Source organism: Chenopodium album, chromosome 5, assembly GCF_948465745.1.
Source record: "Chenopodium album chromosome 5, dcCheAlbu1.1, whole genome shotgun sequence".
Classification (NCBI taxonomy): domain Eukaryota; kingdom Viridiplantae; phylum Streptophyta; class Magnoliopsida; order Caryophyllales; family Amaranthaceae; genus Chenopodium; species Chenopodium album.
The window spans coordinates 77,134,162-77,206,250 of NC_137838.1; the positions used below are offsets into that span (position 1 = coordinate 77,134,162).

The window sequence follows — 72,089 nt, forward strand, 5'->3', positions numbered from 1 at the left end:
ATAGATGCATAATTCCTGAAGAGATGTAAGATGTTGTAAATTCTCCAGCTGTTGTAACTGTGGACAATCTGCAATCATGAAATACTCTAGAACCTTGGCGAATTGGAGCCAGTTGGGCAACCGAACCATCTGAAGGCCTACAAGTTCCAATCTTTTAAGAACGCGCGGTACCTCTCTTCCCATTCGACAGTCTAAAACTACACTTGCACAATTGTGCAGAACCAATTCCTCAAGGAAAGCCAAAATTGAAGCTTGTAAATGAAATCTTGGGCATTCAAAGATTCGCAGTGAGAGATTTCTAATGCCTACCCTGACTTCCCTGCCTATGCTGGTCAAGTGCACACAGTGAGAGATTTCTAATACTCGTAGATTTCGAAGAGGGAAACTCAATTCTGTTTGCCTGGTTGTCAAGTACAAATTTCTCAATTTGAGAGAACGATTCAGTGGATCCACCCAATGAATATAATCCAATTGAACGCATCCATCAATATCCAATGTCTCCAAAATTGGAAAGTACTCAATATTTAATAATTTGAGATGAACATTCCCTGACAGGTTAAGATATCTTAAGGAATATAGACTGATACATGGAAACTCCTTAAATTGGCATCCAGATAAGTCTAATACACGAAGCTTCCGTAAATTAGAACCCAATCTTATAATTTGACCTTCAGATCCATTCAAGTGAGGACTAGAACACATTAATGAAGTAGCTTTTACACAATTCTGGATAACCTTTTCCAGGTTAAAATGTGATATCCCCTTGTTGTTGAATGCTAAATGTTTATACAGTCGTCCAACAACTTCAGAATAACGTGTGTCGAACACAACTAGCTCTTGAGCTGCAAGGCGGCGTGTTTCATCATGGACAAGAGGGCTCATCTCACAGCTGTATACTCTTCTGCTGCTGCCATTACCAAAACCATACTCAAGTTTTAGAAATATCCCTCTGGATAGAAGCTCTTCAAACCGCTCTTCAAACCGCCTAAGCTCTTTAAACCGCTTAAACTCTTCCGCAATCTCTTCATACCCGAAGAAATTCTGACTTTCCTGAACCATCCACATATTGACCAGAGTTTCTCTGACAAATCTATGACCTTTAGGATAAATTGAGCAATACACAACTAATCCAAAAAGATGGGCCGGAAGTGGTTCAACAAGGCCAATCATTCTGGGTCTATGAGTTTCCCTATTTTCAAGCAACTCAAACTGTGTAATTTCACTAAGATCAGAACAAATTTCAAACAGTGGCGCTTGTGAGATAACCAACCTCAGCTCCTCAAACCCCTTCTCTTCTTCTTCATCGTCTTTAACAGTTAAAAAACTCTTAGCAAAATGAAGATCCAGTAAATGATTTGCCCTCCAAACTAAGGCTCGAGATAATCAGTGGATAAAGATAAATAATGGGTACGGCTAGGGTCAAGCAGAAGGGGCAGTGTATCTTTCAGTTTTGTAAGATCATTTTTCAGATCTGGTGGAATTTTTACTTTCGAAAGACAAAAGGATTCCAATTTGTGGAGAAGAGATGCAACATCATCAGAAAGTCGAGGGTTGTCCATCGTCTCACAAAGAAGACGATGAAAAAACACAAATTAAATTGGATTGGCAGAGGTATATGCTTGTTTTCTTTCTTCAACACAAATCCATGTCCATAGGGATTGGATAACTATGTCAACGTATTAAGTTGAATAATTACATTTTTAGATTTTTTCTGTGATTATTACTCCGAATAAATTACTCTCTCCCTACTAGAACAAATGACATGTTTTTTTTTTTTTTTTGGTTTTTCTAAGCTATACCCTAAGTTAGTTAAGTTTCTAAAGTGTACCCATGTTTTTTCAAGTTTCTAAGTCGTGCCCTTCAACTTCTTATCAATACTAAAATGTACCCTTATTAGTTATTTAAAAGTTAATTGAGAGTGTGATTTTGTGGCTTTAGTTTTCGTTATTCAGGTTGTTGTGATTAAGATTTCTTTCTCGTATCATTTCCTTACCTCGACTACCTTAGGGGCATAGCTTAAAAAATCCTTTTTTTTAAAAAATGAATTACTCTCTTCGTACTAGAATAAATCACTATTTATATAGCTACTTTAACTATAGTTTTTTTTATAAACGTAGTAAATATACGAAGTATAATTTATTATGAAATATACTACCTTCATTTCTTATTTATGTGCCACAAAGAGGTAATATTTGTGAGATATAAAATATTCCTTTGTTACACATAATAAGAAACGGAGGTAGTATGATTTTAAAGATATCAAGCCACTTTTGTGTGTGATGACTACACCGTGTGGCTAGGTAACACATGGGGTAACCCCTTGAGGTCCTGACTGACCGAATAACCCATGATCGAGTGAATAACCCCTGACCAAGTAACCCCAATCATTTTTTACAAAATAATATATGGCTGGTCATACGATGTGGCCGGCTATATATGAATGTTTGTGTTTACAATAATATTTTTTTTTTAAAAAAATAATTTTAATTAGTATTTAATTATATAAAAATTAGGTCAAACTATTACATTAGCATGTATGTAAAGTTTGACTATTTTAGTTAAGCCGAATAGAATGACATAAAAAGTTGATATTTATAAAATGCACAATTGCACATTGAAACGATTTTAATCTATCAATATATAATCATCAATAACTTAATACTAAAACAGACACCGGGAGTGACACGTGTCACATCCTAGTGCTGTTTTTTCCCTCCAAAACTCCCCTTCTTTTTTAACATTTTTTTTGTTAACATTTGATTCTATAATAAGAGCAACTCCAATGGTTGGAAAAAGGGACTAGCTTGCAAATATTAAAAATCTTAAGCTCGTAGCTACACCATTGTTGCAAATCTTGTTGATTAGCTTTGGAAAGCAAATTAGCTTTGTAGAGCTAATTAGCTTGGCAATTATTTATCAGATAAAAAATATTATTAATTTGAAAATAAATTAATTTACAACTAGCTTAACCATTGGAGCAACAAATAGCTTGAATTGTTGTAGCTTAAGAAGTTGATGTGGCATGCCAAGCTATTAATAATTCCAAATATTTTGTGTTATCTTTATGACAACTTTTTTTTTTTTTTTTTTTTTTTTTTTTTTTTTTTTTGTAAATATTCGATTTTGATTCTATAATAATACCATTCCAAATAATTTATATTTTCATTATGACAAATATATTATTTTATTTTACTCGGTGTTCATAATTTTTCTATACACAGTTACCTAAATAATTATTCCAAATCCTTTTTAATTGTCTTTCAAAAGGAGTATTATTAAATTTTGCTTAAATAATAATAATAATAATAATAATAATAATAATAAATTTATTCATATAATAGATGTTACAGAAATTATTTTTAAAAAATACTTTTTTTTTTCAATTTCTATATGACTATATATTCAAATTAATTATAATTTTGTTTTTGAAATTTTACTACTACGTATATATTATTACAAATTAAGGACTTGTAGAAGTATAGTATAACTAAAAAATAAATGTTGTGTTTGACAATTATATCCTACATCTAATTCTCGGATAAGGTAAATATCAATTAATTTTAGTCTAATGTTTGATTAATTTTTGATGGTTATTAAAAATTTATTTATAAATAAGTATTCACTAATATGGCCACTAGACCTGATCAAACCAAGCCCCATCCAAAAAAAATTCTTAGGTTTAATCAGCCCAAAAAAATCCATTTTTGTTTAATTTTTTGTTTGCCTATTAATATAGATTATGACATTATAATTTCTATATTTGATGTGTATGTTTTATCAAATTTTATTTGTTGGAGATTCTTACAAAAATTAGACTTATCGTGCAGCCGTGTATGGCACGAGCCTTAAGCTAGTAGATATTTTCATTACTACGAAGTATATATTTCTTTTTATAAACATTAATATTAATCAATATGAATTATGTAAATTATTTTAAAAGTCAAACTAAGACACTTTATTAAAAAAAAAAAGGGGGGGGGTTGTAGTTTTATATCACTATATGTTTCACTTTATTTAAACGCTAGTTTTGTGCCCGTGCGATGCCCGGGTTGTTTATTGAATTTTAAGTTAAATTTTAATATATATGTCAAATTTTAAAACATATCATTGATACAAAATTAGTTAGGAATTGATGTGTTTTTGTGATGATTTAAACTATATAGTAGGCATGTAATGACTAATAATAATAACATTGGTGAAAAACATTTCTTAACCCGTAACCTGAAATAGTGACCCTGTCTGAAATGACTCGTGGCCCGACCTGATTGACAGGTCTACACGTAGTAATAAAATTATATTAGATTGTAAAGTATATTGTTTTAATTGATTAGAGTATATTATAAATAATGGATGTGGTGCATTTTGAGCTAATTCCTTCGCTCCAAAAAAATACTATGATACAAAAAATAAATTTATATGATAATTTATGATAATTTATGAGTGTTATAATTTTTTTTTTAATAAAATTATAATTTAATTTGTACATATGAAATATTGATACTTTATCGAAAATAAAACTCTAAATTAACAATTTTATCCTAAAATTCTATCCAAATTTGATTGAAAATAGAATTCTAAATTAACTTTTTTAATCCTACAAATTGAATTCTAAATTAACTTTTTTAATCCTACAAATTGAATTCAATAAAACTCTATCCTATGTGGCGCGACACTTGACAAAAAGTTGGAACGCCAAGTGTCGCTATCTCGTCGCCTAGCTAAAAGTTTAGCTTTATATATTAGTTATAGGATTATTCCGTAGTAAATAAGGGTATGTTCACTTCAGCTTAATTTTAGTTCAGCTCAGCTCCAATCAGTTCAGTTCCGCTCCTAATTTTCCTTCTCTCATAAAATATTCATTTCATCTATATTCAGTTCAGCTCAATAAATGTGAATAAGCTCTGAGATTTAAATTTTCTTTTGAAAAAAATATGGCAAATTGAAACTGCAAATGATTCATGTTGTTCATTATGGAGTAAAATGTTTCGACTTCCTTAAATTATGCCAAAAGTTGTAGCACTTGTACGTTAATGTTATTAAAACCAAATGAACTAATACAGCTTCTTACTCTTTTCATCTTATTACCCCAAAAAACAACTCATCAATCAGACAATCACTCTAAAAGAATGACGACCAGTCGTCAATTAAGATAAGGTTTATGATTTTCTCAAAAAAAAAAAAAAGATAAGGTTTATGATTTTCTCAAAAAAAAATAAAAAAGATAAGGTTTATGACTAGTTGAGAGGCAAAATCAAATAGCGAGCTGGAGTCAAGGGATGTGGATGCCGGGTGTGGGTCATGTGACACTGACAAAATTTAAATCGACACCAGAAATAGAGATTGTTCTCTTAGACTTTTCTGCATATTTTCAATTTATTACAGCTTCATTGGTTGGAAATTTAGCTTTTCATTTGACAAAAAGTAAAAGTAGGGACTTCTCATCACTGTACTAGTTTTTCATTCATCACTTTAATTTGAAGAGGTTATTAACCCCTTTTGTTAGAGGATCAATCAACCAAAAGCTTAAGGTGATGGTTAGGTCCAATATTATGTTTTATAGTTTATCACTCCCCTTCACATGTCCGGCCCTCCCATACCTAGCGCGAAGTAATTCCACTTTGAAGGAAGAGTGGATGAGATTCAAACCCGTGACATTTGTATCACACTGGCTCTGGTACCATGTTAGAAAATCAATCAATTAAAAGCTTAAGGTGATGGTTGAGGCATAAAAATATGTTTTATATTATATTACCTTCTAATATCAAAGAGTGGGGTCCTTTTTTGTTTTTGTGCCACTGTCATCAAGTAATATCATTTTTCTTTTTGAAAAAAAAACAAAATTAGAATAGGTGGTGGGGTATGGAAAAATAGGAGACATAAAGTAAATAGAGAGGTTAATGAATGTAGGTATGAAAATGTAAAATAGAAAGGGTATGTGAAGAAGTTAGTGAAAAGTGATATTGACTAATGAGGTGAGGAGAGAGAAACTATGGGGAGCCTAATAAATGTGAATGCTTTTTAAGTTGTTTCAGTTAAGTTTTGTTCAAGTTAATCGGTTCATTATTCGATCTACAATTATATATAACTAGCCTTTGAGCTCGTGCAATGCACGAGTTATTCATATAAAATTGTATTGAGGGATAAGTGAGGAAATATCAATAAGTCATTATAGGGTATAATATGTAATCGAAACATGATTGAAGAAATTAAAATTTTGGAACTTTAATTGAAAAAGAAGCTTAAATAGAAGGTGGAAATGGAAGTGCTAAAATTAAATAGAGAATAGGAAAAGTGAAAGTAATTTGATTGTTGCTTTTCTCATTGATTTGCTAGAGTATAAATATACAAAGTGTGCGAGATATACTCGGAACTGATTAGCTACGAGATAGGCTATGATTAGCTACAAGTTAGGCTAAGATCATGCTAGGATAAATACAATAGTTAAACTACTATATACAAAGTCAAAGAATATATTTCCATATATTCTAACACTCCCCCGCAGTCGTAGCGGGAGCATCACGGATGCTAAGACTGGCACGAAAGTCATCAAACAAAACCCGAGGAAGGCTCTTCGTAAAGATATCTGCAATTTGATAACGAGAAGGAACATGTAATACTCGTACCTCGCCTTTAGCGACTTTTTCACGAACAAAATGAATGTCCATCTCAATGTGTTTCGTTCGTTGATGTTGCACCGGATTTCCAGAGACGTAGATGGCACTCACATTGTCACAATAAACAATAGTTGTTTTTTGAATAGGAAAATAAAGCTCAAGCAACAAATTTCTGATCCAACAAGAATCAGATACCACATTAGCAACCCCACGATATTCGGCCTCTGCACTAGACTTAGATAATGTAGGCTTCCGTTTAGAAGACCAGGAAATCAAATTATCCCCTAAAAATACACAATAACCTGAAGTAGATCGCCTGGTGTCGGGGCATCCCCCCCAATTCGCATCAGTATAAGCAACAAGTTTGTTAATAGAGGACTTATATAGATGCAAACCAAAGGACAAAGTACCCTGTAAGTAGCGTATGATACGCTTCAAAGCTCCCATGTGCGCATTGCGCGGATCATGCATATGGAGACAGACCTGCTGAACTGCATAAGAAATGTCTGGTCTAGTAAAAGTCGGATACTGAAGAGCACTTGCAAGACTCCTGTACTTAGTAGGATCCTCATATGGAGCATCATGAGAGGCACTAAGTTTGGATTTCGTGTCAACAGGTGTTGGACAAGGACTACAGTTGGACATGCCGGCCTTGTCAATGATAGAAGTAGCATACTGTTTCTGAGACAAGAACATACCATTAGCATCACGAGTCACAACAATGCCTAAAAAGAAACTTAAAGGACCTAAATCCTTCATTGCAAATTCAGAGCTCAAAAGATCCATATTATGTGTTCGGAGACGGTCAGAAGATGCTGTAAGAATGATATCATCAACATATAACATAATATAAGCAGTATCAGTTCCCTGTCTGTAAATAAACAGAGAATTATCAGATTTACTATTAGCAAATCCAATAGAGGTAACAAAATCTGCAGACCGCTGATACTAGGCTCGAGGGGCCTGTTTGAGACCATAGAGAGATTTCCGCAATAGACACACATGATCAGGGCGACTTTTGTCGCGGAAACCCATGGGCTGATGCATATAAACTGTTTCATTGAGATAACCATGCAGAAAAGCATTCTTGACATCCAACTGATGGATCGGCCAAGAGTGAGAAATAGCAATGCTAAGAACAGTATGAATAGTAGCCGGTTTGACAACCGGACTGAAAATCTCATCACAGTCAATACCCTGCTGCTGAGTCTTGCCATCACCTACAAGACGAGCCTTATACCTCTCAAAAGAACCATCAGAATTTCGTTTATGACGAAATATCCACATAGATCGAATGACATTCACATTAGGGGGCCGAGGAACCAAATCCCATGTATGATTATCAATAAGAGCATTATATTCTTCTAACATTGCATTTTTCCAATTAGGGTCACGAATAGCACTAACTGGGTTTTTAGGGAGAGGAGATATAGTGGTAGTGGTCATCGTGTTTAGGTTGGAAAAATATTTTGGGTTAGGTTTTACAATGCCATCTTTGGCTCGGGTAGTCATACGATGGGTTTGGGTAGGTGGCTGGCCGGAGGCGTGAGTGACGGAGGTGGGGCTGTTGGTGGCAGTGGGTTCGGAGTGACTGCTGGCAGTGAGGGGGGAGGTGGGTTCGTCATTGGTGGTATGGGGTGGGCTGTCAAATAGGGAAGGTTGGAGAACCGGGGTATGTTGGGGGGTCTGCTGGGAGCCCACATACGTAGGGGTGACAGTCCGCAAAGGGGTTGGGCTAGAGATGAGACTCGGCTCAGAAGAGGGGGAGGGATGGTGCTGCCCAAGAGAAGGCACAGGCTGGGCAGGAGAAGGCCCAGTTAAGGGCACGGACTGGGCCTTAGCAGGAGGCGGTTGAGCGGTGCCCAAATGGGGTGAGTGATTTAGTGGATTGGAGTCCAAAAAATCATAATCATCAAATTTCGGTGTGTGATATTTTGAGAACGGAAACTCGTTTTCAATAAATTTCACATGCCGACAAATGATGATTTTTTCTTTTGATAAATTATAGCACTTCGAACCACGATGGTTTGGCGCGGGGCCAAGATAGACACAAGGGGTGGACCTTTCTTGCAATTTGTGAATAGTGGTGGATGGGAAAAGAGGAAAACATAAGCAACCAAAGACACGTAATGCCAAATAAATAGGATCACGTTGGTATAAAATTTGAGTTGGAGATTTATAACCCAAGACTTTGGTTGGAAGAATGTTGAGGAGGTAAGTTGCCATGGCTAGAGCATGATGCCAAAAGGAATGTGGCAATGAAGCATGAGCAAGAAGAGTCCGAATAATATTATTAATAGATTTTATGTGGCGTTCAGCTTTTCCATTTTGAGGTGAGGTGTGAGGACAAGAGAGACGATAGAGCATGCCATGATTTTCAAAAAAAATTTGAAGAGTACCATTAACATATTCTGTGCCATTATCACATTGAAAGGTCTTAATGTTACGTTCAAATTGAGTTTGGACTATCTTATGAAAAGATTGAAAAAGATGTTTTACTTGAGATTTCTTAGCAATAGGATAAGTCCACAAAAATTTACTGTAATCATCAAGAAATAATAAATAATAGCCATGTCCAGAATAACTAAGAATAGGGGAAGTCCACAGATCACTGTGAATAATATCAAATGGAAAAACAGTATGCGACATAGAATCAGAAAAAGGAAGTTTAATATGTTTGCCTAAAGGGAATGATGAACAAAAAGAATTACAAGCCTTATTACATTTGATAGGCCGTTGTCGAGCCTACCAAAGATAAAAACCTAACTTGGTCTCTCTAATGGGTAGAAAGGGCAAGTAAGGGTCGATCCCACAAGGACTAAGGGGAGCACTAACAAGTATCGATTTGTGATAAGCTAAGTCAAGTATTTTTGGGTTTTGAGTTATAAAGAAAAACTACAAAAAATAATAAAAAAGGATCTTGGGAAGGTATCCACCAATTAAGTCATTCACAAGCTACAATTATATTTAACATACAAAACATAGCAATTTGGAGGTAAATTAGGGGAAGTCATCTAAGGCACCTAACTACTCTCTCAAGCTAGAGGGATTACTTGAGTTATGAATACAACCTACTCTCGTGGTTACAAAGCATAAAACAAGTGTTAAAACATAATCACGATGACATAAACATTCCCTTGACTGGAAATTCCTATTCTCATGGCATTTCAAGTCAATTAAGCATAAGGGAGCTAACTCAAGTTCATCTCTCGATCCTTCGTTGAGAAAGCTTAGATAAATAGTTCTTGCAATGGCCACTTACAAGAACTAACAATGAAACCACTTAAGCTCAACTAATTAACATCCCACATTAACTAAATCAACACATGCAAACAAGTATTTGTGAATTCATCAATGGTTTCAACCATCCCAAGTAAATAAACTACTCACAAATCATTATAAATTGCAAAACTAAAGTAGTAAACTACTAAGAACATGAATCCAAACACTAATTTAACATAAACAAGTAATAAAACTAGAAAAGATACAAAAATAAGTAATTAAAGCAATAAAATAAGAGAGAGAGTAAGAAATTCTCATTGATAATGCAAGAAATAATCAAATCTTCAAGTCTCCTTCCTTCAATTCTTCATATTCCAAGCTTTCAACAAGTTTTTCACACTTTCTCTCTCTAGAAATTGAGAGTTTCTCTCTTTAAAAACCTAACCTAAGCTAAAACTACACTAAGAAGATCCTCCCTTACAAATGAAGCTAAAGGGGTATTATATAACCCCCAAGTAAAAGGACGGAGAACACGAGGAAACGACCCGTCTACAGGTCGGCACGGACGAGCCAAAGGTTGCACGGACGTGCAGACCTGTTAAAATGCGACCAGTAGCTACTGCCTGACCTTGCACAGACGTGCTTCATTTGGCACGGACGTGCAGTGACTTGCACGGACGTGCCACTTATTGGCACGGACGTGCAGCTCTTTTCTGGAAAAATAACTTATTTTTGGAAGGTCATAACTTCTTCGTTACTCATCGGAATAAGGCATGTGACCAGTCGTTGGAAAGATCTTGAGATGAAATTTAATCTCCAATTTGAATCACTTCAAAATGTTGAGTGGAACAAAAGTTATGGTCAGTTGAAGTTGACATTAGTGCAAAAATCCTTCCAAAACTTTCCAAAAGCTTTTCATTTCTCTTTAAGGCACTCATCTTTCTTCCTTAATTGCTCTATCAACCAAGCTTTCCCTTATCCTTGTTCGCTCATGCTTGATCACGTCCATATATATTGCTAAAAATAGCTACATTACATCAAAAACACAAACAACCCGTGAAGCATGGATGGTACAAAATTTGTATAAAAATAGGATAAATAATGAACTTTGATGTCGAATAATCACGAAAACAAGGTTCAAAAGTACCCTAAAATCATACCAAATAACAAGTTATCAACATTCAATTAATTTCTAATTACTTAAAGATCTAAGAACAACATCGCCGGGGTGTCCTAATCGATTATGCCAAAGATCAGAAGAAAAAACAGTAAAATTTGAATGAGTGACGGAAGAGTTGGATTGACTAGTTGGAAAGATAGGATATAGGTCACCGGAACTGTCACATCTCATTAGTTGGGCCCCCGTCTGTAAATCATTCACAGAAAACCCATAAGGATCAAAGGAAATAGATACCATATTGTCAGTTGTGAATTTACGGACGGATATCAAGTTCTTTATTAATTTGGGAGCATGCAAAACATTGTTAAGGGCAAATGGAGGGTATGGGAAAGGTAAAGTAGCACTACCATGACCATTAATTGGAATTAAATCACCACTACCAACAACAATGTTATGATTTTTAATGCTTGAATTGACATAAGAAGAAAGAATACCTTGATCGGCCGTCATGTGAGATGTGGCGCCAGTGTCCATATAGTAATTGCTATCCGGACGGTTGAGATTAGCAAGCATCTGTAAAGCAGCTTCAATATGAGTAGGGGTAGGACCATTTTCTTGAGCATTGTACGCTTGAGGAGCCATACCCAAGATCCCGGGCCCATTCGGCCTTGACCCAGTAGATGAGGAAGCAGCCAGTGGAGCCCAAGATTGAGCTGGGTACGGACATGGAGGACTGGGCCACTGAAACTGCCAAGGCTGCCATGAAAGCGGGCCCTGCTGAAATGGCCATGGCTTCCCAGTAGGTGGGCCCAATTGTTGTTGGGCTGAACCCGAATTGCGGCCTTTGGTAGAAGTCTTATTATTAGACTTCTTTTGCTTGCCATTTCTGTTGGTTGCCCGAGTTGAGCTTCCAATAGACTCGGACAGCTGCGTGCCGCCGGTGGAGGAGACGAGAGCGGTCTGCTGGCGGCTGGTGGTGCCTCCCTCCTTGGCGAGGCGGTTCTTGATGGTGCGCTTGGCGAGCTTGAGGCAGGAGCGACAACTCTCGAAGGAAGGGAGAGGTTCTTGATTTTGTATAAAATCAACCATTCTGGCATAAGCTTCTGGTAGGCCGGCTGTCATCTTTAGAATTATACGAGTATCGGGAATCGGAGCATCAACATCCGCAAGACGATCGGGGAGGGATTTGATGTGATTGCAATAGTCGTCAATGGAGGTAAAATTCTCGAAATCAAGGTCAACAAGTTCTTGTTCAAGATGGGAGGCTCGGGCGGCTTTGTTGTCTTGGAACATGGACTCGAGACAAGCCCAAGCGCCTTCAGCAGTGTCATCCTTGAGAAGGATGGTGGTGAGAAGGTTAGGAGAGTAGACCTGTAAATCCAATTGAGAACAGCGACATCTAAACGCTTCCAAAAAGGGAGGTCTGCGGCCTTAGCCGCTTGATACGCAGCAAGTTCTTTCTTCTCCGTAGGAGGAATAATATGAGAAGTAAGGTCATGAACCCTACAAAGCACTTTAAAAAGTGCAGCCTATGAATGATACATACCATGACTATCCAAAGTAATCGAGATAAGGGATTTAACATTGTTGATTGTTAAAGCAGGATGATAGTTTTTGGATTCTGACATGGTGATTAGCAGCGGAAGGAAGAAAAGAAGAGGGGTGGGCTAGCTGTTTGTGAGGGAAGAGAGAAGGCTAGGATCGAAAACTAAACTGATACCATGAAAGTAATTTGATCGTTGCTTTTCTCATTGATTTGCTAGAGTATAAAAAAAGTGTGCGAGATATACTCGGAACTGATTAGCTATGAGATAGGCTATGATTAGCTACAAGTTAGGCTAAGATCATGCTAGGATAAATACAATAGTTAAACTAATATATACAAAGTCAAAGAATATATTTCCATATATTCTAACAAAAAGGTTGAATTAAAGGGGAGAGAAGAAGATGAAGAGATGAAGTGTGTATGAAAGATGAAGTATAAGTTTAATGAAATAATTAAAAAAAATGGTGTAATAAAAACTTAATAATGTAAGATGACATGTGGAACTATGGTTAGAGAAGTGTATAAAATGGATGGGGACATGTGTCTTTCTTAGTTTCTTGGTTATAGTTTTTAAATACTAAGTATAGATTATAAATTTTTGGTTGATAATCAATTAACCATATATTAGTCAAGGAATAATAAAAGTATGTGATAGGTAAATTTGACATTTGTCTTTTTTAATTGTAGCTTTCGAAACATAACTAAAACAAAAGTAGGCAAAATATATGGACAATCTTTGTTCTTGTTGTAAAACTGGTCCCAATTAAATTATTTTAATAATACAATTTTTTATTTATAGCTGTCCGAATTTTTTTTTAGAAAGATTTGTAAAACCTTTTTATTTATTTTTGACAGGAAGAAGAATATTATCATTAATAAATAGTCATACGACATCTACTGATGTACAATCAATATTAGCTTCCTAACAAACCTTATTTACACAATATTTTAACAAATTTGATGTCATACAAAGTGTAACAATTTTTTTTTTGAATAAAATTGTTGCAATTGAACATAAGGGAGTAATATTTACGGAGTAATTAAATTAAAGTTCAACTAGATTCATCTCGTGCGATGCACGACATTAAAAATTTCTTTGATAAGTAGAGAAGTAATATGAATACATAAAATATATATACCTCATATAAGAAACATAGAGTATATGCTATTAAAAAAAATAAAAAAATATAGAGTATATATTTTATGAAGTATATATTTTATGAAGCATAAGGGGAAGATGCATTAGATATAGAGAGTTGGTGATAGACTGAAAATAAATAAATTAAAGTGTATAGATAATTGAAAGGAGATGAAATTAAATTTGAAGTTTGAAACCAAAGAAAATTATAATGAGATCATATTTTATTTAGCCGGGAAATTTTTTCTTATAAAGCTGCCACGTGGACAATATGATGTCAGCGATTGCTACTTTAGTTATATTTATAGATATAGTGTTGCAATTTTCAACATTTTGTGATACTCCATCTGTTCATAATAATAATCGCTACACTTTGACCGACACATGTTGTCAATGCACAACTTTAATTATTTAGTAATTTTAATTATATATTATTAAGAAGTATAAAACCTTGATGACCTAATGAAAATATACCTACGACTATTAGACTAATCCAAAAATGTATTACATGATAGTCTATGTTTATTTACATATTGATAAAAAAAATATAATTCTTTCGTTATTTATTAGATGCATCACTTTCGAAAAATGAATCAATTTAGATACTACCTCTGATTTTTTTTTTAGTTACAACTTTAAAATATTTTATATCTCTCAAATAATACCCCAAATTTGCAACTAAAAGAAAAATCGGAGGTAGTACATCATTTTCCCTTTTAGTTAATAAATTCTCTATATCTCTCTCATATTACGTAAATCCTTTTTTTTTTTTTTTTTTCACTCTCTCTACTCCAGAACTTGTATAGCAACCTGCAATCACAAAAGTGATGTAACTAAAAAATATTGAAAAAGAAGTCAATGTAAGCATATAAATACTTTGAAGTGCAAAAGTTAAGGTAATGTGATGGTCATTATGAAACCAAGAAAATACTTTATATTTCCTCTGTTTCTATTTAGTTAACGCGTTTGATTTAGGCACATATATTAAGGAGAGGAGAGAGAATAAGAGAGAATGACAAAACAAGTGAATAGTTAATACATGTAAGGTTAAAAATTTACCCTAAAAGGAAATGTGTCAATTAAAAAAGAATACGTATTATTATCTAAAATAAACGGGGAAAACTACAAAGGCAATTAATCATATAACAAGGGATTATATTCTCTCTCTCGATAATGGTAGAAATAGAAAAAACTCGAGAAGAAAGTGATCAATTGGATCGATCAAATAAGAAGCCTAAAAGAAAAATTACACAAATAATCCCTAATCAAGTTTGTTCTAATGATGAGGAGATGATGGATACTGGTGGGAACCATCATATTCAATCTCCCATCGTGGGAATGAATAACCCTAATGAACCGTCTGAAGTTCAAAATTTCCAACAATCCCAGACCTCATTTCGAGATCTTCTGAGGGGTGAAAAGAGTGGTGACTCAAATGAAGTGAAAATTCCCACTCCTTTTTGGGAAGAGACTGAGGTTGAAGAAGTTTCGGATGATGAATCACCACCGGATGAGATCTTGAATGATGAAAGATGTCCAGTCATTAGCCTGACCAAAGAGGAGAAACAAAGACTGAGAAAACCATGGCAAACATCACTAATCATTAAGATGTTTAGTGGTAAACTGGGTTACATGGGATTGATGCGAAGGTTAAAGAAAAAATGGAATATTCGAGGTGATCTAACCTTGACGGACATTGGGTGTAACTACTATATTGCTCGATTCTCCAATCAAGCGGACTATAACTATGTCCTTACTCAAGGGCCTTGGCTCCTCGATGATAACTACCTTACGATTAGGAAATGGGTTCCTAATTTTGTGCCAGATGATGATCCGATCAAGGTCCTAACTGTATGGGTGCGTATTCCAAACCTGCCGGTGGAGTACTTTGACATCAATTTTCTCAACAAAGTGGGTTCAAGAATTGGTTAAGTGTTAAGGGTTGACAAGACAACAGCCCAAGCTGAACGAGGCCAATTCACACGAATTAGTGTTGAAATTGATCTCTCCAAACCCTTGTTGTCAAAATTCTGGCTTAAAGGTAAGATATGGAGAGTGCAATACGAAGGTATCAAGATGATGTGCTTTAAGTGTGGAAAACTTAGGCACGTTGAGGATGATTGCACACCCCCTGAGTCTAGCTCCAATGATCCAAATGTGCGAGTAGAAAATAATCCCCTGTTTAAAAAACAGGACAAACCAGAGGAGTCTGAGAACTTTGGATCATGGATGTTGGTGAAAAAGCCTAGCAAAAAATATGCTCCAAGACAAGCCAAAACAGTTGCTCCAGTGGAGAAACCTATCCCACCTGACTGAATGGTGGTGCGTGCTCCAAAACAAGTGAATGAGGCAAGCAAAGTGGCTTCCGAAAATCAAGGAGGAGGATCAAGATTTGCTATTCTTGATAGTCATGATGATATGGAAATTGAGGATTTATCGGAAAAAATAAGGAAGTGATTGACTTAGGAGATCCCTCACAAGATATACAAGGAAATAAAGAGATGAATTTTGAAATTGGACAGAATATTCAAAAAGATTTGAGAAAGATGGATTTGTATGGAAAGAATAAGATAAAGCCAAAAAAAATTTATCAAACGAAATCCACTCCCCCAAATTTAGCTCCAAAAAGATCTCAAGATAATTTCAAATCTCTTGACCAAGCTACAATTACTCCCCTTACCGAAATTAATCCCAATATTCCTAAAATCGGTTCAAAACCACGTGACTCAAGTTTGCAAGAGAAAAGAAACAAAGCTCATGATCATCAAGCCAATCACAAGCTAGTCCCCAAAGATAATTCAGTGCCCTTCGAAGCTATTGATCGGACCACTAAAGCAGTCACAAGTCAATCAAGTGATTCCTCCCATGTCTCTTCAACTTTCCCCGATCAAACTCATGATCCCCCCGGAAAAAACCTTGTGTGTGGGTCAAAGGTTGGAGCAACCGTACATGGTAATAGTGAACCCCCTGATTCACTCTTTGGAAATCAGATTAGAATCATGGATGCCATCGGTGTCAAACCCACCGGAGTTAGTGATGATGATGGGAATTCCCATTGAGGTTCAACGCCTTCTGCGTTTGATATGTCAAGCTTATTCAACAACTCTTCCTTTTACTCCTGTATCGATGGAAGACAATATACCTAACTTAGCTCTAGATACTTCACCAATTACTTGCTTGGTGTGGAATGTTCAAGGTGCAGGAAACCGTAATTTCTTGTGCGCACAAATCAGCCTGATGTCTTGGTTCTTGTGGAAACCCATATGGGTGGGGAACAAGCTGAAAAAATTGCTAAGATTATTGGTTACTCGGGTCATTCAAGAGTTGATGTTGTTGGGTTTAGCGGTGGCATTTGGGTTTATTGGAGACTTGAGAATGTTACGGTTGATCCAGTAAATAAACATAAGCAATATATTACCATGGATGTTGTTCGATCGGGGGATGTTCATTAGTATTTTACCGCGGTGTACGCTAGCCCAGACCCTGCTCAAAGGCATGATTTATGGAGGGATCTAAAGGACTTTGCACTTACTCACAATAAACCATGGCTCATAGCTGGGGATTTCAACGACACAAGATTCCCTTCGGAAAGGAATTCTTCATGTCGTGAGACAACAAGAAGGTCAAAATTATTTAATGATTGGGTGGAGGAGATGGACTTGATTGAGGTGGAGTTTATGGGGGCTGCTCACACTTGGAGCAGAGGAAATAGTGAAGAGACAAGAAGAAGTGGAAGGCTTGATAGAGCGCTTTGCAACGATGAATGGGCCATAAGGCTCGATCAAGCTAAAGTCAAACACCTTCCAGCAGTGCACTCGGACCACTGTCCGATCTTTATTTCTCCAAATGGTTTTATCCCATTACAATCCTTACATCGCCCCTTTCGCTTTCAAGCAACGTGGATGACACATGAGAATTTCAAGGATTTTATTGCGGAAAAATGGGATAACAATGGTACACTTATGACCTCTCTGTCGAAGCTGTCCAATGAACTCCGATGCTGGAACCGTGATGTTTTTGGCAACGTTTTTAAGCAAAAAAGAACCTTGCTCGCCAGAATTGCAGGAGTTCAAAAAAAGTTGGCGGAAAAATCTGATCGAGGGCTTATCAAGTTAAAGGCTAGATTGAGGAAAGAACTTGACGAAGTCCTTGATCGTGAGGAGATAATCTGGTATCAAAAGTCCCGGATTGATTGGCTGAAAAATGGAGATCGAAACACCACTTTTTTCCACGTGAGCACTATTGTACGAAGATGGAAGAATAAAATTGGCTCGATTAAGAATGATAATGACCAATGGATCAAGGACAAACTAGAGATTCAAGAGCATATTGTCAAGTTTTTTTCGAACCTTTTTACTGAAGAAGAGGGACCAGCTAGGCTCGATGTTCCCCAAGATATATTTCTCGAGCTTTCCCCGCAAGACTGGAGTTCATTGGTGAAGCCATACGCCACTGTCGAGATTGAATCTGTGATTAAAGAGATGGGTGCTCTCAAAGCCTCAGGTCCTGATGGATTCCAAGCCCTCTTCTACCAAAAAAATTGGGACATAGTTGCAAGCTCAGTATACAAAACAATTATGCCTATTTTATAAGGGAAAGGAATTCCGGAGCATCTTAATGATACACTCATTACCTTAATCCCGAAGGTCAAAAATCCAGAGCTTGCCTCACAATTTCGACGTATAGGGCTTTGTAATGTTGCTTATAAAGTGGTCACAAAGGTGATAGTTAATCGTCTCAAACCTGTCCTACCACACTTAATTTCAAACACTCAAGCAAGTTTTGTTCCAGGGCGTCAAATCACAGATAACATTGCGATTGTGCAAGAAGTGTTACATACGATGAGAAGAAAGCAAGGGAAAAAGGGTTACATGGCTGTCAAAATCGATTTTGAGAAGGCTTATGATAGATTGCGATGGTCGTTCATTAGAGACACGTTGGTACAAATGAACATCCCTATTTTGATGATTGAGGTTATTATGGAGTGCATCAAGTCTGCTTCACTGCAAGTTCTTTGGAATGGTGAACCCTCTAGAAGCTTCAAACCTAGTTGAGGAGTCCGCCAAGGTGATCCCCTCTCACCTTACTTGTTTGTAATGTGTATGGAGAGATTTTATCAAGTGATCGAGGAATCCATTATTACCAATAAATGGAAACCTATTTATGCTAGTCGTGATGGTCCTGCCCTTTCGAATTTATTTTTTTCGACGACATCATTTTGTCTGCTGAAGCCTCAGTCGATCAAGCAGACAATATGCGCAGTTGTTTGGAACGCTTTTGCCGAGCCTCAGGCCAAAAAGTTAGCCTTGCGAAATCCAGGGTTTATTTTTCGGCTAATGTTGATGACCAATCCCAAAGCCAGATTAGTGAAGCGCTTCAAATGCAGGCAACCTCGGATCTTGGCACTTATCTTGGCATGCCGACCCTTACAAGTCGGGTGACAAAGGAGACCTTTAATCATCTATGTGAGAAAATTGACAAAAGACTTTCGGGTTGGAAGTCTAAATATATTTCACTAGCCGGAAGATTAACCCTTGCAAAATCTACTCTTTCGACAATATATGGCTCTTTATTCAATGCAGTTGGCTAAGATTCCTAGATCGATTTGTGAGGAATTGGATAGGAAAACTCAAAGATTTATTTGGGGTGGAGATGAGGATAAAAGAAAAATCCATTTACTCTCTTGGGAGGTCCTGCAATGACCAACAGAAAAAGGGGGAGTTGGTATTTTTTCAGCCAAGCAGGCAAATGCGGCTTTCCTTACTAAGCTAGGATGGAGAATGCTCTCGGAACCAAATGCACTGTGGTCAAGGGTGTTGAGAGCTAAATATTGCAAGGGGCGTTGCGATGTGGATATGTTCGAACCTAAAGTAGGTATGTCGAATGTCTGGAGTGGGATAACAGAAAACGCAAAGATACTAAATGCAAGATTAAAGGTTGCAGTGGGGAATGGTGAGAAAACGCTGTTCTGGGATCATATTTGGGCCACTGATGAACCACTGAGCAATCTAGCTACTCAACCTGTACCAATGGAGCTATTGGGCTCGACTGTAGGAGAGATGTGGGAAGAAGATAGTGTTTGGAGATGGAACATCTTTGCGCCATTTTTTGATCAAAATTTGCTGAAGAAAATTCAGAGTTATGAAGTCCGACCAGACCCCTCAATTGGTGATCTTGTATATTGGAAAGATGGCGAAAAAGGTAAATTCACAATTAAGTCTGCTATCCGAATCATGCAACATCACACTGATGTTTTGGATGATGACTGTTGGGAGAGTGTTTGGAATGCGCCTGTGCAGCAACGTATAAGAGCTTTTCTGTGGTTAGCTTGCCATGACCGAGTTTTAGGCAATCTCAATATTTTCAAGAGAAAAATGACAGACAGCCCCCAATGTTACATATGTGGAGCTGCCGAGGAAAGCACTCTACACATTCTGCGAGAATGTGCAGCAGCTCGTATGATATGGAGAAAAGTAGTAGATGAATCGATAGCTCACAAGTTTTTTCGAGGAAATATCAAGGAGTGGATTACAGAGAATGTAAAAGAGGATGGGGTAGAGGGTAAATAATCGTGGCGTACTTTCTTTGGAGTGGAAATATGGTGGATATGGAGGTGGAGAAATTTCTTTGTCCACAATAGAAGAGATGAATTCCCGATTGACTTTGGTGCTTTCCTCCAAGTCAGATATGACGAGGCAAGACGAGCAATTTGGGATGCTTTGGATAATCTGAGTAACGAGAAGAAATACAAGGTGCCAGCAAATATTACATGGCACGCACCCCCTTACGGATGGTATGTTCTCAACTGTTATGGGGCTTCCAAGGGTTGTCCTGGTCCAGCTGGTGGGGGTGGGATTATAAGGGACTATGCAGGTAACTTGGTGTCTTCTTTTGCTGCTAAATTTGGATATAGTACAGCCTTCAGAGCAGAGGTCCTTGCGTTGGTCAGAGGACTAGAGATTACTAAAAGTTTGCAGATTGATAAAATTGAAATTCAGCTCGACAATTTGGCCTGTGTTCAAGCTATTCACAAGGGAAAAGTAGCTTATGGTAGAATATTCACGATTTGCAGCAATGCTTGAAGCTAATTAATGGTGATTGTTGGCAAGTAACAGTAGCACATATATTCCGAGAAGGCAATAGAGCGGCAGATTGGTTGGCCAACCGCGGAGTCGTGCTAGACTCTCAATTAGAATATTTCAACGACAATGTTTCGATAGAGCTTAGTCGTATTTTAGAGGAGGACATTAGGGGTGTTGCCATGCCTCGCCTCATTCCTCTGTAGTAGTGTTTTAGCTTTTTTTTTTTTTTCCTTGGAGTTTGGTTGGCTGTGTGCTTGTGTTTTTTTTTTTTTTTTTTAATTTCGTTGTTTTTTCTTTTTCTTGGATGTAAGCATCTTCATTTGAATCAAAAAAAAAAAAAAAAAAAAAAAAAAAAAAAATCTAAAATAAACGGAGATAAGTATGTTACACCTCACATTCTCACTAAGTCACTAGTCAACCTTTTCCTTTAAAATTCTCTTAGGACTTTAGGACTACTTTTACTACTTTAGCTCGTTTAATAACTAATTAATTTTACATCCATGTGAATATATTGATGGAGGAGAACATTGAAAGTGGAGGAAGTAAAAAGTCAGAAATGAAAAAATCCCTTAGAGTTGAAAACGATAAGGTATGAGACTACGAGTTGGGTTCAAGCTCTTTCCTCCAGATCCGACTTTCCATTATCTAATATCTTCACACCTCCTACTCTCCTAGCCTCCCACCAAAGTTCGATCATTCCAGGTACATCTACATTTTCGATACTATTTTCCATATAAATTTACTATTGTGTCAATTAATTCGCATATTCTTTGATTTTAAAGAATGAACTAATAGCTTAATCTTGTATCATAGATATGCTAGTTATTCTCCCAAATTTAAGCATTACCCTGTCATACCTAAGTTCAATTGATCATCATAATTAATTTAAATTTAGTAAAATTAATTTAATTTTAACATAAATAGGAGTATTTTGTATGTTAAGTTTATACTTTTATACTCTTTCAATGTGAATACTTTCACTCACACCTGGGTTTGTTCATGGCCTCAACAAACTGAACTTCAATTTCACTCCAGGAAACAGAGAAAGGATTGTGGACCATCATATCTTCAATATCAGCTACTATGGAAGCTGCATTTCAATCTGCCTTTGCTTCAAGTTTACTTACGAACTTAATCAAATTGATTGGTATCATTAAAGATGAATACAAAAAGTTCCAAAAGGGTGAGGAAGCAGTGAAATCGCTAGATACTACGGCCATATTGGCACAGGACCTGTTGAACAGCGTAAACACATTCCAGTTGGATAATGACACTTTTCGACTTAGGTTGCAGGATCGCCTTGACACCATGGCGATTCTATTCTTAGATGCAGAGGATTTGATTGAAGATGTACCAGATTTCACTCGGAAATCATCTCTTTCATCAAGGCTTAAATCCATGGTTAGTACTTGGGCAAATGACATTGAGGAGCTACAAAGAAAACTTAAAAAAACTATTGAGGAAGTGAAGTCCATCGTTGAACTTACAGATCCTGCTGAAGCTAATAATGGTGATCATGATAATATTGATACGGAGCTGTTAGTGCCTTTGATTGGAAGGGAAAAAGATATCGCGGATGTCATCCAAAGGTTGATTACAGATGATGATTCTGATCATGGAGTATGCATACTAGGTATGGATGGACTTGGAAAGACAATGCTCGCTGAAGCCATCTTGCTTGACAGAAGAATGTCGGAGCGATTTTGCTGCATTCGAGTTGCTTCGATGGAGGGATGCTGTGATTTCAAAGAAGCAACTCACCAACTAAAGTCAATTATTGGCAACAACGGGGTCCTCCAACAACAAAATCAAAGGCTGTTGATCTTTTTTGACAATTTGCGAAGTTTAGAAGTCCCTAAGTGGAACGACTTTTGGGCTCTCATCAAAGGTCAATTGGCTTACAAAGAGATTAAGTTCCTCATCACCACTTTCAATCCGGAAGTTTCAAGAATAACTCGCACAACTGCATACTACTTGAAGTGTTTGTCAGACGAAAATTGCAAACAGATCATTGTGAAAAAGGCGCTCTTGCTCAATGAAAATTTGCCTGATTCGCATTTGTCACATATTGCCGGCATCCTAGCAATAAAGTGTGAAGGCTTGCCAGTGCTTGCTAGAATTCTTGGGATGGTGTTAGCTCAAGATAACATGAATGATTGGGCGGTAAACAGATTGAATAAGGACTTGCAAGATATGTCTGATGTTAAAAGGGAGATTATTTCTATCTTGAGGTTGAGCTATCATACTATGAAACCTCGATTGATGGTGTGTCTCGCCTTTCTCTCAATCTTTCCTCATAAATACCCCTTCAATATGGATGATTTGATTCACCTTTTGGTAGCAGAAGGGATACTTCAGCAGGGCGAAGGCAAAGAGTATTTCAGTGATTTACAAGGCATGTCAATACTTCGACATTTGGAGAATGTAAACCACACCGAAAAGCCAAAATATGAGTTGCACAAATTCAGCCACATATTCTCTCAATTTGATGCTTCAAAGACATGTTTGCGGCTTGAACAAGGGGTGTCATCTATAAGTGATTCCTCAAACATTGAAGATGTTCGTCACTTGTCTTTGTTGTGTGGCGATATTCGACTTGATAAATGGACTCAACTTGAGAAATTCAAACGTTTGAGGACTTTTCTTTCTCTCAATGATAGAAGGATTGGTCCTGTGCCTCGCCAGCTTTTTAAGGCACTAGTGCGCCTTCGTGTACTGAAATTGAAAAAAACCGACATTACAGAGCTTCCAGACTCCATAAAAAAGTTGAAGCGTCTAAGAAACCTTGATATTTCTTTTACTCCCATAAACAAATTACCTAAAACACTCTGTGAACTTACCAACTTACAATTCCTCAATCTCACAAACACTGTACAACTTTTCCATTTGCCACAACAATTTCAAAATCTGACTAACATGTTGTGTCTTGATTGGGAATTAAGTGACATAATTCGGCTTCATTTACCATCCCACATTGGAAACCTACGTAGCCTTCAGACCCTCCCTCTGTTCATTGTGGGTGACAGTCTTGAAGGATACTATATTTCAGAGTTGAAGAATATGAATTGCCTTAAAGGGTCAATTTGCATCCGATATCTTGAATATGTCCAAAATCGAGCTATGGCAAAGGAGGCAATGCTTTGCAACAAGTCGTTGCTAGAAAAGATAGTATTGCAATGGATGAGATTGGTGGATGCAACTATTGCCCATGATGTACTCGCAGGCCTAGAACCTCATGTTTGTCTGAGAGAGTTGCATATAATAAACTACAGTGGCGAGTTGTTTCCGGAATGGATTTGTGATCCATCGCGAAGCCTTCAAAAGATACACTTGATGAAATGTCCATCATGTAAGATCTTGCCAGCACTTGGTGAGCTTCAAACTCTTAAGACTCTTGTCATTGAAGAATTTGCCAGTGTAACAGCTGTGGATCGCCGCTTTTGTGGAACATCCAGTGTTACTAGGGACATCTATTTTCCATCATTGGAATCACTGACATTCAAGAAGTTGGTACAACTCGGGGAATGGACAGGATTGGAAGTAAATGACATGCCTCGCCTTCGAATTCTCAAAATTGAGAATTGTCCTAAGTTCCCCAACTTGCCTTCACTCAAGAATCTTACTTCATTAGTTGAATTAAAGATTGAACGTTGCCCAAAAATGAGATCATTGCCAGAGCTACCTCCTTCTCTCGAGTCACTCAAGATAAGAGAGAGTAATTTACTCAAAGATCGATGTGCTATCGAATGTGAAGATTGGGAGAAGGTAGATTGTATTCCATATGTAGAGATTGATTACGCAAGGATCCCAACATCGGGTGCCAATAATGTCCCAACACCGCCTACTCGGCCACATCAAAACATTGTTTACCAGGTTGGTATTATTCTAGTTGCAATATTACTTGTGTAAAAAATATAAATGTTGCTACATATCATCAACCTTTACTTTTTTTGTTGAACTAAATGACCAAACTTCAGCCTAGTCTTACTAAAGCAAATTGTTTCAGGGATATCAACTTGTCAAGGACAACATTGGAGCATTTAGCCGACTCATTTTGAGGGATTAGCACACAGGTTATTATTTTTAATTTCAAAATTGATTCTTATTAGTTAAAATGTACTTTAGGATAATGTTGGTCTTAACTTCATGTTTCTCTTACTTTGCAGGAGAAGCAGAGTAATTACACAAAAAGCAGGTATATTGCTTTCTTTCTTATTTTCTATATAATCGTCTATGAAATGTTTTACAGAAAAGTAAGACAATGTTACATTGAGTGCATCTTATTTTATTTATCGTTCATGTGTATATTGTGTTGATGATTGAAATTGATTAATGATTCGATATTAGTCATGGTCAGCTCATTTTTTTTTTTTTGTCCGAGTTTGGACTTAAATAATATTAAATACATTAATTGCCTAATTAAGTTGATCGATCCTGGATTATCACCTGAGTTTGTCTGTTGAGCTGTTAGCTGGGCTTAGGGGTGGATCTTGGTTTGAGCTGGCGGGGGTCTGACCCTGCCAAGATTGTTTTTGAATACTTCATATTAAAAACTTAGTATAAGGTATATGCTGCCCTGTAAGTATATAAAAAGTTGTGGCACGATTGTTAAATGATTTATATTTAAACAAGAAGCTATTAGTCCCCCAATTTAGTAGTTGTGTGCCTAATGAAGTAAGAAGATAGTATTTACATATCAATTTAGTTTGTTGGTTTGCTTGGCTTAGACTGTTCTATGATTTTTCTTAGGAGCAGCCAGCATTAACGGCTTTATCAGTTCTTCAGTTGCGTGCCTACTGCCAAGTTAAGGTTGCTAAAATGGATTTTAAACTCTAAAAATACTGTGAGGCATATCCTTGTGTTTTGTGTTATTCAGTTATTTTTTGATGTGTGATTGATCATCGTCTTGGCAGTGTAGTATAAATATGTTGAGTTGAATTTAGACAACCTTCAGTTTCATACATATAAAGCATGAGGAGGTTTAGATGTTTTATACATACTCAAGCTATCAAAGTGTGAGTAAAGTGCTTTACTTTTGAGAATTTTTTGTCATCATTGAATATGTAATGAAATTTGAGAATATAATTAGTTGAGTTGCAATCTGAATGTCCATAAATATTCAGTAAACAATTTGTGCTAACTAGTCAATTTCCTGTTTTCTTTGTGTCCCAAGAAATAAATGTGCAATGGTATGTAGTAGCTAGCTTGATTTGCGTCCTTCATTGTACTAGCTCGCAACTGATGAAAATTATTATTTCTGTTGATTGAAAAGTCTCAGGCCATATAGCATGTCTTTGTTCGTTGTCAAAACTTTCCAAGTCAACCGAGCCTCCCTTTTACAAATATATAGCTGAAGCTCCTAAGGCATTGGACAGAAGAGCCATACATTGGACATTGGCTAAATATGTGCATTATTTCTTTGATTTAGGGAAACTTTGCAGCAATTGAATAAGTATTCTGGTGGACATACTATATAAATTTATCTTATGTTGGAGTTTCACTGCGTATTTAGTTATGTTGTAACAAATATTGTTAGGGTGCATGATATTGTCCTTCCTAGAAGGTAATCCTCATGACATTCTTTTGCTAGAGTAAGACATACACTCGTATTATTTCCTAAAATTTCTGCTCATTGTTACTAGAGCGCCTAAACAAGTTCACTGGAGTTGTTGCAATTAAATAATACTTTATCTAATTAAGACCAATTATTCACTTGTTTGGGATGAACATCTATCTAGTACATGTTTGGAGGAATTCAGTAATTCACTCAGGAGATGCAGCTAATGTGGATTGATTATGAGGTTGATATGAAATTTATAAATCTGGAAAAGTATCTCCATCGCAAAGCAGAAGATTAAATAAAATAGAAGTGACTTAATTATTTTATCCAAAAAAAAAAAAAAAAAAAAGGAAAAAAGAAGTGACATAATTGCTTTTGTATTAGGAAAGTCAATATAAATGTGAAGCCCATAGCCTAAGCTAAATACTCCCTCCGTTTCAAATTTTTACACTATTTATTTGTGCTACTTTGACTAATGTCTGTGATTTATACATAAGAAAAAAAATATACTCCCTTCGTTTTTAAATACTTGTTCCATTTCTCCATGCGCGCCATTTCTCAATGTGTGGAGTTTTAGGAGAAATTAGAAAAAGTAATAAAATATGGAGGTAGTGGAATAAGTGGAAGAATAAAAAGTTGTAAAAAGCAAAAGTAGTGGAGAGAATTGGAAAAGAGAAAACATGAAATTACGGAGTACTCCGTCATAAAATATGATTAATGGTGGGTCCAATAGGTGAGAGAAATAAATTAAATATTGTAAAAGTTTTCCAAATAAGGAAATAAAACAAGTATTTAAAAACGGACAAAAAAGGAAAGTGGAGCAGGTATTTAAAAAACGGAGGGAGTAGTTTTGTAGATATTTGTTGGAATTGTTTCAATGAATAAATTAATAGTTTTCAATTGTTAGTTTATAGTTATTGATAATTAAAGATACAAAGATTAGTATCGGCATACTTGTCCAAAAAAAATAAAGCAAATATTTAAAAACAGATGGAGTATTTGTTAAGCATTTTGTTAAAAAGGAAGAGAGACGTCATAATTTCATTCACGTGGAACGAGAGAAAAAATATAGTAAAAACCACATTTTGGTACACTGTAATAGGTACTACTACTTGTAGAGTACCATTACATTTATTTTTTACTGCGTAAATATTACAGAAAGTGTATTTGATACTATATTTACACTTCTTTTAATACAATAATTTTTTATTTTAATTAAAAGTTGTACTAATCTATTATATACTAAAATATCAACTGCTGATGTCATTACTGTCTACGTGTCACTTTTTTATTTAATTTTTTCCCTCTAAAATGCAAGGATGATGTCATATTTTTTTTTTTCCCTTTTTAAGCTATCCTATTTAACCTTGCTTTGCAAATTATATTCTATTTGAATTTTTAAATTTTTAAATTTGTGTTTTCTACCCATATTATGCTATTTATTTACGAGATATTAACAATAGTTAATAATTAAATTTAATTGAAATTTCCTAATTAAAAATAAAATTATGCACTTTTGAAATTTGTGTGTTCATATTTAATTAGAAATTAGTTAGGAAAACTAAGGGCTTGTTTGGCATCATTTTTGGTTTTCAGTTTTCTGTTTTTTTGAAAACCAAAAACCAAAAACAGGAAACAAGAAAAAGGTGTTTCCACTTTTCTGTTGTCAGTTTTCAAAATAATCATGTTTTTAATTAATTTAAATAATTTTTGATTCATTTTGGAACATATATCATATACTTTTAAAAAACAAAAAACCAAAAAACAGAAAACCGTAGCAATGCCAAACGAACTCTAAAGTAGTTATTTTTTTTCAATATGTGTCAAATGTGTATAATTTAATTCTTATTTTAAACTTGCACGGGGTTAACCTAGTATTCTATTGAATCTATTTCTTTTTTTTTTTAAAATAGAGCCGTTTTGTTATCTTAACTCCGTTGCTAAAAAAGCTTCGTTGTACTAACTAGTAACTACTACGGAGTAAAAGGTAAAGTTTTGACCGGTTGCTTTACATGTATGTATTCTCAGTGGATACTCTTGCTTGCCTTAGATTTAGCTTTTGGTAGAAAGAAAAAGGCTCAAGCATGGCATTTTCCAATTCCAGCATATTAAGCTCTCAAATTTCAATACAGGCCCGGTGGTCAGCCCGATTGCATGCATAATCCGAGGCCCGGAAAATATGCCGATCCTCTTTGTTTCATCCATCTTCATCTGGGTTTGGGTTCGGGTTTAGTAACAAAGAACAATGGTAGAACCAAAATTGAAGTTTGTATTAGAGGGTGAGGGTCAATTATACCCGGAGAGGCCCGGTGAGCCCGATTGCAACCATTACTTGAGGACCGGCTACTGCAGTTATGGCGGTCGTTGTCGTTTTAATCATCCGGCGGGTTCTGTTTACCCGGAGAGGCCCGGTGAGCCCGATTGCTTGTACTATTTGAGGAATGGGAGTTGTGGGTTTGGCGATCGTTGTCGTTTCAATCATCCTCATCTTCCTTCTACTTCACTGGTAAATTGCTACTGCATTCAACAATTATTTGTTTATTTTAGTATATAATTGTATTAAGTTTTGGTTTAGATGTTATTTTGAATTTTGCAATGTGTTTTGATTACCTTAATTCATAACAAAGTTTATGTTGTACCCGATGTATGTAGAGGTTGATTGTTTGATTATCTTTACTCATTTGAATTTGAATCTTCCATAGTTCCATATGAGCAATGGGTAAAGATGCTTTCTTTTAATGTAAGTTCAGATAAATTTGCAAAATAAATTATGTACTGTAAGTTCACACTCTCATAAATAGAGTTGAGCAAAGTTGACCCAGATAGGAGAGTGAGGGATAGCTCTTTTGGATCGATTCTCATCATATGCCCTTGTGGCTGAGAAACACCAAAAAATTGACCCAGATAGGAATTATTAATTTTGAGAATAGCGGGTGAGGGATGAGATTTTTCAACTGATTGTAATATATGGGTTGACACAAGTACATGACTAACACCTTTAGCTTGTTTGCTTTTTAATGTCCAAAAAAATTATATTAGCAATTGTGAAAATAATTAAAATTTAAGAAATATCGAGGTTATAATGCATTTATGCATACTTTTAAGTGAATTTGTTTGTTTAGTTTGTTAATGAATGGATTTGATAATCAATAGAAGAGAGGAGAAGATGAATGAAATCATTGAATAGCTTACTCAATAAATAGGTTTGTTTCAGGTTGAGATTTCCAACCTGTTTGATAATTTGGTTAGGTTTGGGTTTCGCAGTTAAGTTAGTTTTTACTAGATGAGTTAAAATGATAAATGACCAGACAAAGTTAGTCAAATTAGGTAAACCTAGCTTTAGGTGTACCTAGGTACATGATGGATGTTCTCCTTAAATTTTTAGTAATGTAATTTCGGTTAAAGATTGGTCAACTACTTTCACTTTATTTTCAATTTTTCATTGTTATAAAATATATGATAATTGAAATTTAGTAGTATCAATGACCCGGAACTTGTTGATTGCTCAGGGAAATAAGCATGTCAATGGAGAAGATTTACCAGTCAGATCTGATCAGCCAATATGTGAGGTACTACATTATTCAAGTTTTATAATTAAGTGGCAGTGAATGGTTATATTGTACCTGCAAATTACTTTCTAATTTTTCCTTGCACTGTTTTCTTTGAAGCGCTTATTACTCTGTATTTTATATTTATATTCTTCTGTGGGCTGTGAAACATTTGCAGTATTATATGAAGACTGGGATTTGCAAATATGGCACATCCTGTAAATACCATCATCCCAAGCCATTTGCACCCTACAAACAAGGGTACCCCTTACGTCCGGTGTGTGTGCCCTTTTCTTTTTGTAGCAAAAAACTTAATCTGTATTATTTTTCTGGAAGTTGTTGAGTCAAGCAAAGGTTTTTGTGGAGCCCTCATGTTTGTTAACTTCTCAGGGGGAGCAAGAGTGTAAGTACTACATTGCAACAGGGAAGTGCAAGTTTGGGATGTCCTGCAAATTTCATCATCCGCCTCTTTCCTATGAACCGGTAACTATGGTAAAACCTGTAACACCTCATCGTCATGCCCCTACTCGTTTTCGGCTTTCTGTGGTGCCGAGCTATGTCCAAAGACCTTATGGATCAACGTCCTCGGATACATCTTATCTAGTAAGCTGCCTTCAATTTGTTATATATATTTTACTTATTTGACACCATATGTGTGACCTTAGAAAGCAGAGACATATAATGGCCCTCTGTGGCAATGAGAGGTTAGGTGTCAGCTATTTGTATGAGCTAATTTGACTAGCTGCTTCTTAAAAAAAAAGTGTTTGGTAAATAACTCGGTTGTTAGCTACTTTATTGTGTAGAATGACTAATTAGGAGATATGCATGTTTTATTATTATGCATAAGCTTGAGCTAACTTAATTGCAGTTGATTTGACTAACTTTAGGATTAAAGAGTCATTTCCCAACTACCACAAACTTCTCACTAAAAAACCTTCTATTACTAGCTTTTTCTAAATTAGCTTTTGGATTCAAAACTCTTTCAATCCTCTCTCAAGTCTCAACTAAGCACTCACATTAGAAGTTTGAGATAGTCAAACCTCTTTTTTTGGATCAAATCCAAACACCCCTAATTTTTTTTTGCCCCAAAATCCTCCTAACCAAACACCCTTAATGACTTTTAAACTAGAGAAGAAATCCAATGTGTTTAAACATTAGAGCAAAATGAAATAAAAAAGGTACTCATTTGTAGATTTTGTTAGCTACTACTTCCTGTTCCTCTTAACATCATATCATTAATTATACCTATTACTGGTTCATATCATTATTGAATAAAGGCAAAGGTTGTCATATTTATCATAATTAAGGCAAAGGTTCTTTACTTTGCAATCCGTCTTCTTCAGATCTCGCAAAACAAAGATTTGTGTTTTCTCCTAGATAGTTTCCCCAAGCTCAGAATGTGGCACAAGTGCCAATATGGCTAGTAATTGGGTCGGGATAGGCCAATATCAAGTTTGAGTTGAAGTGTTTTAACGCATGCACTTTGCTGAAATGTGTTTAAAACCTAAACCCTATGTTGATTTGCTCCTATTCCCCTGTGTTGATTTGCTCCTATTCCAATCAACCAAACCTCGTTTATTTAACCTGATGTACTTGTGTTTGGAACTCTGGATATTATTATTCACGGGTTCAACCTGGAACATATTTCTCTTCCCTACTTTAGATTGTCCTAAGCCCATATATTCTACCTATCTAGTTTCTTTGATTATTTGTTCTTTGCCCTTCCTTTTTATAGAGGCGTTTTTTGGATTGAGGTTGAATTTTAAGACACTCTTGTTTATTTATTGATTTTTTGTTAATTTGTGTGTGTCAGTGTGTGTGTGTGCGCGCGTGTGTGTGTGCGCGTGCGTGTGTGTGCTCGCGCGTGTGTGTGTTTGTGTTTGTATTTACCCTACATATTTTGACCATTGCCATCATCATACATCATTTTCACCTGACTTGAATTCTCATTTGCTGGCTTTAACATGTTCTTTTCCCCTTGTATTTACCAGAAAGATCATTTGTCTACAGAACTTAGTTCAATTTTTGGACCTCAATCATCGTCATCCGGTGTTCAAAAGGAATTTTTCTTGCCAAAGGACAATGCAAATTTCGTAGCTGAATGTTCTAAAGGTAAGCTTCTAATTTAATCCAAATCTTGATTTCAATGCTTCTTGATTCACAAATCACATATTTTACAATTATTGTAGTATCCTAAAATTATTTTGAAGAATCAAGTTGATTGGCATGTATAACCTATCATTCAGTGAATGTTGTTGAATACGAGCACGAACTTTCACATTTGCTGAACAAGATTACAAGAAATGTGTACTAGATAAGCCCACATGAGGAAATATTAAAAGAGTCAAACACCTAAAACAATTATCGCTCTTGTTTTGCAATTTCACAAACCACAATCTGGGAAATGACTTGTTGCTCTTGACTTTTGCTAGTTTAAGGTGTATCTTTAATAAAATACTCTTTTAGGGGTGATTTTTGACGTTGCTCAATCTAGTAGGTTGTTAGATTTTTGTCTAGGCTCCAATCACACCAAAATATGCTCTTTTTTCATTGACTTCTATATATAACATATAATTGAATTAATTTTTCTCTTCTTTCTAAAAATCAAATGTGTTGTACTTTGTTTTACTCACTATGTTGTATGTCTTCAATTATTATTGTTTGAATATTGACAAATAATTTTTTGTGATTTCTTATTTTTTATAATTGTTAAATGCATGTAAGTCTTAGTAAAATTGTCAATAGTTAGATTAATTGACATAGGAGTAGCATCAAGTGTTAGATTGTAGAAGAACCAAATTTGATAACATTGATTAGAATTTCGAGCTTTGTTAGAATGTGTTTGGAACATCATGCTTCAAATTTGGTGGAATCAATTAAGATAAAATCGCTTTAGTTCATGACGAGATAGCTACAATATTTAGTGTTTGTTTTGTGACAAAAATCATGCTATAAATATAGTGTTATTTAAACTTATAATAAATCTGCTTGTTGGACTAAAGTAAGACAAGGATTTTTTTTATTTTTTGTTTTTATTTTATTTTCTTAAATAATAATATTATTTGATTAATAAGTGATGATCCAATAGGTTTTACACAAGAAATCTTTGTCCTTTGCTTTAGGGTTTTGAGTAAGGGGACCTTTTTCATAGTTGCGTCGTTAATGAGGTTAATTTTTTTGGTATTTGTATGCTCATATTGCACTTAACAAAGACAAAAGAAATGGTGGTCAAGACATCTCCATAGCTAAGCAAAATAATTTGGAATTAAAAATTATTATATAAATATATGGGCAACTTTTTTGTAGGCACATTAGACACTGTATTTCAGCCAAAGATGTATAGCAAATTGGACATTCTGGCTTTGGTTCTAATAGCAAAAATCAAGATTCGAGCCAAAGTTAGAGAAGCACGCAGAATTCTTCATGAACCCATGCTTACATGTTGTCTCTTTCCACACAATCACGAAATTGAGAGAGAGACACTTATTCAATTATGGATGGCAGGAGGGTTCTTAGAGGATGCACGGTTGAAAGATGTTGTGTTTCAGCATATGGGAAGGCGCAAAGGACAAACAACACAGATGGAAGATGTTGGAAATTGTTGTATTGACCTTTTTGAAAAAAGAAAATTAATATCGGCCTCAAGAACTCACAATTTGACTGGGAAGATGACATACATTATCAATGTTGGAACTATTAAGAACATGTTAAATAAAGTGTCGACTTCCACTAAGGATCTTTATACTATGATCAAGGACAGCAATTCTTTTGATGGATCTATGCAGTCTTGGCATGTTTCTTTGGCGTATGATGAATTTGATCAAACAACTTTTAAGGCATTGAGGAAATTTCATGACTTAAGGACACTTCTATTCATCCCCAATTATGGCTCTTCTCTCAAACAAATACCATCAACCTTTTTTCTTGTCATCAAATTGCTAAGAGCACTGGATTTAAGCAGAAGTTATATCACCGAGTTGCCAATTTCTATAGGTAATCTGACTAAACTGCGTTACCTTGATTGTTCACTTACACCAATTGAAGGGTTGCCTGAATCTATAGGTCATCTTCGTGAGCTACAAACTTTGAAACTTAAGGAATGCAATCACCTTTTTGAGCTTCCGAAAGGTATGAAAGACCTGGTCAGCCTTCGCCATTTAGATTTCGATGTTCTTGGCCAATTAACCTCTATGCCTCAGGGAATAGGAGCCCTTACTGAGCTTCGCACCCTATCTGCCTTCATCATCGATAATAACCGTGGTCATAACATTAGAGACCTTATGTATTTGAATAATCTCTCTGGAAGTATTTGCATCTCTGGTTTGGAAAATCTATGTCATGAAGATGATGTCAAGGTTGCTGCTTTGCACAGAAAAAAGTGCATATCTAAACTGCAGCTAAGATGGAATATATTTCAAGATAAGAAGATGGAGATTCAACAGGATTCGTTAACATGTATCGATGAGTTTATCCCAAATGTATGCTTAGAAGAGTTGCAGTTATTATGCTACCCTCTCTCTCGATTACCCCATTGGATGGCTGACGAGGATTTAAAGAACCTTGTTAGTATAACCCTCATTAAATGTGAAAATATTGAACTCAATACATCACTTGGGGAGTTGCCCAACCTGAAGTATCTTGAAATCACCCAAATGAATGGAGTGAGAAAAATTGATTGCTGTTTTCGTGGACAGATAAGTTATCCTGCATTTTGGTCATTAGAGACATTGGTAATTGATGGCATGTCAACTCTGGAAGCGTGGGAAGACGTAAAAACATACGACTTTCCACGTCTTTTGAAGCTCATCATCAAGCATTGCCCAAAGTTAGCTGAACTTCCTTTTCTTCCATTAATTGATTCTTTAAAACATTTGGAGATAAGTCGCTGCAAATCACTGCAATATCTGACTAAACAAAAACTACCGGGTTTGATAGAGGATTTAATTATAAACGAATGTCCGTTGTTAAAACTGAAGTGCTCAAAGGATGGTAAAGACTGGGACAAGATAGAACATGTGCCAAATATATGGATTGATTTAAAAGACATTCACTCGCATCAAGATGATTGCTCTGAAGATGATGGCAGGACAACAGGTACGTTTTGTACCATTTTACTCATTTATTAAGTACTTGGATTATTGATTTTCTTAACTGTAGTTTTGATCAATTGTCAAATTTCAATTTAATCTTATTGACTTAGGAGAGTTTTAACAAAAAGTAAATAATTTTTAATTTGTATACATATATACACTGATACACATATGAGTTGTCCAACATAAATATACCCAATTAAAGGCTATATGTATATGTATCAACTAAGTAGAGATAAATGCATTCTCATCTAAAGGATGGCATGGCACTATAGCAAGGCTGGGTCAACATCCAAATATAAATTGCTTCATACATTTATTTTATGAAAGTAATTCTCATAAAGCTATAACGTAAAATTTAATGAGAATTTATAGTCAAAGTTTAAAAATTTTGACCATTAAAAGTCAAATTAGAAACATTACTTTGGGACGGATAGTCGGTCGGACGGAGTAGAATAGATAATAAGTGTTAAGGTGAAAGATTGATTTTCTTCTTTAGTTTTCCAACGCTATTTTGGGCCAAGGATAAGTAAGCTTCCACATAGAAAACTAGATTTTTAATATCTAGCATGATTTCTTAGTAAGAGATTCCACCTCCAATTTGATTCAATAAATTGTCACTCACTGGATAGTTGGATATAATGTCTTTGTTGTGCATATTTTTGTTGAACCTTCAATAGTTAGGTTACTTAGGCTAGGTATATCTATGCTGAATGCATATTTATTTTGATCCCTTTGAGATTTTTGTTGGACCTGCAATAGTAGGTTTCTTAGGTTTATCTAGGGGTGTTAGCGAACCGAGCCGAGCCGAGACCGAGCTCGTTAGCTCAAGCTAGCTAAAAATTAGGGCTCGGCTCGAGCTCGATACTCCTTAAGGGTCGGGACTCCTAAGAGCCCGACTTGGCTTGGCTCAAGACTCAAGGGTTAGGGACTTTAGTATTTGGCCCATTTAAAAAGGGCTTAAATGGTGCTCATAGTCATTGTTTCTTTTTATTTTTTTTTGAAAACATAGTCATAGTCATAGTCATAGTCATAGTCATTGTTTCTCAGACAATTAGAGTTTGTTTTTATAGCTTTCATATTCTATCTCTTGCTTCTATCTCTCAACGTGGGACTATTTCTTTCCTCTATTATTGTTATTGTTATTAATTTATTATTATTAATATTATAACAAAAATGATCAACAAAAGCTCTAAAACTTGGTGAGAGCACTAGAGTTATGAAGTTTAATTTTACTCCTTGAGCCTTAAATATGAAGAAAAGTTGATGCTAATAATTTATTTATTACCAAAAAAAAAAGCTTGAGCTTGGTCACGAGCTTCAGAGCCGAGCCAAGGTTGGCTCAGGCGTGGCTCGTTAAGATCTCGATCCGAGCTCGTATCGAGCTCACTCAAACCATTTATACTAACCATGTCAAACCGAGTCTCGAGTAGTTTACGAGCAAGCTTGGCTCGTTAACACCCCTAGGTATATTAATGTTGAATGTACATATATTTCACTAATCATTATTATGAACATTTTTCTTATTGAATATAATTAATGGAGATGTTTTTTCACAGATTCACTTTCAGACGACTTTGATTACTCTGAAGATTCAGATATTGCTGATCTCGTATTTAGAGAGGTATAGTTTTATCTAGTTACTTATATCAGAGTTGTATAGCTGTTTTCCAAGTATCCCAACCAATTACAACTTATTTATTTATTTTTTTAAAAAAAATGTTTTAACCAACTAATTTATTGAAAGCAAGCGCTATGAATAAACTTAATTGTATGTTTTTATAATATCAATTTTTTTATTACATGTTGTTTTATTAATAGATATTTTTGGTCAGTTGTGTATTGACAAGTGTGCTAGTCAAAGTGTTGCAATTGTCTGTGAAACTAAGGTAGGTGGTAATGAATAGCAATAAGAAAATTAATTACCAGTAAAGTTGGTAAAGAAGATGCCAATGCCTGGAGAAACTTTTGTTCCACCCCATATAAGTTTTGGCCTTTTGGGGTACAGTTTCATGTCAGTGTTCCTTTCCCTACCATCATTATGTACTGAATTGGCATTAAATTTAATGATATTGTTAGTTTTTTAGACAAGCATTGCTCCCCATAGTATTTTTATCTTGTGGAAGGATAATGGTCCTTAACGGGCTCAAACCCGGGTACTGGGCAAGGGAGCTAAACAGTATCTCCATCTTTGCCATCCTTGAAGTAGTTTATATATCTTATTTACTTTAAGGAAGATAACAAATAACAGATGGGGGTGTGTAAATGTGTAATGTTTTAACTTATCATGAGGGAAATACAAATGAAACAGTTGTTAGTGCAAACTGTATAGTGTATGTAGAAAAGAAAAAAGATTTCTTATATTATTTTGATATGTACATGAGTACTTTATATAGGGGTGAGGGATGCCTTCTACATTATTGTGATGCAATGAAGAGTCATAACTTCTGGCATTTCAACTACTCCTAATAACTCAAGTACATTCAAGTTAATTGACTGATTGCTGGACACTAAAAGTCTCAGTTACTAACCACACTTATAAATGATCAGCAATATCTTTCTAAGAGGCACCCACAGAGCCAAACTTCAGGCATGTCATGCAGAGTATATTTTAGTTCTTGAGCTCTGGTCTCTTGTCTTATAGGAAAATGTGAAAACTAATACATAGCTATTAATTTTTGTAAATTTTTTGTGTAATGTAGCCTATCATGCACATACCCTCCCAGTTTGCGGGTGAAATTTCTTAAAATTAGGCTTGATCTGTTTGTTGGATTTAATGTACTTCTGTAGTTACTATGTTTCTGCAGTATGAAACTAATGATTCACTATTTCTATGAAATTTTCAGTTTTGACTCTCTTGTCTAGAATCTTTCCAAACTGACTACTCGAAAGCTCCTGGATGTGATCTGCTAGCTGTTAGAGAAGCTATCAAACTCAAGTCTGTCCTTACAGAGAGCCCTATTCCTTTTTCCTTGCCTTGATTTCCAGCAATGGTGACTCAACAAGTGCATGCAATTTCACGTCTAGCGGTCTGCATTCTCATGTCTGTTTCTTGCTGTACTAGGTGTCAGTTGAGTAGTTTTTTTTTTTTTTTTTGAAACAAACCAAGCTAGGCATTCATTAAGAAGAAATCAAAGAGTCCATCAACACGTAAGGAGCAACCTCTTGGGGACAATGATTTTCCCAAATTTGTTCAACTCCATACGGAACAAGCCTAGCAAGAGCATGAGTGACAAAATTGCCTTCAAGCTTAACATGAGACCACTTAACAAAATGAAAATTAGAACAATTAAAGAGAATGTCATCTAGCACTTTGTCAATGTCAGCAGAAAATGTGGCTCCTCGTGACAAACGATCCATCACAACCTTGCAATCTGACTCAAGAATGTTTCCTTTCAATGTGTCAGTTGAGTAGTTGACTAAGAATGTTTCCTTTCAATATCTGATGTTTGAGGACTTTTATTGTTTTGATAATATGGTGGTGGCAGTGATTAAATCACCAAAATAAAAATCTCATCTGGGTGTTCTGGATAAGCAAATAGTTGATGTATGTGTTTGTTTCGGTGTGTTGGGGGGGGGGGGGGGGGGGGGGGGGGGGATGTGATTAAGAATTTGGTTTCAGACCAACGGGAATTAGTCAAGTCTTGGAAGCAGGAAGCCATTTTAGAAAGGCCGAGTCAAGTAGAATCTGAATGTCATGTCTTGGAAGCAGGAAAGGTGTTTTAGAGGTCCAGTCTATGCAAGTCAATGGAGAAATAGATATCAAATCTTGGAAGCAGGAAGATGCTTTAGAAAGGTTGAGTCTTGAGTCAATGCTAGTCAAGGGGAATTTACATATTGATGTCAAGTCTCAAAAGCAGGGAGATGTTATAGAAAGGCTAAGTCAATGCAAGTCAAGGATCATGTCAAGTCTTGGGAGCAAGAAGATGTTTTAGAAAAGGTCGAGTCAATGCAAGTCAAGGGGAATATACATGTCAATGTTGCACTCGAATCAGAGAAGTGGGAACCATTAATCAAACAAGAAGCAATTAATTTCTTACTACTCTTGTGCGTTCATAGGGGTTGTTCCTATTGCAATCTGGGCCAAGTATCCCAGATTCAGAATGTACTGATCTTAAGAGTAGTTTCGCCTCTCCAATTGTACTCAACTCTTTCTTCCTTGTTCAATGATATTGTCAGCCTGACTTTACCTTATTTTTATTAGTAGCTGTGACTGGAAATGTTGTAGGATTATTAATAATTGAAATTAAAGTGGGTGTGAGACTCTTAACTTTTGATATTATGAAGAGAGATGTGGTAAAATATACGAGTATTTGTTGTTTCATATCATGAAAGAAAGAGTGACAGTTAGATTAAGATGGACGTAAAATATAAATTGTAATAGTTAAATTTTATTTCATTTTTATTTGAAAACATTTTACGCATGACAATTTTCTAAAGTTACTAAATAATTTGGTCATGTAGTGTCAAAATTACCGGTCACTCTTACCTTAGATCTTAGAGAGGTTCAAGGTTTCGAATCCTACAAAGGTACTTAGTGGTAGGGATTCCCTTACCATACCCTTGTATAGTTGTACTTCCAAGTATGTGGCTCGTAGAAGACCGGAGCAAACAAATCGTGAGGATTGAGGTGATTAGGATCCTCCTTATCTTTTAAAAAATGTACTTATATATGTAGTGTCAATAAATTAAACGTTTCAAATATGAAAGTAACTTTTTTTTTTTCAAAAGGAAAAAATGCAAGTAACTTTAAATTCCTTTTAGTTGTCAATATTCTCTTACTTTCAATTGTCTTTTGACTCCTTTCCTTTTACTTTTACTTTTTTGACTCCAATACTTTTCCTTTTACTTTATACAAATATTCTAATTCTAAAAAATCTAACCGACATTCATCTTACATCAATTATCATTCTACGGTGTCTACTTCCTGGTAAGTTAATGGATATTGATGGTTTTTCATACCATTTGAATGCATCAATTCATTGAATTTTCTCCTTTATTTTCTGTTCTTTGTATAATTTAGCTCCACATTCTAGTATTTTTCAGCTTTCTATTCTTATAACATTATATCTTCCTCATGCCGCTTCAATGTCATGTACAGGGTCACTGACATTCCTGCAGTTTTTTCTGGTATTTGACATTATATCTTCCTCATACCTCTTCAAGTAAATATCTCTTTCCTTGCTAGTACATTTTCATTAGTATGAATGTGTGTTTTTCTCATAATATATATCTATATCTATATATATATATATATGTGTGTGTGTGTGTGTGTGTGTGTTTTTTTTTGGATTATTTAGATGAGTTCAATCTATGTTATTAAATTGACTTTAAAACATTTAAGGATACTATATGCCTATATAATGGTGTGGTATTTTGTCTTAGAATATTGAGATTAAAATACGTAAATATAAAAAATGAGTCCAACCAAAAACAGGACTTGTGATATTTAGAAATAGGGCTGGTTGAACTGAATATCCGATCCAAATGTTGAAAATCTAATACAGTATTTTTTTTATTAGCCTAAAATTTGATCCAAAAAACTGGTATATGATCTGAAGTATCCAAAAGTAGAAAAAGAAGGCTAGATATCCATTTAGATCCATTTTTTTACAGATTTTTTGGATATCTGAAATTTTAAAAGGCAATTGTTTATGATTAAATGTAGAAAAAGAAAAATGAGTCATGTAATTTGTATCAAATGGAGTAATAAAGCCCCAACTTTATGACTCAATTATTGGTTGCTCACTGTGCACCCCAATAACTTAAAAGGCTAAATTCCAAGAATGAATAATAATCAACTAACATAAGGATTAATATAAAAGTACAGGGAAATAAAGCAAAGAAACTTATTATTTCATTTTAGTAAACAGGTCTATCTTCTATGTAACAAATTAAAACATGGTCCGTATTAGAAAAAATATTAAGCAAAAAGAACATACAATTTAAACTCAAAGAATGTATTAGGTCTTACACTTGCCTTATTTGCACGTTAATGATCAATAAAAGAAGTTGTACAAATATATTCCGAAGTTCATGTGTAATAAAAAAGTTTGCAGCTATGTATACCATTGAGATGATTTCATATTTTCATGAAGTGTTAGTATCAATCAATAATGACCTATACCTGAACAGACTGAACTTGAATACAACTCAAACACCCTGTTTGACATGCCTTATTACTTCGTGTGTAACGTATGTCTGTATTTGTGTTGATAAATTTCTGTCTATGGTTTATTATTCACATTTATATTTGTTTTGTTTCATCTTATGAAGGAGCCATCCAAGAAGGGATTTATGCATCATCATCCATCTGCTATGGAAGCTGCATTTCAATCTGGTTTTGCATCAGCTTTGCTTTCTATTGCATTTGAAGGAATGGCACATATCATTCTTGTTGAGCTCAAGAAGATTGCTAGTGCTGATGAGGCGATGATTAAGCTCGAAGCTACTGTCACTGAAGCACAAGAAATACTTAGTAATTTGGACGCTTCCATGTTGGATATCCATGTTAACACCAAAATTGTCCTACAAAATTTGGTTGACACTTTAGCCAGACTCTGCTACAAGGCAGGGGATCTTACAGAAGACTTGGCGCTCAAGATCATGCACAAGAACATAGGTTCCAACAAGAAACCAGTGCTTAATGTCATCCGAACATCTCCAACAAGCTGGGGAAAGCCATATCGTATTAGCAACCTTCAGAAAGAGATTGATGATATACTAGAGCAATTGAAGCGCCTTATAAAACTCTTACCCGAAGGCAGCAACAAGGAATCTAATGGTAACTGCAGTCTGAATGAGGTCGTACCAAACTTGATTGGAAGGGAATGTGACAAGAAGGAAATAATTGAGGAGTTAATTTCATGCTCTTCAAACTATAAGGGAGTTTGTATTGTGGGTATGGATGGACTTGGAAAGACTGCACTTGCTCTGACTATTCTTGAGCAGACAGAAATTTCTGAACAGTTTGATCTTATAAGATTATCAATGGACACATGCGGTGACTTCAAATTTAACAGAGTTGTCATTGAACTCGAGAATAACTTGGTTGCTGGCAGCAGTCATAGAAGCTTGTTGATCCTCTTTGACAACTTGTTGGATGTTAAATCATATGACTGGGATAAGTTTTGGTCATACATTACATCCAAAGAGATTGGTGGCAGGCAATACACATATATCAAAATCCTTGTCACCACTGTCAACGCAGGAGTTCCAGAGGCTACTAAGACAAAGGCACATCACCTCAGTTTCTTATCTGATGAGGAGTGTAAGAAGGTCCTTATAGAAAGAGCGCAATTCCACATCAAACCATTACCTGAGCTTGAGCCATCCTTGATACATTCTGCCGATGGCCTAGCAAAACAATGTGAAGGATTACCTTATGTTGCTAGAATTCTCGGGGTTAAGCTTGCTCATTGCGATTTTGATGAACTCGTGACTATGATCAATCAACCATTGTGGGTTTCAACGGTGTTTAAAGCTGAGATTTTACCAGCTTTGAGGTCAGGATATCTTAGCTTGGGGCCACATTTGAAGCAGTGCTTTGCTTACTTTTCTCTCTTCCCTCAGAATTATTGCTATGATGTTGATGAATTGGTCCAACTCTGGGTGGCAGAAGGCTTTATTGAGCAGGATCGTTGCATATCAATCGCCTTACAAAATAGCAACATGTACTTGAATGAGTTACGAAACAAGTCTATTCTTCAAATTACACATGAAGCTACTGACAATGGGAAACCAGTGTATAAGCTGCATGAGTTCAACCATAAATTTGCTCATATAGCTGCTTCATGGACGTGCCAACGGATTGATGAAGGTTTGTCTACTTTACGCTCTTTGGATTCTGATACTCGTCATTTGTCCGTGTATGTGACAACATTGATTCTATGACCATATGGGCAAAACTTAAGAAACTAAAGCACCTAAGGACTTTTTTGTCGTTACGTAATAGAAAATTGATTGGTGCTATCCCACCCGAGCTTTTCAAATCTCTAACTCGTCTTCGAGTATTGGTCTTAAGTAAAACTGATATTGTTGAGCTACCTGATTCCATAAAAAAATTGAAACGCCTTCGGTACTTGGATGTTTCCTATACCTCTCTTAAAAAGCTACCTGAAACACTCGTTGAACTTCCCACCCTACAATACCTTAAGCTCAAAGATACAAAATCTCTCTCCTACTTGCCGAGTGGTTTTCATGAATTGACAAACTTGTTGTCTCTAGATTGGGAAAGACGCGATTTGATGCGTGTAGGTGTACCATCTAACATTGGAAGTCTTTCTGCCCTTCAGACCTGCCTTTATTTTCTGTACATGACATAGAAGGTTATACAGTTAAAGAACTGAACAATATGAACAATCTTCAAGGGTCGATCTGCATTCAAAATTTGGAAAACATCAAAGATATGGAGGAAGCTAAAACAGCTATGTTATGTAACAAGTCATTCCTCAAGAGCATAGAACTAAAGTGGACGCAATCAAGGAGTGACTCGGCTGCTAAAGATGTTCTTACAGGCCTTAAACCTCATGATTACTTAACCGAGTTGAAAATCACAAAGTATGGATCTAGCAAGTTTCCACAATGGATATGTCATTCCTCTTTAATGGTTGAGAAGATACATTTGAAAAAATGCAATGTTCAAGTCATGCCATCATTTGGTGAACTCTTGAACCTCAAAACCCTTATCATTCAAGCATTTGCAAATCTAAAATTCCTTGATTACCATTTTTGTGGAATAGGAGTTGGCCACTTTCAGTCATTGATATCTCTAGAGTTAGAGGAATTGGCTCAACTTCAACAATGGACAAGACTAGATGCAAATGATATGCCTCGACTTCGTGTTCTTAAGATTAAGTTGTGTCCAAAGCTCGAGAACTTGCCTTCTCTCAAATATCTTACTTCTTTGACTGATATGCAAATTGAATACTGTCCGATATTAAAATCATTACCAGAGCTCCCAGACACACTCAAATCACTTGTTGTAATCGAATGCAATTTGCTCAAAGAGCGATGTCAAATTGGAGGTGCGGATTGGCACAAGGTAGACTGCATTTCTAAAGTAGAAATTGATGATATGGAGATTTGTACATCAGGTGCCTCTCATAAATAAGGTACTCCGTGCCTATCTGTCAATATCAAATTACATTATTGTTTATTATGTACTCCATATGAGAACAATTCTACGGAGTTTTTTTTTTTTTTTTTTCTCGGGTGTTGCACCGGATTTTTTACTTTAATTAAACCTTGTTTTATTATTTATGGGGTGTTTTTTTTTTTTTTAATTAGACCTTATGATTTGTAATTATATACATTTATTATCCTGTTTATAACATGGTTGATTTGCTGTACAGATTAACAGAAGCTTTTACCCAGTGTTATTTACATAGCTATAATACATAATACCCCTATATTATATTTTGTTTTAACATAGTTGTAACTGTTATGATTTGTTATTTATTTTTTTAGTTCTTCCCAGTATTCAACTGATAATGTTGACATGATTAAAGACCTGTGGGCTAAGTATGTTCTCGAGCTTAAGCAAGATAATGCTATTGAAGGAAATGAAGATGGTTGGACATCGCCTAATGAGTTTGATTTGTCCATTATTTTTTGGGTAATGTAAGACATTTTAGAAGTTTATGTCTTGTAGGTTAAATTAGATGGCATGAAATTTGCTTAATGAGTTTGGTGTATAATTTTGGGGAAAATTGTAGGGTTATTTATTTATTTAGTGTTTATGTAAAATATTTTGGGAGATCAAACTAGATTTAATGATTGTGTTGTAAAAGAGCTTATTAACTTTTGTTTATCAATAATATGATCTATGAACATTACTCTCCGTTATAAAATACTTGCTCCATTTCTACTTTTTTGCATTATTCATCTATTCTAATGTTAGTGATTTATACATAAGAAAATATAGATTTGTGGGTATTTTTTGGAATCGTCTCAATAAACAGATTATTAATTCAACAACATACGTGCATAGGAGAAATGGAGCAACCATTTAAACAAAGATATTATTGACAAAGAGACTTGTTGATGAATGCCACTATTTTACCCCTCTTTAGGATGGATTTACCCTCATTTGTCACTTGTTTGTGCCCTCTCTAGTCGATTTTATCCTTTATTTTCTTCTTCTTCTTCTTCTTCTTTAATCTCTTCTTGTGTTTTTTAATGTTTTTGTCTTTGTTTTGTAAGGTTATACTGCTTTTGGAGGAAGAAAGAGAAGCTATGTTAGTCAAGGAGGAGAGATGGCAGTTTGGAGAGGGCGTGCAGCAGTCCCAGAAGCTGTGGGCGCAGAAGAGTAGGCCGCGGGCGTGGAGAGCTGTTTTGGCAGATTTCCCATGAACCTGAAGATGGCAGGCCACGCCCTAAGAGAAGGCTCTCTACTGTTCACCGCGGGCACGGCATGTGAGAACGGGGGAGATTTTCTCCTCTCTAACTTAATGATTAGCGTAGTGAGTGATAATGATTGATTGGATATTGCTTTGAATTGATGATTTGTGCTTAAATTGCTTGGAATTATTGTTGTGCACCTTTAATTTCATCATTTGATTTCTAATTAAATTGGATGCATGGGAATGATCTAGTTTAGACCTTGCTCTATTTCATCAATTTGCTTGAACAATTGCATGGAAATGAGTTGTTTGGGTAGGATTAATGTTCCCTGACATTTATTCATGGTAATCATCATTGTTTCCCTAGTTTGATCATGATTTGAACCCCCTCTTCCTAGTGATTTGATCATATTACCTTAATCTAGATTTTCTTGTTCCTTTTAGTTTATTTAGTTGATTTTAATTCAATTAGTTGCTTTCTGTTATAAAATAGAGAGAAATATAAGAGAGATTGATAGAGAATATATCTGTTCATATTATTCCATATGATAGGGGTATATATATACATAGAATGTTATAAGTAGAGTTTGCTTAGATAAGAATAAACCATAGTTCTAGAATATTCTGGAAACATACAAAGAGGATAATGGATATCCACACATTATTTTCATAACACTCCCCCTTGTCCATTATCGAAGATTGTGCCTTGTTAAAACCTTATTAGGAAAAACCCTGTGGGATAAAAACCTAATGAAGGAAAAAGAGTACAACATTATTCGTAATACGCTCGAAATGCTGCCTCGTTAAAAACCTTACCAGGAAAATCCAATACGGGACAAAAATCATGGTTAAGGGAAAAAGAGTGCAGCGCGTAATTTCTCCCCCTGATGAATGTATAGCTTGAGGTCTTCTAATGCAATGAATCCAATATAGTTGAGTGTCTTCACACATGATGCAGAATAATATCATTCCTTGATTTTAATTTCGAGTCTTCCAAATCTTCAAATTTTTACTCAAACAAGTGAGTCTTCATATCACCAAACCTATAACAATAATACATGTTTTTGTCCACATTTCATTCAAAATCTCTGTTCAAAGTTGCCTTAACTATTATACTTATGCCTTCTTCTGGAGGTCATGAATAATCGAAATTGATGATCATTATAATTTGATTAAACATTCCTTAATAATAATATGGCAACCCATGATATTATTAATGTTGATTTTTCAATCTTGTATGAAATAATAATATAGCAGTATAGCACATGTAATTATATACATTGATCATGGTTCTTCTGGACCATGATAAAACAGTCTCACGCATAAGTATCTTGTTGATTCTTTAGAATATTTATAATTAACACGATAGTTCTCTTTCATATACAAATAGTAATTCTCATTACTAACACTTATATGCTCAAACTTCAAGTTGAGATGTCAATGATTTAGTCACATAGACTTTTCAAGAATTTGATAGTAATTGTATTATTCAGGAGATAAACTTTGTAGGGTTGGATATTTAAATACGTCGTATATAAGTTCTTCAGGAACTTTTTTTACATGATTCATAATGTGCAATTAAATTAGTGTCATCAATAATTTCATTACAATTATAAGCCCATTGGAATATAAATATTTATCTCTAATTTTTCATCAAAGTTGTAAATATGTCTTATTATACTTTGAATGAACATTCACATACACCACAATCATTGTAAGAAATTAATCCATGCAATATGAGATACATAAAACATGATAACATATTAAACAAATTATACAATGAGTAATGCATCTAACTTCCTACATATGCAATAAACCATTAACCTATGACTCACATGCACATGAATATAAGACTCAAAATGATGCAAGACACTGTACAGTGTGGATTTAAAAATCCATATTTCATTGGACTTCGGGTCCATGATAAACTTATGATCATTATCATTATGTCGACATCAAAATGAACATATATTCCAGATCCCTTACTCATTAGTCCATTCCATTATGCATATGCATTTTATTCATCGGTTCCATTATGTACCGGTATCATAAAATTCCTTTAACTTACATTCCGCATGCTATTTTACTATGATATCTGAATACATTTCTCATTGGTACCATCATAACTTTTCTTACATCATAGGCCATCTATTATAATAATTCAGATATCTATATCACTTTTAGGGTATTTCATACACTATGGTATTTATATACCATTACACTATTAGTGTCAACTGCACTATCTTGCCAAATATCATATCTATTAAACATATCTTTCTTTTGGAACCGATCATATACAACCTACACTTCAGGTGTAGTAATTCAAGTACAATTGGCAAGATTCTATCTCAATGTATACGCATTATTAATATGACCAAAATGTATCTTCAACGCTATGCAACATGAGTCATAACTGAATTCAAATCAAATGATAAATGTGCAATATATCTTGATAATATATATACAAAAGTTGGCATATATATAACTTTTCAAACTACCATTGTAGGGATCACATATATTCTTTATTTATTTATTTCGATTTTTCCAACTTTTGCTATTTCTTCTTCCCCTAAGTTGGTAATATATCTCTTTTATAGGGGCGTCTAATTCTATACCAACTTAGTATATAAATTTGCATTAAAATTCATTTCATTGGGAGGATCACAATCAAAATTTATCTCTTCTGGAGAACAATTTCGATGAAGAATCATTTATTCACTTACTTTATATTTCATGTGTATTTATTATTAAAATTTCATTAATATTTTCTCTTCTGGAGATCAATGTCAATGGGGAGACATATGTTGTGCAGTTGTACGTTTTTCTTTCTTCTCCAATTTAATATGTGCTGACATGTAATAGCCCCAATCAAAAGAATTGTTATACAAGCATAAATCACTTGCTCCTAATTCTAATAGGTGATGATCTTCTGGATCGTTAAAGACTTAATTAGTGTATTTGGTGAGCTTCTGATCACTTGATAGTTGACAACAATATATAATTTATTTTGGTGAACTTCTGGTCAACCATTACTCCTTTATCAGCCAATACTCCTTTATATAAAAAAAAAAAAAAAAATCAAAACATATTAAATCTTGAAAATTTCATCAATACAAATTATTATAACTCACAATCCAAATATAACTCAATCTCAATATTACGTCTTACCATTCAATTCATTTTATATATTTAACATTGAGAAAGCGTAGCACATTATCAAATGAAACTTCAGGTTTCCATTACGGGTAATTATTATTAAACCCGGATGACCTAATTTAATTATCACATCCAATCACTTCTCTAAATTTAAACTCTGGTCAGTTTTCAACACTAGTGATCACTTTATTAAACTTACTATATGCATGGCCATAAATGTGATGTGATTTTAGAACACCAACATGTGTTTCTTTATATAATTGGCAAGACAATCAATTAATATTTTATCCAATAATTACTCATACTCTACTGGAGTTTAAACTATAAACTTGATACATGTTAATCTTGTTGGATATTTCATACACTTATGGAGTCTTTTATATAATCATGAAACATATGAACTTTACTAAAAGTGATTTCTTCTAGAAATGTAATGAGATTTACCATTTCCTCAAATTTGTCATTGTCAATAGTGACTCCTTTCCTTTTCAAAGATACTTAATTATCTTTAGAACCTATTGATTTATCACGCTTCAGGCATGCTATAGGTTCATCAACAATTGATGTTGTACTTTTAGGACATCAATTTTAAATTAGAGCATTTACAACTAGTATATGATGAATGTCATTTGTTTATATCCATCTTCAGGATGGTATCATTTCAAAATATTTAATTAATTTGTCACCACTTCTATTAAATAAATCGTTGATATTTAAGTTATTGTATGTATCAAACTGACCATCAATATATTTTATTATTTATATGCAAGGGTTATATACAATCACTCCCTAATCCTTGCATATGGGGGTATGGAATGAATCAATCCAACAACCTTTAAAATCCTTGCAACTTTTAAGCCATAAATTCTTTTGGCAATGTCATGTATCAAGTAACATGTTCCTTTTAACAAAAACATGCTTATATAAAATTATACTTATAGAACACTTATCATGTTCCTCTGTCCAATTACATTCATCTTAAAAAAAAAACAAAACCTCTTATATTTATGGGCATAACAAAACGTTGATTATGTATAGTTTCTCACAATGTCATGTTTAATTACTTGAACTCATAACACACTTTTTGCTATATATTTAATTAATTAAGGAACTTCAAGTCCATATGTACGAGAATATATACCAATCCATCTACATTTTTTAGAAAGAGAAGGTAAAAATAAGACATGACATAATCAGTTCGATTTTTAATCAAAACATACCTTATTTGATCCACTCAAATATACTAGCCAAATTAAAATTAATCTTTGGAAACATAAGTAAACATAAGTAAACATGACATTGTGTTTATAGAATCACGTTAGTATGTAGTGGATATCTAAGCAATATGCTTTAGCTTTGTAGATCATGCACATTTCTTTGTATTATCCTTAAGGGTTTTGAGCCATTTATATGTTCAAGCTAGTGTGAATACTCTTTATAAATATAAGGAAGTTCAGGTCCGCACATCATATTCAATTTACATTCATTCCAATAATCTAACTCCAAGTAGGTACATAATACTATAATTGAATGAGAAGGTAAAAATATGAAAACCTACTTCTTCACGCTTTAATAAAAAAACATACCTGAATCGATTGAATCGGCTATACTGTCGGATCAATTATATCAATATATTGCCTGATAAAGCTTAATTAGAAAATAGAAACAAGCACATAAGCAACCAAAATTAACACGTTCACGTTAGTGGAAAACCACATGTTTCATATCATACTTGAAATATAAAAACATAATTCAATACATAAATTATAAATAGTTTCACATGTACCTTAGGCTTACTTCGTACAATTAACAAACATTCAAGGCATTAGACATAAGATTTCACAAACAAATTATATGGGTAAATAATTGTTAAATCAAACCATTCATATTTGCTATCAAGCTAAGCATAGAGAAATAACCAAACTCATTTACGGATAGGAAAAGTAATACAAAAATCTAGCAAATATATGTAATACAATTTCATGAAAACCATACGTTAATAAAATTAACCTCAACTATTCCCAAATTGCTGGGAAACAATATAAACATATTATGTAAAGGTTTAAAATTAACAATAACAGGATAGTTTAGAATGAACTTTCCTGATATCAAAACCTTTTCCACTATAAAAACCAGCCTTATCGTCAACTTCATATTGTCAACGTCATCTACTAGCCTGTAACTCATGAAAACGTTAATGAAAAGAAAATAAAGTATAGCAATGATTCAAGATAAACAAACCAATGCAACCGAAAAATAATACGAGAGTTCTTTGTAATTAAATAAAACGGAACTACCATTAACATTCCAAAATATTAATACCGTGCGACTCCTTGTACTAGTCCCAAATTAATTAATGAGGATTGGGAATGATATGACATTCTTGAAACGTGTGATTTCATTATTAAAAGATCAAAATCCATGATCAAAATTAATCTCCTTCTAATTTCTTCCCAAGATGCGACACAACAAGATAATAATGAGCATAATTTAGCACATTCAGTATACAACGAATTAATCATTAACCTAAGAAATCAACAATAAAATTTACATATTGATTAGAGCTTTGGTCTGATAACGTGTTATAAAATAGAGAGAAATATAAGAGAGATTAATAGAGAATATATCAGTTCATATTTGTAATACCCCATATTTTAAACCCGTTTAATTATATTAATCAAATTTATTAATTTAATAATGTTCGATTTCCTTCCAAATTATTTTAAAAATATAAATATGTATTTAGATAATACAATAGCATTATTTAACTTATCAATATATAATTTTACGGAAATAATAATTACATTTATAAAATATTTTATACGTATGAGTTAAGCCGAAAATGTAATACTCGAAAATCATATTTTTACTTTGAGTATTTCTTTGCTCCAAGTCAAAGGACCCAAGTCCATTTCTTACTCCTAAAGCATGACCAAAGTCACAAACTTCTCTTACAAACTTGAATACTTGGCCTCCAATTTGTTGACATCATACATGATGTCAATAACATGACCTCATAAACTTCCTTGACCCCCAAGTTGTTGACATCATACATGATGTCAATAGGGCTCTCAAACTCTATAAATAGGATCCAAAGTTCAGCCATTTTAAGCCAAAAGTCTCTTGCCCTCAAAGCTCCATCCTTCTTTCTTCTCTCTTCCTCCCATTTTCGTACTTCTTCATCCCGTATATGTTCCAGGCCATTTTTCAGCCACTTATGTTCATTTTTTAGCATTTTGATATTTGAGACAAAGTTGTTCTTCTCGAAAAATCCTTGAGGTTAGGCTCAAGAATTACCCAATTCGGAGTTATATACTATGAGATATGGCCTCTGCAAGATCTGACTCCTCCTTTTCAACGTGAACCTTTCTACTTTAGGTTGTTTTGCGGTTAGTATTCTAAAACTAATATTTATTTTCAAGGTTTTATATCTGATTTTATTACTCCATATAATGTTTATTTAGGAGATAATTCATGGTAGTAAATCTAGGTGAATAGTTGTAAAGAGTCAATATAATTGTTCATGCACGACTAGTCTAGGGTCGTTATTTAATGGTTTAATGTTCATGGGTTGAAGACTTTTTTAGGATTATTGGTTCCTTGTAGGGGGAATTGCAAGTTTGAGATTAAGAAATTTGTGTTTGTTGCAAAAGATCAAGGTACGTATTCGTGGCTAGATCTTTAACTATGTGATTTTATTCATAAATGTGTTTTATGTTTTGAATGATGAACTATGTTTGAATGTTTACCAATGATTTATGAATGTTTATAAAATAAACCGTGTAAGCTTGTTTCAATTAAAATGATTGTTTGATCTTAAATATTTAAATGCTTTATAAGATTGGTTGTAATTAAACTTGGTTTACTAAATTGTTTGAAAAGGAAATGTTATTATTTTAATCATCCCATACATGGGAATTGGAAGATTGATTTATCAAAGGTGTTTATTGGATTTTCTTGACTCCCACTATGCGGAGATAAATGATAAGACTATGAGCTTTGTATGATCTAGTCTTTCCTCGAGTATAGACTATGTAAATGAGTTACTAGCTTGAGGGGTGTGCACACTTAGGTTGGGAAAATTGTTTATGAAATGGTTGATTATCCAACCTTTATTGGAAAATACTTTAGAGAATTATAAATTTTGGATGTTTTCCAAAATATGAAATCTTGTCTATGGAAAGTTTGAATAACCATGTTTTCATGAGAATTATATATTTCGAAAAAAAAATGTTAATCAACTAAATTAATTTACGTATTTAGCACTTATATGTACTTAGCATTTTGCTAATACGTATTTCTCTTTTGTTTTGGCTTGTCCCTACTTATCATTAATGATGAGTAGATAGGTAATGACGACGAGTCAACGTGAGCTAAATGTTGCATCGGGGACGAAGGGCAAAATCACTTAGTCTAGATTCACTGTTATGAATTAGTATGAGTATCATGAAGATTTATGTTTCAAAAACTATTTCTATTTTCAATTAATTAATGAAAGCTAAGATGTATTTCTTCCGTTGCAAGTCTCTGTTTTTAAAAGCCTTACGTTATCACGTGGCGGTAATGCTCCTAAACTACTCTCTTAATTATATTAATAACATTATTATTGGAGAGTAATTTGGGGGTGTTACAAAGTGGTATCAGTTTTCGGGTCTTAAAAAGATTAAAATGGGAAAATAAAATTGATGGGTAGACCTAAGAAGGGCATATAGGATAGAGTTTTGCATTGTTTTTTGTAAATACATACTAAGTATTTGAGTAAAAACTATTTTTTTTATTTTAATTTGAATAAAGATTAATAGTAGGGATTGTTGGATTGACAATGAGCTCTGTCTAGGCAGGATTTGGGCTCTGGGCGACGTTGACTCTAACCTCTCCCACCTGGGATCTCATTGGTCCAACTAACCCACATTATGAATCAATTATTCAACTTATAATTATATTATATTTTCAAAATTAAAAAGTTTGAAACGTATTCGAAAATGATTTCAATCCTTACGTGAATTATGTGCATATGGAGTCCAAACTATATAGATATATATATTTTAGACTAAAAGGATCAAAAAAAAAAATTCAAAATATAGCAAGATTGATGGTTATTTGGGAATTTTTATATTCCAAGGTATATCGAAAGTTCATGAATTATACAATAATTATTCCTAAATTGGAATAGATTGAAAGGTGAATTATGTGGTCAAGTATTTGTCGATTTGTGTCTCATAATTGTATGAAAATTATGATGAAACTTGTGATAAATTTATTTCGAGATGTTACCTATATATTGATGCTTTTAATGACAAATTTAGGCTTGAATAACGTTTAGTACTCAAGATATTTTGTGAACAGTAAAGTTATCACAACTTTGAGTCTTTGTTGAACGGATGAATAATTTATTGTAAATTCATTGTTCTTAATTACCACGTTATTCAGGACAATGTCGCTAAGGCAAGGAAACAAGAGAGGAAGTAGATCCAAAGTGAACTCGGTCATCAAAAGGCTAACTAAAATAACTGAAAACATATCCAATGTCGTTTCAAACCAAAGAAAAACCCACAACGATCTAGATAGTTTTGGGGAAGTTTTCAAAAGAGTTGCTGCAGCCAAACCACCCACCTACCTTGGCCAAGTAGACCCGGCTAGCCTAGAAAACTGGGTAAGAGAATTCGACAAACTTTTTGATGCTATCAATTGCCCCGAGGAATTAAGAGTTAACAATGCTGTCTATTACCTTAGAGAAGAAGCTGATTTATGGTGGAGTCAAAGGAAAAATGACTTGATGAGTAAACCCGACTTTGGGTGGATTGAACTTAAGGAAGCCTTGAGAGCAAAATTTTATCCTTCCTATTTAAGGAAACAAAAGTGTATGGAGTTTACTAACCTTAGAATGGGGAATATGACCATAAGTGAGTACTATAGTAAATTCATTGAATTAATGAGGTTTGCACCCGAAGTAGTACCAACTGAAGCCCTTAAAGCCCAAAGATTTGAACAGGGTCTGACTTTAACCCTTCAAGGGAAATTGGGGGGAGTAACCTTTGAAACCTTAGATGAAGTTTATGGGAGATCAGCCCACCTTTATGGGATTAAGGGAAGAGAGTTGGAGGGGAACTATTCTGGTGAGAAAAGGAAGGTTGGTGGGAGCTTCCATGGGAATGAGAAAAAGCCTAAGACCAATGGGAATTTCAGTGGGGGTTTTAATGGAAGGAGGGATAATAGGGGTGACTTTGAAAGAGGAAATGGGAATCAAGGGATTGGAGACAAACCCAAAAGGTCCTATTTTTGTAAAAGGTGTAGGAAAGACCATCCCGGGAAAGATTGTGAAGGGAATCCAGTGAGTTGTCGTTATTGTCAAAAACTGGGTCACCGTGAGTATGAATGTTTCAAGAAAGCCTCTGATGTGCAGTCCGGTAAGACCCCTGATGTGAGGAACCAACCTAAGCCAACTCAAAATGCCGGTTTCACTCCTAAGCCTGGACCGAGTAACATTGGTGGATCTGCTTCTAAAGGTCGCGTGTTCGTGATGAATAGTCGTGAGGCCACAAACACTTCTGATGTGGTAATTGGCACTTTCTTTATCTATTCTATATCTACTAAAGTCTTATTTGATTCGGGGGCGTCCCACTCTTTTATTTCTAGAACTTTAGTAGATAAACTCAAGTTAGAAAATCCGGTGTCTGTTTCCTTAGATATTGCTATCCCATCAGGGGAAGTAATGGGTTGCACTAAGATGCATCGGGGTGTACCACTTATCATTTCAAAGGTGGAATTCCCGTCAGACTTAATCGAGCTTGACTTACAAGATCTCGATGTCATTTTGGGGATGGACTGGTTGGGAAAATACAAGGCCCAAATCGATTGCGAGGCCCAAAAGGTCACGTTGTTTGGCCCAAACAGAGTTAGGGTAACTTACCAAAGGGAAGGGAAGAAATCAGGGTTGAATATCATATCTGCTTTGCAACTTAAGAAGTGTGTGGCAAAAGGGTATCCACTATATATGTGTAGTGTTCAGGAGATAGAAGATGGGGATAGAGGGGATGGAAAGAATATTCCAATAGTAAATGAATTTCTTGATATTTTTCCTGAGGAAATTCCAGGAATGCCACCTGTGAGGGATGTTGAATTTACCATAGATTTAGTACCAGGGACAGGACCCATTTCAAAGGCTCCATATAGAATGGCCCCGGTAGAGATGAAAGAGTTGAAGACTCAATTAGATGAATTGTTGGAAAAGGGATACATTCGGCCCAGCTCATCACCATGGGGTGCACCTGTTTTGTTTGTAAAGAAGAAGGATGGAAGTTTGAGGTTATGTATAGATTATCGAGAATTAAACAACGTGACAGTCAAGAATAAGTATCCGCTGCCTAGGATCGATGACTTGTTCGACCAGTTGAAGGGAGCGGGAATATTTTCGAAGATTGATTTGAGGTCAGGGTATCACCAGTTGAGGATAGCAGAGTCGGACATTGCAAAAAGTGCTTTTAGGACTCGTTATGGTCACTATGAATTCACTGTAATGCCATTTGGGTTAACCAATGCACCCGCAGTTTTCATGGATTTAATGCACCGAATTTTTAGGCCATACTTGGACAAGTTTGTAGTGGTGTTTATCGATGATATTTTGGTGTATTCGAAGGATCGAGATGAGCATGAGGATCATTTGAGGGCGGTATTGTCAACCTTGAGAGAGCATCAATTGTATGCTAAACTCTCAAAATGTGAGTTTTGGTTGGAGAAGGTAGCCTTCCTAGGTCATGTGATTTCCACGGAAGGGGTATCAGTTGACCCGGCAAAGGTAAAGGCGGTAAGCGAATGGCCAACCCCGAGGAGTGTGTCGGATGTTCGGAGTTTTCTTGGGTTAGCAGGTTATTATAGAAGATTTGTTAAAGATTTTTCAAGAATTGCAAGGCCTATGACGAGTTTGATGAAGAAGGAATGTAAGTATGAGTGGACTCCGGAATGTGAGAAAGCCTTTCAGTTATTAAAAGAAAAGTTGACTACGGCTCCCGTGTTAGCCCTACCAGATGGAAGTGAACAATATGAAGTATATAGTGATGCATCAAAGTTTGGGCTAGGTTGTGTGTTGATGCAAAATCGGAAAGTAATTGCTTATGCCTCGAGACAATTAAAGCCCCATGAAGTGAATTACCCCACCCATGACTTAGAGTTAGCCGCAATTGTGTTTGCCTTGAAAATTTGGAGACACTATTTATATGGGGTGACATGTAAGATTTTCACCGACCATAAGAGTTTGAAGTACATATTCACTCAAAAGGAGCTGAACATGAGACAAAGACGATGGTTGGAGTTTATTAAGGATTATGACTTAGATATCCAGTATCATGAAGGAAAGGCTAACGTGGTGGCCGATGCTTTGAGTAGGAAGTCAAGTCATGGAGTCAATGCAATGATTCTTCCGGATCAATTGTGTGTGGAGTTTCAAAAGATGAATTTGGAGGTAATGGAGCTAGGAGAAGTAAATAAATTGCTATGTGCTTTAACTGTCAAGCCATCAATTTATGATGAGATTCGAGATAGCCAACTAGGGGATGAGAAGTTGAAAAGGATTAGAGAAAAGATCGAGGAAGGGCAAATAATGGATTTTTCAATATCTGACGATGGGAGTATGAGATTTAAAGGAAGATGGTGTGTACCACATATTCCAAGTGATTTGAAGCAAAGGTTAATGGAAGAGGCACATAATTCTCCTTATTCAATGCATCCCCGAGGGGATAAGTTGTATAAGGGCATGAAGAAAACATTTTGGTGGCCGAATATGAAGAGAGAAGTAGCTGAATTTGTGGCTAGATGTTTGACTTGTCAAAAGGTCAAAATTGAGCATAAGAGACCGCAAGGGACGGTCCAATCCTTAGAAGTGCCTAGCTGGAAGTGGGATTCGATCTCTATGGATTTTGTGGGAGCGTTACCTAGGACAAGAGCAGGAAACGATACGATTTGGGTTATAGTAGATCGATTAACTAAGTCTGCAACATTCATCCCAATGAAGAGTACATGGACGATGGATCAATTGGGGAGAGCGTATGTGAAGTTTGTGGTTCGGTACCACGGGGTGCCAAAGGACATTATTTCAGACAGGGATTCGAGGTTTCTGTCTAACTTCTGGCAAGGTTTGCAAAAGGCGATGGGGACTAATTTGTTGATGAGCACCGCATTTCACCCTGCAACTGATGGTCAGACGGAGAGGACGATACAAACCTTGGAGGACATGTTGAGATCATGTGTAATGGAGTACCAAGGCTCTTGGGAAGATCATTTGGACTTAATAGAGTTCTCTTATAACAACAGTCATCATGCGAGTATTGGGATGGCACCATTTGAAGCATTGTATGGGCGAAAATGTAGGAGCCCCATATGTTGGAATGATATAAGTGAAACTGTTGTGCTTGGGCCAGAATTGATCGAGGAAACAGTAAAACAAGTAAAAATGATCCGAGAGAAAATCAAGGCTGCACAAGATCGCCAGAAGAGTTATGCAGACTTGAAAAGGAGAGATGTGGAATATGAAGTAGGTGAGAAAGTCTTGTTAAAGATATCTCCAATGAAGGGCGTAATGAGGTTTGGGAAAAAAGGGAAATTAAGCCCTAAATACATTGGCCCATACAAAATCATCCAAAAGATAGGAAGGGTAGCTTACAAGTTGGAATTGCCTAATGAGTTAGAAAGAGTCCACAATGTATTCCACGTAAGCCAAATCCGGAAGTACATACCAGATATTTCACACGTTTTACAACCCGAAACCATTGAAATGGATGAAAACTTGACCTACGAGGAAAGGCCTGTAAAGATTTTAGATAGCAAGGTGAGGAGCACAAGAAACAAAGATGTTAAGATAGTCAAGGTATTATGGTCAAACCATAAGACAGAAGAAGCTACTTGGGAAGCCGAAGCAGATATGAGAAAAAGATACCCAGAGTTGTTTTCTGAGGTCAGTAGTCGAGTTACGGGGGCGTAACTCCTTTTAAGGGGGGTAGAATGCGATAGAGTTTCGCGCTTTGGCTTATTTTAGTTAATTTTAAGTCTATCTAAGTTGTGCATGAGTCAATTTAAACTAACTTCTAGGTTGTGCATGATTCAATTTGAGCTAAATCAGATTATTTTACCAATAATTGTTTTAAGTTTCGAGGTCGAAACTTCTTTTAAGGGGGGTAGACTGTAATACCCCATATTTTAAACCCGTTTAATTATATTAATCAAATTTATTAATTTAATAATGTTCGATTTCCTTCCAAATTATTTTAAAAATATAAATATGTATTTAGATAATACAATAGCATTATTTAACTTATCAATATATAATTTTACGGAAATAATAATTACATTTATAAAATATTTTATACGTATGAGTTAAGCCGAAAATGTAATACTCGAAAATCATATTTTTACTTTGAGTATTTCTTTGCTCCAAGTCAAAGGACCCAAGTCCATTTCTTACTCCTAAAGCATGACCAAAGTCACAAACTTCTCTTACAAACTTGAATACTTGGCCTCCAATTTGTTGACATCATACATGATGTCAATAACATGACCTCATAAACTTCCTTGACCCCCAAGTTGTTGACATCATACATGATGTCAATAGGGCTCTCAAACTCTATAAATAGGATCCAAAGTTCAGCCATTTTAAGCCAAAAGTCTCTTGCCCTCAAAGCTCCATCCTTCTTTCTTCTCTCTTCCTCCCATTTTCGTACTTCTTCATCCCGTATATGTTCCAGGCCATTTTTCAGCCACTTATGTTCATTTTTTAGCATTTTGATATTTGAGACAAAGTTGTTCTTCTCGAAAAATCCTTGAGGTTAGGCTCAAGAATTACCCAATTCGGAGTTATATACTATGAGATATGGCCTCTGCAAGATCTGACTCCTCCTTTTCAACGTGAACCTTTCTACTTTAGGTTGTTTTGCGGTTAGTATTCTAAAACTAATATTTATTTTCAAGGTTTTATATCTGATTTTATTACTCCATATAATGTTTATTTAGGAGATAATTCATGGTAGTAAATCTAGGTGAATAGTTGTAAAGAGTCAATATAATTGTTCATGCACGACTAGTCTAGGGTCGTTATTTAATGGTTTAATGTTCATGGGTTGAAGACTTTTTTAGGATTATTGGTTCCTTGTAGGGGGAATTGCAAGTTTGAGATTAAGAAATTTGTGTTTGTTGCAAAAGATCAAGGTACGTATTCGTGGCTAGATCTTTAACTATGTGATTTTATTCATAAATGTGTTTTATGTTTTGAATGATGAACTATGTTTGAATGTTTACCAATGATTTATGAATGTTTATAAAATAAACCGTGTAAGCTTGTTTCAATTAAAATGATTGTTTGATCTTAAATATTTAAATGCTTTATAAGATTGGTTGTAATTAAACTTGGTTTACTAAATTGTTTGAAAAGGAAATGTTATTATTTTAATCATCCCATACATGGGAATTGGAAGATTGATTTATCAAAGGTGTTTATTGGATTTTCTTGACTCCCACTATGCGGAGATAAATGATAAGACTATGAGCTTTGTATGATCTAGTCTTTCCTCGAGTATAGACTATGTAAATGAGTTACTAGCTTGAGGGGTGTGCACACTTAGGTTGGGAAAATTGTTTATGAAATGGTTGATTATCCAACCTTTATTGGAAAATACTTTAGAGAATTATAAATTTTGGATGTTTTCCAAAATATGAAATCTTGTCTATGGAAAGTTTGAATAACCATGTTTTCATGAGAATTATATATTTCGAAAAAAAAATGTTAATCAACTAAATTAATTTACGTATTTAGCACTTATATGTACTTAGCATTTTGCTAATACGTATTTCTCTTTTGTTTTGGCTTGTCCCTACTTATCATTAATGATGAGTAGATAGGTAATGACGACGAGTCAACGTGAGCTAAATGTTGCATCGGGGACGAAGGGCAAAATCACTTAGTCTAGATTCACTGTTATGAATTAGTATGAGTATCATGAAGATTTATGTTTCAAAAACTATTTCTATTTTCAATTAATTAATGAAAGCTAAGATGTATTTCTTCCGTTGCAAGTCTCTGTTTTTAAAAGCCTTACGTTATCACGTGGCGGTAATGCTCCTAAACTACTCTCTTAATTATATTAATAACATTATTATTGGAGAGTAATTTGGGGGTGTTACAATATTATTCCATATGATAGGGGTATATATATACATAGAATATTATAAGTAGAGTTTGCTTAGATAAGAATAAACCATAAATCTAGAATATTCTGGAAACATACAAAGAGGATAATGGATATCCACACAATATTTTCATAACACTTTCATAATTGTAGCAGTTTTAATCTCTTATTAAAAACAACAAAAACACAAAAACTCCCCTTTCCTCGCAATAGATTCATGGTCGCACTATAATTATTGTGCAAATATCTCGTTTCCTTAGTGGTTCGACCCTTTGCTTATCACTATCTCGGTCTGGGGTGGTTCTGAGCATGTGCAGGGTGGTCGACCGCACAGGGCCCCTAAGTGAAACTACTATAAAAGGGCCCGACTTTTTAATTTAGTAACATACGTTTCCTTAAAAAATTGATTTTAGGTCATAATTCAACAAAATTGCACCGGGCCACTTTCAGTGTTAGCATTTAGGGTAGTGGATAACAACCTATCACCCGACCATCAGTTGTCTTACGTATGAGGTCTTTTATTTATTACAAAGAAACCTGCTCTATATAGAGGAGGTCTCTTTGCTTATTACAACCGATTTTGGCCAATTTTGTAGTAGTGATGAAAAAAATGAATTTTTTTTCTTACTATTTAAATTTGATTCTTTAAATCATACAAATTGATAAATATTAGTACTCCGTAGTAGTACTCCGTATAAGGGTGTGACCAAAGCTCACAAGAAAAACACGTTAGAAATAGGATTTTTTGTGAACCACTACCATTTACTTTACATTTTTGTGAACAACTACTATTTAAGTTTTTTTTTTTTTTTATTTAAAACAACTACCATTGTTTGTAAATTTGTTTGACTACCACTACTAGTTAACGGAAGATGTTAAAATTTCCGTCAAGTGGGACCCACATTAAGAGTTTCTTTCCAGTTAGTGTTGTAAATGACCAAATTAACCCTCTCAATATTTAGTCGCAGCAATTATTTAGCTTTGCATTGTTATGAATGTCTTTGAACTAACAATTTTGTGTTTTGCACAATATCTTTGAACAATGAGAAAGTTAACAGTAATATTTTGCACAACATTATTATGAATTTCTATTGATCTTCATGCCGTTTTCTGCGGGTATCAATGTGTGCAGAAAGTATAAATTTCTAACGAAAGTTTTATTTTATTTATTTATTTATTTATTTTTTTCATTGGTTCCTTACTAAATAGCTACTCCTACTAATTTAGTAATTCAATTAACAATAACCTTACTACATACAAGAGCAATATACATATTATTAAAACTGGAGCAACACCTTGAAATACATCACACAAATTCCTTGCCCTCCAAACTTGCTTCTTCTTAATAGTAGCAATTGTGTTGAATTTCTAGTTCAACTTCTCAATTTCAGCAACAAGTTCTTTAATGTGTAAGAAAGAGACGGAGTAGGAATTGAAAAAGATGGAAATAAAGTTATGAGTAAATGTAAGAAAGAAAATAGTTATATATATGGGAAGACTCTCGTGAGAATTTATTATTTTATGTGAGAACACTCTTTATGTTCTAAATTTTTACTTGTATGTTTTAATTTTTAAATCTGATGTTCTAAACTTTTCCTTAGGTGTTCTAAATTAAATCAAATGTTCTAATTTAGTATTCACATGTTCTAAACCATAAATTAGTTAAGTTTGATGTCATAAATTTTAAATAATTTATTCCAAAATTTTAAGGAAATATTGATATTTACTACCAGTAAAAACACCAATCTTCACATTTGCTACATGTTTAAATTTTTTTTATACTTTGCTACCACCTAAATCACAGTTTGTTAGAAATTGCTACCACTTAACAGAATCCGTTAAGATTCCGTTAAGTAGGGCCCAATATTTAATTAAATAATAATATAATTTTTTTTTTAAAAAAAAAAAAATTTAAATCCCCCAAAACAGTCCGTCAGCCACCACTCCCACCTCCGTCGCCGACTGCTTGTAGCCCGTCAGCCACTGCTACCTCTCCCACCTCCGTGTCGGCTGTTCCCTCGGTGGCGACGAATCCATGGTCCTCCCTCCCACCTAAACACCACCCTTAAAACCGCCCTAAATGAGTTTTAGGGTGGTGTTGGTTGCGATTGGCCGCAATTGCTACCCTTAAAACCGCCCTAAACGACCCCACAACCCTCTCTTTCCTCTGATTTCCCACCGTTTTAGAGTGATTGTTGCGATTGGTCGCAATTTGGTGACCGTGATTGGCACGTTTGGCCGCTGCTGCTGCCGCAATTTGCTGTCGTGGTGGTGAGATAAGGGAGGTGCGGTGCTGCGGCTAATGGAGGAGCTGCGGTGCTGCGGCTAATGGAGGAGGTATGGTGCGTGGTATTTTGTGGTGTTGCTGCTGATGGAGGGATGTGCGTGGTGGTATTTTGCGGTGCTGCTGCTAATGGAGGGATATGCGCGGTGGTGCCACAATGATGAAGGTGGGTGCTACAGTGCTGCTGCTAACGGTATTGTTGGCCGCCGCGATTTACTGTGCTGCAAGATTTTGCGGAGGTGATGGAAGGGTGGTGACGGTGGAGGGAGATGTTGTGCGCGGTGGTGAGACAAGGGAGGTCGTTGGTGGTTGATTGTTGGTGGTAGCAGGGAGCAGGGGTGGCTGGAAGGTGGGTGGGGTGGCAAGAAGGTGGCTGGACGGTGGTTGAGCCCCACTAACGGCAACAGTAACAGAATAAGACATGTGGTAGCAATTTTTAACAAAATGTGATTTAGGTGGTAGCAAAGTAAAAAAAAAAAATTTAAATAGGTAGCAAATGTAAAGAGTGGTGTTTTTCCTGGTAGCAAATGTCAAAATTTCCTTTTTTAAATGCATTAGTTTTATCAACACGACTAAATTTTGACAATTAATTTTTAATTCCTTTATTTTATTTTCTATTAATCTAATGATATACGAAGTATTATTATTATTATTATTTTTTTTTTTTTTTTGTGTTTAGAGAGCCACAAGGGCAATGGTGAGAATCGATCCCAGGATTACCTGAAATCGAGAGGGAAGCTTTAACCACTTGAGCTATCCCTCACTCTCAAATATTAAATTTATAATGGTAAACAAATTAGTTAGTTATGTGAATAGTGCAAAACTCTGTATAATAAAATTGTTAATTGTGACTTGAAATCTAGTACGATAGTGGCAAAGGGCCGACTTCAAACACACATATCTCTCAATAAAAAAGTGATATTGAGGTGATTCAAGTTAAAGATGATAGCTTGTTTCTAGAGCTTTCTAACGGTAAGTCATATGCCCAATTTCGATAAGAAATGAGTAAGTTATGGTCATTCTACGAAGGACTATCGAAGTTGGGGAAAAGACACGGACGTGCTATTCTTTATATATAGCACGTCCGTGCCTTGTCGAGTGAAGGGAGATTTTGCTTCTTTACGGGTAAGCTTATGACAGATACTAGTGGCAAAGGAACCATTGACTGGACAATTATTAAGTGTTTATATTGATTAGCCTAGCCAATCCAAGCCAATATGTAACCCCAAAACAACTATATGTTCTTTACTGAACAACTATATACTCATTCTGCCTTTCTTTTTTTTTTTTTTTTTTTTTTTTTAAGGAAACCGGATGCACAGAGCATAGGCATCCGCCTCCAGGGAAAGAATTACATACGGCAAAGGGTACCTAGATAGAGATGTTGAAGGCATGTAAACGGTAAGCCTCTTGTAATTTTTGGTAATATTTGGTAAAGAAACAAGGCGAGGATAGTTTTGCAAATTTTGAAGGAGCTAAATGTTGGATTTAGGGTCTGTTCTCTTACGTTGAAATTCAATTCAGTTCAGTTCAGCTCAGCTCAGCTCAGTTCAGTTCAGTTCAGCTCCTAATTTCCTTCTCTTATAAAATATTCAGTTCAGTTCAGTTCAGTTCAGCTTAGTTCAGTTCAGCTTAGTTCAGTTCAGTTCAGTTTAGTTCAATTCAGTTCAGTTCAATTCAGCTCAGTTCAATTCAGTTCAGTTCAGCTGAGTTCAGTCAATGAGAACATAGCCTTGCTGAGTTACTGTGGTTCAAATTCTATAAGCCTAAGCAACTACTTCTAGCACTACAAGAATTTCTATTTGGATAGTTATTAGTTCAGGAAAATTAAAATATCCCTATGCAGTACAAGAAATGACTTCCTAGCTTAGTATAATTCTTAAAATAGGAAAGCTGAAATTTAACTCAGTGATAATGTCAATGAACATGATTTTAGGAAGAGACACAATAACTACCTAGTAATTGAAATAAGATCCATAAAAACAATAAAGAAAAAACTGGGCTTGGTAAATTAATTTTTTAGGCCCTCTTATTGTTTGAGGCCATGTGCTAGCAAGCTCACACTTTGCACACCCCTATCTAATATTTGTCCAATTATTTGATCAAAGTGTCCACTCACATATATATAGTGAAACTTGATTCTGTAACCTTAAAACCATTTAAGTTCTAATGACAAGACCAAATAATGCTTAGTGCCTTAGTCCCTAACTCCTACAAACTAATGCATTCATAGTTCACAACTTCACACATAGGCAAAGTACATGACAAAGTTACTACCAATTTACGACGGAAGGTGCCATAATAGTAATTTGGCTTATTGTTAGACTGAGCAGCCGAGGTAATACGTACTATTTATTAACTTTGCCTTACATTTAGCCAGTGATCCTAGGCATAATGGTATGCAATTCATTATTCTTTATGCCAATCTCTTTTATACTTGACAGTATTAGTACTAATTTATCGAATATGACCAAGCCATAAGTAGCTAGTATTCATAGAAGTATTATAAAATTCTGTCCAACCCAGTCAGTTAACAGCAGCAGTTGATCGTAAGTTGTAAGCTCAAGTTTTCTTAGAAAGCCATTGTTCTTCAATCTAAGATTCCTTATAAGCTCTATCTGGTATACCCGGCGAATAAACAAATGATGAAATTGTCAAAGAACATACAAGCAATAATCCCGTTCAATAACTTTGACATTAATTTGATGTGGACTTTATTAGTTTGATTTGTCAACTTGTTACTTATTACGTGGTTCGTGCTTCCTTATCAGTCTAGTACCAGATAATAAAATGCGTTATATATAAATCTGTCTAAATTTATTTGATCGTGATTGATTTTGTTTGAATGGAAGTAGATTAGACTTATTAAACCCTTGTTGAAATTTCAAAGCTGAATTAGTTAAACAAGAATAGTAAGTAGTAATTATAATAATAATCATTAGACAAGACTAGTAATTATAATCACAATACATTTGGCTTTTCGAAGCATCTATAGGTAGAAAAGACTTGTTAAACCTTTATGGTCCGTTTGTCGTCGAAATCATGGTGATTCTAATAAGTAGACTACTAGTAAATGATAGATACAAAATGGAACAGTCAAAACCAAAAATTAAATATATTTTAGTAGATTTAAAAGAGCTTGATCCAACATAATATTGTTGCTGCACAAACAATAATATCAGATTTCTTCTATTTCATCTATTTTTCAATCTTGTAAGAAATCATGAAAACAGAACCATATCTTGCTAGTTCTGCTTCAGCCCTCTTGAAGAAACTCGAGCCTTATAACCCTGACAAGCCAAATATCCAAAGAAGCTCTATCAAAAAACAGATTCCAACTTCTGTTAAAAAATTAATTACTTCACTTGCCCTCATCCGTTGCATTGATAAGATACAAGATAAGAACCCGGAGTATTATGATCAAGCTGAGCTGCCAGAGGACCTCCTCGATGATGTCAAGGACATTGTTTATGATTACAACAATTTGTCAGATGAGATTGGGATAGAATGTTTTGTGAAGAAGTTGCAGCAGTGGGAGTATTTCTCCAACTTTACTTATGATGTGCTCGATGAATTTGAATGGAGGGCTCAAGATGTCAAGAAGGGGCGAGGAACCTGCATTGTAACAGAAACAATGAGCTTATTTCCGGGACTAAAACTCCATTATCTTGATCTCCCATATCGTATTAGGCCTTGTTTAGTCCATTGCTCTATGTATCCGAAGGGTCACAAGATAGTGCGTGAAAATCTTATAAATCTGTGGATGGCTGAGGGGTTATTATGGCCCCCTTCATCATCTAAGGAAGATCCTGAAGATGTTGGAAACCGCTATTTTGATGAGTTGCGGTGGAGAGGGTTCTTTGAAGAGCCGGTTTTTGCATTTGGTAGTACGCGTGAGGAGGAAGAGGAGGAACGAGTTATTTATAGTTGTGAGGTGCCTGACAATACACATTACTTTGTGAAGAAAATCGCGGGAACAGAGGTTTTTAATGTGTTTGGCAAGCAGAGATATAGCTCCTTGGAAGGACTAAAATCGACCAGGAGGCTCGTGTTGGACAAAGATGGTTTGTCTGAAGAAGACTTTCTTAAGGGCCATTGGAATGATCATAGGGTGAAAGCATGTGTATTGTTTGGGTCAAAGCCTCAAATAAAGGACAATTTCCTTGAGGAGATCACTTGGAGGTTTGAGAGGTTACTCGTATTAGATTTATCTGGAACTGAGTTCAAGGAGCTCCCACGATCAACTAGAAGACTCAAGCACTTGCGGTATCTAAGCTTATCGAGGAATGGAATCATTGAAGCTCTTCCTTACAGGTTGTACGAGTTAAAGTATCTTCAAACATTGGCTCTTGACAGCTGCCATCAGCTGCAAGAGTTGCCTTCATATGCAAGTGACTTGACACGGCTAAGAAACTTGTATTTGACCACAAAAGATGCCATTCTTTCGGAGGCCATCCTATCAAGGTGGAGCTCTCTTAGAATCCTCGAGCTTACTCATTGCAAGCGGTTAGCCTCCTTATCATCGGAGGGTTTCAAGAGCCTTATCACATTGAGGAAGTTGCGCATCTTTGATTGTCCAAGGTTAGTTTCTCTTCCTGACACTATGAAGTACTTGACTCACTTAAAGGAGTTAATTCTTCATAATTGTCCTGAGTTAGATCTAACTGAGGGCGAAGCCATGGAGGAATTACTAAACCTTCGGTCTTTAGAGATCATAGGCCTTCCAAAGTTGGTTCGGCTGCCTGTGGGGCTTAAGTCTGCCAGTACACTTCACTACTTCTTCATCGCAAGATGCAGAAATTTATCAGATTATTCGAGAGTGCTTACATATCTAACATCACTTCGAAGATTCTACATTTATGATTGTACAAATTTGACTGAGTTACCTGAAGGCATAGCAGTTGACTTGCAAATGCTGGATATCAGGGGATGCCCTGAATTGAGTAAAAAGTTAATGTTCGAGGGTGTGGAGGAATGGAATGTGATATCTCACGCGCGTGAAGTTATCATTGATGGACAACGACTCCATGTAAGTTCTATAATTATAATGTCTTGCATCATTAGTATACTTGGAGACAATTTAATTATATCAAATTATCAATACCTTGATTATATACATACTAGTAAGAGATATAGCATGGATTTTACCCATCATATAATTCTAAATTGTTCTTCCATTTGTTTATTATGTATTGCAGAAGAAGTCAAAACATGCTTCATCATCTTCAAGAGACAACACTACAAAAGCATTGAATTTACCTAAGTGTATCCCCTTCTTCAGCTTGAAATTACAAACTCTTGGAATTGTAGAAGACTACTGTGAAGGTTCAAATCTTTTTCTTTCTTTTTTTTTCTTACTTAAAAGGCATGTTTGGTATGTAATTATCTAAGATATACTAATAAAAATTGGAGAAACTTGAAAAGTAACTTTTGTTGGTAGGTAACTAGTTTGAGAAAATACAAGTTTATCAATATGATAAACAAAATTATCATGTATTACGGCTTCTATGTAACTTGAAATCCGTATTTTTGTTTTAAGGAATGAAATCCATAACTGGCACAAATATTTTGTTTTAAGGAATGCAATTTCTATGTACTTTATGCTAAGAAAATTTGTCATGTATTACGGCTTCTATGTAACTTGAAATCTGTATTTTTGTTTAGTGAATTGTAGTCTTTTTAATCATGAAATGAAAAGAACTTCAATTGTTCAATATCCAATTTTCATTCTTTTTTTTTTTTTTTTTTTTTTTTTGTGTGTGTGGGAATTTTCAATTTTACTTGGTAGTTTGCTAATGTACTAACTTTCTAGCAATTTTTCGTTGTACAGACAACAACATTCAAGAGGAAACGACATTGCTAGATCAACAACAAGAGCCTCGGTTGGAAAAATGCAGTGAATCATCCATCAAAACACGAGCTCAAGATCTATTTGCAAGACTGAGAGATTCAATATTCACACAAAATTACAAGAAAAGAATGTTAAAATTATCTGAGATAGAGAGTCCTACAAATGTACCTCCAGCATCTCATTCCAGTAGCCTAGATCAAGTAGAAGCAAAGCTCTTTTGCTCTCTTTTTCCTAAGGATCACGAATTCGAGAAAGACACAATGGTTCAGTTATGGATGGCAGAAGGTTTTTTAAAGAATGAACCTTTGGAAGTTCAAGGTGATCAATTCTTTAACACTCTCTTATCAGAAGGATGCATCCTAGAATCAAGAGTTGACAATCTAACGGGAAAGACAAAGTACAAGTCCAATGTTGGTGATGAATCTACAACAAAGATCGTCGACAAAATGACTATGTTAGATCATATACCTAAGGAATCCATGCATATGGCTTTGGTGTGTGACGACATTAGTGAAAAAGCTTTCGAAAAGCTTAAGGAATTTAACAACTTGAAGACACTCTTATTCCTTCAAGACTATGGCTCTCGTATCAAGCAAATCCCTTTCGAGTTATTCTTAGCTTTAAAAAGTCTACAAGCTTTAGACTTGAGTGGAAGTCATATCACTGAGTTGCCAAGTTCAATTGGGAATGCAACAAAATTACAATTCCTCGATCTGTCAAAAACCCTCATTAGATCATTGCCTGATACCATTGATCGCCTTGAAAACTTACAAACTTTGAAGCTCATAGAGTGTGTGCATCTTTTTGAGCTACCTAGAGGTATAACAAAGTTAACCAACCTTCGACACTTGGAATTTGATGTCCTTGGTCAGTTAACTGTAATGCCTAAAGGAGTCGGGGCACTTTCTGCTTTGAGAACTTTATCGGGCTTCATTGTTGATGGCAAAGAAGGTTGTTCTAATATTGGAGAGCTCGAACTTATGAACAACCTTAGTGGAAGCCTTTGCATATCGGGGTTAGAACATGTAGAAGATCCAGAGGATGCCAAGAAATCTTCTTTGGGTGATAAAATTAACCTTAAGAAATTAGAGTTGAGGTGGAGTGACATTGACCAAGATTGGACACATAAAGAAACAGAGGTGTTAGCACATCTTGAGCCAAGTACAAGCTTAGAAGAGCTACAAATACTTTGTTTTCCCGGTGTTTCATTTCCATCTTGGGTAGGCCATCCGTCGTTTCACAAACTTGTTAGCATAACCCTCCTAAAATGTAAGAACCTCTCCCTTCCTCCTCTAGGAAAGCTACCACAACTCAAGCATCTCGAAATTATTGAAGTAGATAACGTGGCAAAGATTGATCGACAATTTTGTAGAGGTAGTAGTACTAAGGATGATGTCGCGTTTCCTAGGTTGGAGAAGCTAGTTGTTGATGGCATGTTTATACTAGAGACATGGGAGGGAGTTAATGATGGAGATTTTCCTAACCTTTCCGAGCTTAGCATTAAGTTTTGTCCTAACTTGAGTACGCTCCCAATGCTTCCTCATCTTCCTCCTCTCAAATATTTAGAATTAAGCAATTGTACTTCACTTGAATCAGTGCCTGATGGGAGATGTCTTATTTCGTTGGAGACATTGTTGATCGAGGATTGCCCTTTGATCGAAAAGAAGTGTACAAAGGGAGATGAGTTTCGAAACAAGATACAACATGTGTTAGATGTGTGGATTGATGGTTTGGAAGAGGACATGGGATTAACCTCTGAAGAGGTTGAGATGAGACCAGCAGCTATAGAAGTTGTTCATGAAAAGAAGTTGGAAAGGGTATTATATCAAAATACTTCTACTCCTAACCTTGTTTTTTGACTTGATCATCGTCAAATATAAACTTCCTCCGTTCCACAAATATTGCAACATTTCCCTATTCACGTGCTTTTTCTCTTTCTCACATCTCATTACATGAGTCCCTATCTTTATTTCTCTCTATCCCTCTCCTCTTCTTAAATTCCGTATCCACTCCCCATGTTGTAATATTAGGGGAACAAAGGAAGTATATGTTTGGCCCTCATTATCGACCATAAATTTTGAAAGTGAGCATTATATATGTTGTTGGAGTGAGCTTGGAGAATGTTAAGTACAGTCAAATGTATAATAGACGTATTATTGAGGGAATCACGGATAAGTATTTTTTGCTCAATTTTTCCATTTCTCAAAAAAGAGATTTGAAGACTTTTTACACCCTTAATTTGTCAAGCTCATTAATACTTGATTGAGGTTAAGGGTGCACTACATTATCTTTTGATCTGCAAATCAGCTTGTTTTTGAATGAGTATATGGGCGCTGGCAGCGGCCAATGGTGCTATCTTCGTGACTTAGCCACGGGGCTTGGCTTGCTATTAACCTTTAACAAAGCCAATGCTCCACTTTTTTTCCTGGCTCGCCGTTCATATGCATCACCGTACCAAGCTTTGGAATTCAACACTGCTTTGAGTTAGTGAAATGTTTTGTTGGTTGCCTTGTATTTTCTTTGGTGAGAGTTTGTATCTAAGGTTAAACCCTTTGTAAAAAGTTGTATATAACTGCTCATATATATTATGGTCCAAAATTGATGGTAAAGCATCTGTTATCCTTGATTAAAGATAAATAACTTTTTTTCCATACAATTTAAATATGATACAAATTTCAAATGAAGGTGAGGGATTTCAGCCTATGACATGTCAATGATGTCATACATATGCTCTTGTTTAGGGAACCCAACTACTCATATGTTGATTAATCAGAGACAAATTATGTAAATCGGATCTCAACTCAGCTCTGATACCATGATAAATCAGAGACAAATTATGTAAATATATTCTTTGTATTCTCCTCCATTCATGATCACAATATACACAAATATATATAGCTAAGTTAACAACCTAAACTTTCCATAATATTCTACCATATCTTTTCATAAGATATGCTACCTAAATATATCACAATAATATCCTAGAGTATCTAGAATATCTCCGATATATGTATTCAAATTGGATTTCATCAAACTGTAATGTGTACAAGTGTCTCTTGTTTCTAAAATTTCTAATGCTATGAAATTAGTCTTCCGATCCCAAATATAATTTTTTAATTTTAATCACAAAATATCATCGACAATATTTAAGAATCAACCAAAAAAAGGATTGTAGTATTTCAAAGGAACTACAAGTTCTACACAGAACTATCCTTTGATCTATTCAGCTGTTCAAAATTTCTCATTCCTAGCAATATTAGTTTACTACTTAAATATTGTCCTTGCTCTTTAAATACAATATGGCAAATTAGAGTTTGAAAAGTAATATATTGACTTTGTACTTGCACAATACTTTATTAGCCAAC

General features: G+C 35.1%; 5 protein-coding genes across 6 annotated transcripts in view; 3 read left to right on the plus strand and 2 right to left on the minus strand.

Moving 5' to 3' along the window:
* LOC145632356 (putative disease resistance protein At1g61300) overlaps nucleotides 1-1,768 on the minus strand; it is an 18,292-nt gene extending 16,524 nt beyond the window's left edge. Inside the window, exon 1 of the mRNA XM_081684711.1 lies at nucleotides 1-1,768. This exon is cut by the window's left edge and continues 123 nt beyond it. Coding sequence (XP_081540837.1) covers nucleotides 1-1,170 — 1,170 coding nt within the window. The 5' untranslated portion in view covers nucleotides 1,171-1,768.
* A 9,260-nt stretch (nucleotides 1,769-11,028) lies between these two features.
* On the minus strand, nucleotides 11,029-12,541 carry LOC145633210 (uncharacterized). Its single transcript, XM_081685483.1, has 2 exons — nucleotides 12,503-12,541; nucleotides 11,029-12,327 (listed from the first exon to the last, which is right to left on the minus strand). The coding sequence occupies exons 1-2, from the start codon at nucleotides 12,539-12,541 to the stop codon at nucleotides 11,029-11,031; spliced, it is 1,338 nt and encodes a 445-aa protein (XP_081541609.1).
* Nucleotides 12,542-21,249: 8,708 nt separating this feature from the next.
* On the plus strand, nucleotides 21,250-26,434 carry LOC145632357 (putative disease resistance protein At3g14460). Of its 2 annotated transcripts, none has more exons than XM_081684712.1 (5): nucleotides 21,250-21,424; nucleotides 21,758-24,595; nucleotides 24,729-24,795; nucleotides 24,889-24,917; nucleotides 25,995-26,434. In XM_081684712.1, the coding sequence occupies exons 2-3, from the start codon at nucleotides 21,806-21,808 to the stop codon at nucleotides 24,786-24,788; spliced, it is 2,850 nt and encodes a 949-aa protein (XP_081540838.1). In that variant the 5' UTR covers nucleotides 21,250-21,424; nucleotides 21,758-21,805; the 3' UTR covers nucleotides 24,789-24,795; nucleotides 24,889-24,917; nucleotides 25,995-26,434. The 2 variants fall into 2 exon arrangements, with proteins under 2 accessions (XP_081540838.1, XP_081540839.1); XM_081684713.1 differs by having other exon boundaries at nucleotides 26,001-26,434.
* Nucleotides 26,435-28,322: 1,888 nt separating this feature from the next.
* Nucleotides 28,323-38,476, plus strand: LOC145631153 (putative disease resistance protein RGA3). Its single transcript, XM_081683249.1, has 8 exons — nucleotides 28,323-28,788; nucleotides 29,792-29,851; nucleotides 30,009-30,107; nucleotides 30,221-30,433; nucleotides 31,822-31,942; nucleotides 33,137-34,924; nucleotides 36,480-36,544; nucleotides 37,767-38,476. Exons 1-8 carry the CDS (start codon nucleotides 28,528-28,530, stop codon nucleotides 37,770-37,772), a joined length of 2,613 nt encoding a protein of 870 aa, XP_081539375.1. The 5' UTR covers nucleotides 28,323-28,527; the 3' UTR covers nucleotides 37,773-38,476.
* A 1,550-nt stretch (nucleotides 38,477-40,026) lies between these two features.
* LOC145631154 (putative disease resistance RPP13-like protein 1) lies at nucleotides 40,027-42,837 on the plus strand. The gene is made up of 2 exons (XM_081683250.1): nucleotides 40,027-40,050; nucleotides 41,197-42,837. Exon 2 carries the CDS (start codon nucleotides 41,218-41,220, stop codon nucleotides 42,811-42,813), a length of 1,596 nt encoding a protein of 531 aa, XP_081539376.1. The 5' UTR covers nucleotides 40,027-40,050; nucleotides 41,197-41,217; the 3' UTR covers nucleotides 42,814-42,837.
* Nucleotides 42,838-72,089: the final 29,252 nt, after the last annotated feature.

Excerpts from the sequence above, each read along its gene's own strand:
- LOC145633210 (XM_081685483.1), bottom strand. The coding sequence starts at position 12,541 with ATGTTAAATCCCTTATCTCGATTACTTTGGATAGTCATG. Across the intron at positions 12,328-12,502 it reads GATTACTTTGGATAGTCATG|GTCTACTCTCCTAACCTTCT; the intron begins GTATGTATCATT and ends TTGGATTTACAG.
- LOC145632357 (XM_081684712.1), top strand. The coding sequence starts at position 21,806 with ATGGAAGCTGCATTTCAATCTGCCTTTGCTTCAAGTTTACTTACGAAC. Across the intron at positions 24,596-24,728 it reads ATCAAAACATTGTTTACCAG|GGATATCAACTTGTCAAGGA; the intron begins GTTGGTATTATT and ends AAATTGTTTCAG.
- LOC145631153 (XM_081683249.1), top strand. The coding sequence starts at position 28,528 with ATGGTAGAACCAAAATTGAAGTTTGTATTAGAGGGTGAGGGTCAATTA. Across the intron at positions 30,108-30,220 it reads AAGGGTACCCCTTACGTCCG|GGGGAGCAAGAGTGTAAGTA; the intron begins GTGTGTGTGCCC and ends TTAACTTCTCAG. Across the intron at positions 30,434-31,821 it reads CCTCGGATACATCTTATCTA|AAAGATCATTTGTCTACAGA; the intron begins GTAAGCTGCCTT and ends TGTATTTACCAG.
- LOC145631154 (XM_081683250.1), top strand. The coding sequence starts at position 41,218 with ATGCATCATCATCCATCTGCTATGGAAGCTGCATTTCAATCTGGTTTT.